Here is a 72089-nt window from a genome sequence, read left to right as displayed (position 1 = left end):
TAGATTGCTTCCTATCGTGTTATGGCCCAATAGTTCTGGGGTAGAAGAGTCGGGACTGGCTTGACTAAAACTCACCCCAAGCCAACTTGTGCACAAGCTAAGACCTCTTTACTATGACTTTGGTCATGTGCCCATGGCAAAAGATCCTGTCACAAAAATGTTATAGCAAGAGGGTATAATATGATAAAAAGAAGAATATGCTTGCTATCAACCAAAGACAATGATTAAACCATTCTCTTAGTAAAAGGGGGAAGAATACAATTATATGAGTATGGCATAAATAGATTAATAACAATAATAAAAGAAAAAGAAACAATATTAATGCTTGAAAAAGAAAGAATGGTTAGTCTGTCGTGCTTGGTTTCTTAAGAGATTTAAGTCCGGGAAGGGAACCACCCTTCAATGTGGGCAATCTTACAGGAGAAATCCTGCCACAGAAATTGCTCACTTTTTGAAAGAATGGGTTTGGATGACTTATCTCTGAATTCTTACTAGAGAGTAGGCTATTGAGAGGGAGATAAGAGAGTAGCCTATTGGTACATTCCTTTACTACACTTCTTGTTTTCTCACTCTTTGTTTTTCCTTTCACTCTCCATTTTTTTCTTTTTGATTTCTATGTTACCTCTTTTCTTTCTTATCTTTTTGCTTCTTTTCTTTCTCACTCTTTCTTACTTATTTCTCTCTATTATCTCTTGTGCTTGCCCTTTCCCCCTTCTTACTGTGCACAACCAATACCCTTTTATACTGTCTGCCATGATGGGTTTTACTGTTTTACCCCTCAACTACTTTTGTCCGGGTGTGGGTGTTCTTCCTAGACCACCCACTAGTTTGTCGGCTACCCAACTATCACCACTTCCCTGTATTGGCCTTGCCACATTCCATTCCCAGACAAAAGAGTGTTGTTTTGTTTTCTTGCTCTCTGTGGCATTCTCATCCGGATAAGGGTTGGACATTCTCTCTTACTAACTCCTATGGCATGCACCTAGTGATCCCAACTTATCTTTCCCTCTTTTGGGTGGTATGTCATCCTAGCAAAATATTTTCCCCAAGAAAGTTAAAGCGAGAACCCTAGAATAGACTTCCCCCTTCTCCCCATCGCCAGGCCATACCTTCTCTTACCTCTGACCCATGGCCCACTGCTCCTATATTGGCTGGGTACAAATGAGTGGTGCCTAAGCCTTATGCGTGCTCCACTTCCATGTGAGTCTAGGGCTTGTCTGTTGTTCATGCGTTTACCATGGCCTAGGGGCTTATCTAGCCTTTGCTACCCATTTTGCCACTCATTCTTAACCTCTTGTGGCATGGATGAGTTACTCGGTTTTCGTTCTTTGTATCTTGCTTTCTCCCTAGGCTGGGTTTTGCTTGGGCATGGGCATTTCCTTCTTCAATCCAGCCCTTGTCTTCTTTGTAGGTCGGTTGACACTTCTGCCACGTCGCCTCATTGCCTTTGCCATGTTGCATTTTGGTTTATGCTCACTGGACCTTCTTTGGGCCTGCCGCGGACTTTCCCTTTTACTTAATTCATGTAACCTAGTACTATTGCTGGGCTTGTTCTCATACTATTTTTGGCTTCCTTGGCCTGTTTTATTCCTTTGGGCATCCTTGGCCCATTCTAATCCTTCATTCCCATAGGCTTTTGCTAAATCTTTCGGACTTCTCCAGCCTAATTATTATATCCTTTACTTTCGGGGTTTATTGGCCTTTTTACCAACTCCATTACTAATTCTTTTCTTTGGCCCATTTTTGCTTGCATTCATTTTTCATAATTCTCATGGGTTTACTGCTTCTTTCTTTGGGCTCCCTTAGGCCCGCTTGCTTTCTTTGGGGCCTTTTGACTATCTTACCAATGAACCATTATTCTTGCCATTCGGGTTCAATGATTTTCTTCTCACTTTGCTAATTCTTCTCTCTTATTGTCTCCTATATTGTTGGGTTCTTTTTTTTTTTTTTTTTTTTTTTTTGTTATTGGGCTTTTTTGCCAAAGTGGGCATCAACAAATGTTAAATTGATCAATATAATTCCTCGTGTATGAACTTTTCAATTAGTAAGCCTACTAGCTTGGCTTGTGTATAACAATATCACATCATAATTGAAGGCAAAAAAAGAAAAAAGAAAAAAAAAGAGTCAATTGTAAGCTTTTTTTTTTTTTTTCATCCTTGGTTACGACCAAATTCTATCTTGACCCCATTGAATTATATGAAATTATGTTGATTCCCACCAACATAAAGCATTTCTGCCAAGCTTACACAAAATGAATTTAACTTTTCTCTCCCCAAAAATATCCATTTGACTAACTTTTCTCTCCTCCGGAATATCCATGTAGTCAAAGAAATCATCTAAATCAAGTAATCATCAATAAAATCTTCCTAATAATAATTATCATCAAAAGTTGCAATTCTTTCAAAAAATTTATAATCCTTATGAATAGTTGTGGTGCAAAACAAAATGTGCTTACCATTGGTTGCAGGGGCGGAATTAGGTGGGACCCAAGGGGGACCGGGGCCCCCACTCTTAAGGAATATATATATTTCAATTTTATATTTGGCTCCTCTTTCAAAACTTTTGAGAACTTCCCCTATAATTTTACATTGATTTCAATGTAATAGCATTTGTATCAATTGCCAAATTTGTCCAATCAACCTTAAAATGCACTCACATTAACTTATGTATCATTGTGCAAAAATACATTTGTGCTACAATTACTGTAGCACAAATGTATTTTGCAAATTTACACAATTACTATAGGACATATGTATTTTTGTACAGTAATAATATGTGTATTTTGAGGTTAATTGAGAAAATTTACACAATTACCATAATATACAAATGAATGTTTTAGAAATTATTTAGATTGTGGGCAGTGGATTCATGATTTTTTATAACTTATACTCTACCCCCTAACTCAAAATCTTAAGTTGGTCCATGATTGGTTGTCTATGAGCTTCACCTTTTTTATCATTATTCCTAATAATACTAAGCAATGTGTGTTGTGAGAAATATATCTATGTTGTTAACAGTATTATGATTGGTATTCAAACTTTGACAGATAAGCATGTCGCAAGTTTCATGTAGTCCACGAGTTACACCATTAGCTTGAATGTAGTCTTGAGGGTCTGAATCCCACAATTATTGTTCATAAGTTGATTGTCTTCATCTTTGTCTTTCATCATATTTGGAATTTAGGATCTGTTTGGATACCGCTTATTGCTGAAAATTGAAAACACTGTAGTGAAATAATTTTTAAATGTGTGAATAGTGCCGTGGGACCCAGTTTAAAAGTTAGATTTGCTGAAATCCATACTTGCAGGTCCCGTGAATAGTGCACTGGACCCACAGAAAAACGCCAAACGCAAGCACTGAAATAATTTAAGTGCAATCCAAACGTAGGCCTAGAATGCTAATGACTTTTGTCGCTATCTATTCTATAATCCGTACTAAGTTTAATAACAACTTGCCTTAAAATATTAATAGATAAAATTGTTTGTTTAAAAGCCTAGTCAAGTTGTTTGTTTTACGTAAAATTGGTTGACTAGATTTGATTTTTTATTTTATTTTTATTTTATAACTATTGGTAATTTTTGTTATTGGTCTAATCTTTTTTGGCTTGTATATTTTGTTTTAAATTTTAGATCTACTAGTCACATACCCGCGCGTTGCGCGCGGTAATTTTTTTAGGATGGTCTCATTAAATATTTTATTAATACTATAATTTTAGTTATTAACCATTTGATTTTCATTAGTTTTTAAGTTAACAAAAACCTTAAATATACCTTTTTTTTTTTTTTTTACCTTTACACACACACACATATAGTGAATCTTTACACATACCTTTAAAAAAACTCTATATATTTCACTTTTTTGGATGCGTAAAATTATAGACTACTACTCCATAATGATAGTGGCTAATTAATTTTTTTTTTTTTTAGTGATCTCATTTGTAACGCTTCTTACCATTATCATATATTTACTAACTGATGATTTGCATAACAAAGACGATAAATGAGAGGTAGGATTGTTCATTAGATTTTCGAAAGTAATAGTGCATGAAAATTATATATATATATATATATATATATTATAAATAAGGTTAAATGAAATGTCAAAAAATGGATTTTTAAATTTTCTAACTTTATTTCTTATTCAATTTCTACTACTATCAGAGAACATCTCTTTTTTAGTTATAATTAATATGGTTTCCATAGTTAGAATTTGATTAGTTTTAAATTTAAATTTAGTACTATGATTGTATTTAATTATTGATTGTTGATTTAATTTTTTAAGTGAATTAAACGGTTTATGTTACTACACTGTAAAGTTTTTAATGTTCTCCACACGGTAATCTCTATTTTATTTTTTACTTCTCCTAACAACCTCTTTGTTTTCCAATCAACGATTACTAATTGACGTTTGGTTTTTTTTTTTTCTTTATCTACTCTTTATTACTTTGTATTGGTTTTGTTTTTTCTATACCATCTCTCTCTCTCTCTCTCTCTCTCTCTCTCCACTGGCAACCTATCGTTTTCCAAAATTTGATGATGATTCTATGACATTAAATATGCATTATTAATTTTTTTTTTTATTTAGTGTTTCTAACTTGATTTGTTTTGTATTTCATTCTTCCTTTGATGCATTGGGTGTGAGAATGAGTGTTTCCCTATCATTACTCCACTTAATGTGGACAATTTTATTTATTTAATTTAGGCAAAATATTATATTTAAAATTTTTAAAAATAAAAAAGGAGTGGAAATATAAATAATTTAATGATATATATGGGGGATGTGGTTGAATTTAAATGTTAAATAAAATGATATGAGAAAAAAAATAAAAATAAAATACATAACAATAAACACTAACTTATCCAAATAATTCTATGTAATATAATAATAGTACATTCTTATATACTATTTTTTAATTATTTATAATGAAATATGATAATATTTAACAATCAAAGACATAAAAAATAAATAAAAAAACTTAAAACACAAAGCTAAATCCCATAAACCAAAATAGAGCTCTAAAGAATACAAAACTTTATCAGGCTAAAATAGAGATGCAAGAAAAATAAAAATAAAAATCTACCAAAAAATTGAGGGAGAAAGAGTGGGAAATAACCACTTTTCTGTGAGATAAAATTATGTAAAGAATAGAAGAGTGAATGATAAATTTATATTAAGAGGATGATAATATAAAAAAACAAAATAAAGGAAGATAAAAGGAAAGAGGAAGAGTGATATCAAGGTAGAATTTTTGGGGAGATGAAAAGGTAAAGAGAATGAGAAAGGTTGAAGAAAGTGTAAATGTTAAAAAAAAAATGAGTACAATTTGATGAGCACAATTTTCTTTTATTTGAATTTAAGTAAAATATTACATTTTTTATTTTTTAAAACAAAAAGAGAGAGAAAATATAAATAATTTAATGATAAGGAGGATGTGGTTGAATTTCAATATTGAGTAAAATGGAAGAGAAGAAAAAAATAAGAAAAATTAAAAGATATAACAATAAACACTAAATTATCCAAATTATGCTATGTAATGGAATACTATTTTATTTTTATCTACTATCTTTAATTTTTTATAATGTAATCGGATAAAATTTAACAATCAAAGAGCAATAATAATAATAATAATAATAATAACTTAAAACACAAAACTAAATCGTATCAACATAAATTAGAGTTCTTAAAAATACAAAATTTTATCAACCTAAAGCGGAGATGCAATAAAAAATAAAAATCCACCAAAACATTGAGAGATAAAGATCCACCAAAACATTTAGAGAGAGAGAGAGAGAGAGAGAGAGAGAGAGAGAGAGAGAGAGAGAGAGAGCCTTTTTGTGAGAGAAAACTATGCAAAGAATGGAAAAGAGTGACAAATTTATAGTAAGAGGGAAGGGATAAGAAGAGACAAATAAAGGAAGATGAAGAGAAGGATGAATAGCAATATTAAAGTAGAGGGTAGTGGGGAGATGAAAATGTGAGGGAAGAAGAAAGGTTAAAGAAAATGTAAATATTTAAAAAAAAAAAAGTGAATGTAAAAAAAAATTATAGGAAAATTGGAAATAAAAAAGAAATATATATAGATGTTAAAATCGACAAAGATGAATATGTAAAGTCAATAATCTATTTATATATATATATATATATATATTTGTAAAAAAAATAGGAATAAATATTAATCATATATAGATATTAAAACCGACAAAGATGAATATGTAAAGTCAATAATCTATATATATATATATATATATATATTTGTAAAAAAATTGGAATAAATATTAATTATGTGACGAATGACGTGGTGATGAGGTGACGCAACAGGAACTCAGCGACTATAAATGCCACGCTTCAACTTTTAGTAATATATTGATTAATTTTTTAAGAGGATGATGCAGGCAAAGGATTCATTGCTTTATGGGTGCTTTAAAGCAAAATACTTCCCAAGATATAGCTTTTTGGAGGCGGTGGAGTCTCCAAATTGTTCATTTGTTTGGAGGAGTATAATGGCAGCCCAAGAGATTTTAAAGCAAGGATGTTGCTGGAGAGTTGGAGATGGTTCGGCCATTCGGGATACTAAAGATAAGTGGATCCCTAATCATCCAACAAACATGGTGATTCATCCACCCCAAGAAGATGAATGGGAGTGGAGGGTGGTGGAACTTATTGACTGGACAACTCGGACATGGGATAGACATTTGGTTGAGACAAAGTTTCATAAAGATGATGTGGAGGCCATTCTTCGAATTCCACTGAGCAAAAGATATACTGACGATATTCTGTTTTGACTATACAACAGAGAGGGGAAGTACACAGTTAAATTTGGATATCATATTGCAAGGCAGATTTGGAAGGAAGTACAATCACAAGGGGAGTGCTCTACAGGTGCAAGGGTCAGTCCGGTTTGGGGCAAAATATGGAAACTCCGCATCCCAGATAAGATAAAAGTCTTTGGCTGGCGTGCTTGTTAGAACATCCTCCCAACCCTTGAAAATTTAGCTCGAAGACATATAGTTGAAGACAGCACATGTGAGCTGTGCAAGAGAGCAAAAGAATCTGTACTACATGCCTTGTGGGAATGCAGCGTTGCAATGGAGGTGTGGGCAGGGAGTTCGAGGAGATTACAAAAGAGTGTGAGTGTCCAAATTGATTTTCGGCAACTAGTGGAAGATATGATACGAAAATTGCCAGTGGAGGAAGTTTAACTGTTCCTAGTGCAAGCTTGGATGATATGGACGCAACGGAATGTGGCTACAAATGGAGGCACATTGCAAGATCTGTCTTAACTAGTGAAACAAGCCTCTGTTTTTCTGGACGAATTCAGAGCATCCCAGGAGCAGTTGGCTATACCGAATCTAATTGAGAGAGGGCCGAGATGGGTTCCACCACCTGGAAATTGCTTCAAACTAAATTTTGATGCGGCTATCTTTCAGGAACTACAAGCTTCTTGATTTAGGGCAATAATCCGGAATGGCAGTGGAGAAGTTATGGCGTCAATTTCAGCCAGAGGACCACCGGTTATTGATAGTGAGGAGGTAGAAATACTAGCTTGCCGAAAAGCTTTATAATTTGCAGTAGATGCGAGATTCAAGGATTTAATTGTTGAGGGAGACAATAAGGTGATCATGACCTCCATTACAAAACACTTATACTACATGCTCTCGGCTGGGACACCTGTATGGAGATGTTAATTGCATTGCAACAGGGATAGGCAACTTAACTGTGAGTTGTGTTCCTCGAATAGCCAATACAATGGCTCATGCGTTAGCACGTTACGCTAGAAATATTGAGGATGAGTTGGTTTGGTCGGAGGAATCCCCTCCGCCTGCCTTTGAAGCATTGTATTTTGACTCTTCATAATATTCAATGAAGTTTGCTTTTGGTTTCAAAAATAAAATAAAATTAAGGTCTTTAAAATGAGGAAAATGCTAGAGTTACAAACTTTTTTACAAATTATTGATGTGATGATTGGTTATTGGTAAGTAAAAAAATAACGTAAGTAGTGGGCCCAAATGCAAACTAATAAGAATTTGCTATCTTAACAGTTTGTAAAAATGTTGTAGAAAAATTTGTGACTATAACAATACTCTTAAAAGAATCAATGATTTTTTTAAGGGGTTAAAAGTATAATTTTATAAAACAAAATTGCTAAAATTTGTACCTTATATATAATAATATTTATAATTTAAAAAAAAAAAAATTTGGAGGGGACATTGCTTCCCAAGTCCAACCATAGCTCCATCCATGCTTGGCTTCATCTCTGAGCCCTCCTAACTATCAAAATTATTAATGATGTAGCAAATTATGAGCGGTGGAAAAATAATAATGAATCCATATAAAAGTGATATACAATATTGTGGGGGCCGGTTAGTCATTAAAATTATTAAAGTCAAGTTAATTGGGCCTGTGGCTCATCCGATGATGTAAATCTGTCCGAGGAGGCCCATATCAGGTTGTAGGGGTAATCAAATGAAAGGATGAGTAAATATCACGAAAGGTGAGTTCAATATTCGTCCGAGGACAAAATCCTTCTTGGCAATATGAGTCCGAGGACGACTAGAACTCCACCTTGTTACAAACGTACTTCGGAGCTACGTCACCACTAAAAGTGGGACAAGGGACCAAGGGCAAGAAAGAGAAGGCAAACAAATATCTATAACAACAGCTGCCTCCACATTAATTGCCTCTCAACCAACTCTCTGGCCGCATTAATGTGGAGGTGATACCTGAACAGTGATGAAACAGCCTTACAGCTGCTAGTAGGAGGTTCTAGAAGGTGTTAGATGGGACAAAAAGAGATCCTTTGAACCCAACTTACACATGTGTGGTAAAGATGATATGAAGAGGACAGTATATAACATGAAAGAAAAGCATTAAGGAAGGAGATCAGAACATAAAAAAAAAAAAAAAAAAAAAAAAAAAAAAAAAAAAACAAAGAACACTCAGGAAAAAGGCTTGGAAACCAAAGAACTATACTTGTTTCAAAGAAAAACTAATTGTTATAGTTCTGTTAATCCATCTATAAATGTGTGGTTTAATCGTTTTTCTTTTAGGGTTAACCTAATTCTTGAACACCGACGCTCTACAAATCTTATTGTTTGGGCCTTTAACGTACATCCAATACCAATTTGGGGCCGTTACAAATTGAGTCCTTACAAATATTATTGCCACTTCTCCTTCGTCTCCAGTCACTATCATCTCTGGCGATGGTTTCAGTGGTGTGGTCCATAATTACTCACTTTTTCCTCTAAGGATTTGTTAGGATGCAGGCCAAAATGGCCAAATACAATCTTTTGTTGAAATATTTAGCAACCTACCATTGTTTGCAAAATATTTAGTAATCTTCCACCTTTTTAAAACTCAAATTTAGGAAACTCAAGTTTCAAAAACTCGAGTTCCATAACAAAACTGCCACAATGGCACTCGTTGACCTGGGTTATTTTAATTAAAAAGGTCATGTGGAACCTTGTAATGTGTTACTTGAGTTTATGAAACTCAAGTACCATAAAATTGAGGTCCATATCTCTAAAACGGAGGTCTACATCTTTAATGGCATGTTGAACTAAACACTGAACAAAGAACTTTTATTGAAAACTGGACTCTTCAAATTACAACACTTTACAAGTACAACTATTACACCAGTGCACACACGACATAGCTTCTTACAATTCACACACTAGCTTTTTATTTAATGTACTCACTCTCCAAATACACTTGCACACACATGACACCTTATTTCTAAGGGTTTGGCTTATTTTCGATATTTTTTTAACTGGACATGTCCATTTTTTTAACTAGACATGTCCTTTTGTTTAAATATACAATAGCAAGTGATAGTGGGTTTTAATATCCACATTTTATTTAGTTAGTAGATAACGTGGTAGTTTCTCATTAAAATAAAAGGAAATTCTAGTTAAAAAAGTACTAGAGGTAAGCCAAACCCTATTTCTAGACACCTACACACTATGACTTTTAGACTTGGTGCCTTTTACACACATCACTTCACCTATCCTTCACATCACAAGCCACACGACATTGGCATCATCCTATCTATATATACTAGATGTAGGTCGGTTAAGAAACCGACATGAAGCTTCCAGCTTCATCTTTTATATGCAATAAAATAATGTCTTTTACCAACCTTCTAGAGATTTTGTAAATTTGTGGTTGAGATTAAATTATGTAGGGAAGCTTTGGAGAATTCTGGAGAGAAAGAGATTAAGAGAAAAACACTAAAAATTTCTAGAGAGGCGGTGCTTGATTTTTAAAATGGCAACATAGTAAATTTATCAAAAAACTTCTTACCAAAGTGGTCGAATAGCTTCCTTTTCTTTAGTCTGTTTCATTTCTTCTTTTCCTCCAGCTTTTCCTTTTCACTTCAGCGTGTTCTACGCACGTAAGGCCACATCTTTGACATGAAGTAAAGCTTGTGAGACAAGCTCCTTAAATGAGTCTTTGACTTGTCTACTCTAGTGACCACACTTGCTCCTAAGTGATGGTGTGGTTTGATTGGTTTCAATTGAGGCTTGGGTAAAGGCAATGAAATGAGAAAAGAAAATGAGAGGTACAGACAAAGCCGACTCAACAACTTTGGGGTCTTAGACGAGAATTTTAAGTGGGGTCTTTTTTATATTTAAATATTAATTAAATAATACAAATTGAATTTTTTTTATTTAAAATCTATTTTTCTTGCATTTTAAGATGCAAAATTACTAATTAAATTTTTGTATTTAAGTTCCTCTAACATTTTTCTTCAATTAATAATATAGCTAATCCACTTAATCTTTCTTGTGACATAGTAGACCTTAAATAAGATTTTGTTAATTTTAATTTTAATATAACTAATAAACTTAATCTTTCTTTTTCAAGTAAAAATTAATTTATTACATGGTTTAATAAATTAGTGTCACTATAATACAAATGAGTTGATATGATACACATCAAATTATTAATTGGTATGATAATTTATAATAATTGATAAAGTAAGAAAACGTGTTGTCCTATGACTATGGGCCACTGGGCTGTGCAAACTATGTAGCCTATGCAATGTGCAATGTGCAACTGTGCCGCCTGTGCTGCTGTGCAGTGTGCAATTATGCAGAAAACGTGTTGTCTAACCTAAATTTAATTTTGTTAATGAAGTTTGACTATTTTTGTTTTTTCCCTTTTTAATCTTCTGCATTTTAGGATCCAATGGGGCCTTTTTAATGCATTTTATCAATCAATAAAAATACTTAAATTTTTTTAATTAAAATATATAGATAAATATATTATATATATAATTATTTTTTTTTACAAGTGGGGGCCTTCTTTTATTTGGAGGCCTTAGGTGATTGTGTCAATTGCATTACCTATTGAGCCGGCCTTGCTTGTGACATAGTAGACCTTAAATAAGATTTTGTTAATTTTAATTTTAATATAGTTAATCTACTTAATATTTCCTTTTCAAATAAAAATTAAATTATTACATGGTTCAATAAATTAGTGTCACTATAATACAAATGAGTTGATATGATACACACCAGATTATTAATTGGTATGATAATTTATAATAATTGATAAAGTAAGAAAACGTGTTGTCCTATGACTGTGAGCCACTAGGTTGTGCAGCCTATGCAGCCTGTGCAGTGTGCAACTGTGTAACCTATGCTACTGTACAGTGTGCAGCTATGTAGAAAACGTGCTGTCCAACTTAAATTTAATTTTGTTAATTGAAGTTTGACTATTTTTGTATTTTTCCTTTTTAATCTTCTGCATTTTAGGATACAATGTGGCATTTTTAATGCATTTTATTGATCAATAAAGTACTTAAATTTTTTTAAAATTAAAATATATAGATAAATATTATATATATATATATATATATATTTTTACAAGTGAGGGCCTTCTTTTATTTGGGGGACTTAGGCGATTACATCAATTGCATCATCTATTGAGCTGGCCTTAGGTACAAAGGCATATGAATCTGAGCTTATTTCTCACTTGTTCAAATTTTAAAGAAACTCGAGCTTCAAGAGCTCAAGTTTCATATTACAAGGAACTCGAGTTCTACGTAGACTTTTAATTTATAAAATGCTAGATCAATTCTGCCACCATGTCACATTTATAACTTGATTTTCATAAATTCGAGTTCCATGTAAAACTTGAGCTTCATAAATTTGAGTTTTAAAATAGTGATATATTGTTAAATATTTTACGATCAATAATAAATCGCTAAATATTTCAGTGAAAGATGGTATTTGGCTATTTTGCCTATGGATTCAGGAATCAAGAGACTTTTATTTGTGTTTCTTAAGGAAAGTTTGGATTTAGTATTTACCGAAAAAGGCACTTTGCTCATTGAGCAGGGCCGGCTCAAGGCCTAGGCAAGTTAGGCCTAGGCCTAAGGCCCCACCCAAAAAAAAAATTCCTTAGGAAAAAAAGGCCCCACTTTTCATAGTTAAAGGCCCAAATTTTTATACAATCATATATATTTTCTAAAGGTTGTACATTTTTTTATTAGTAATATACAAATTTTACTATTGGCTTACAAATTTCCATGTTATTAATTACAAAAAGTGATATAAACATTCATTAGTTAAATTGATAAAGTTTATCAATGAGAGACTGTGGGGCCCAATAATTTATGGGCCAGGCCCATTTACCCGTGGGGAGTCCAAAGGCTCAAGCTGAGGAGGGCTATGACCCAAGCTCAAAAATATAAAGTACAAGATAGCCTTGGGATACAGCCGAGGACAGTTCAGTCCTCGGCAGACCCAAAGTCCCACCGAAAAGAGGGGCGAAAACGGTATAGGACTAAGCTTGAAAGAAAATCTAAAATATCCAGGGAAAGCTGCCCTTACTGCCATTCAATACTTTGCACCTGACAGAGCCGTATTCTTCGGCTTTTACAACCACCCCCAACGACTTTGGGTATGGGCTGATAGGACAAGTATCAGTCTTGGAAAGGTTGACCCTACACGTGGACGAAGGACAGTGAACGCAGGCTAGTATAAAAGGAAAAGTAAGTAATCTAGAGAAGAGGCTGGGAAAAATGGCAAAAAACCAGAACCTCACAGCCCGCCTCCTGGAGAAAGACTCCTAGGGCGAAAATAACTTAGCTATGTATGAACATCACTAAAAGACTCACCGCTTGGTGACTAAGGCCTAGCCTTTCAAACCGACGCTCTACAAATGATATTGTTTGAGCCTTTTTACGTGCGAACCCAACACTGTTGTGGTTCGATACGAATCGTGTCCTTACAATTGGCGCCGTCTGTGGGGAAGGCTTGTGTGTTGGCATAGGCAGTGGGTCGAGAGAGTTCCTTTGCCATTTCTAACTGTTGATTATAGAGTTCTAGTGTAAAATTCCGTTAGGGGCTATGATTCTTGACTAGGGGCTACGTTTGCTAGTGTCAGTCGCTTAGATGGCTCTAGGGGCTTGGCCGAGGATCTAATTCCCCTAAAGCCAAGGTCGCACGCCAAAAACTGAGTTTTGGACAGAACCAAGGTATTGTATGGTCTTCAGACTCAAACCTATGGGGAAACCAACTACTTGGATGAGAAAAACTGAGTTTTGGACAGAACCAAGGTATTGTATGGTCCTCGGACTCAAGCCTATGGGGAAACCAACTACTTGGATGAGAAAACTGAGTTTTTGACTGAACCAAGGTATTGTATGGTCCTCGGACTCAAACCTATGGGGAAACCAACTACTTGAATGAGAAAAACTGAGTTTTGGATAGAACCAAGGTATTGTATGGTCCTCGGACTCAAGCCTATGGGGAAACCAACTACTTAGATGAGAAAACTGAGTTTTGGACAGAACCAAGGTATTGTATGGTCCTTGGACTCAAACCTATGGGGAAACCAACTACTTGGATGAGAAAAATTGAGTTTTGGACAGAACCAAGGTATTGTATGGTCCTCGGATTCAAACCTATGGGGAAACCAACTACTTGGATGAGAAAAACTGAGTTTTGGACAGAACCAAGGTATTGTATGGTCCTCGGACTCAAGCCTATGGGGAAACCAACTACTTGGATGAGAAAACTGAGTTTTGAACAGAACCAAGGTATTGTATGGTCCTCGGACTCAAACCTATGGAGAAACCAACTACTTGGATGAGAAAAACTGAGTTTTGGACAGAACGAAGGTATTGTATGGTCCTCGGACTCAAGCCTATGGGGAAACCAACTACTTGGATGAAAAAACTGAGTTTTGGACAGAACCAAGGTATTGTATGGTCCTCGGACTCAAACCTATGGGGAAACCAACTACTTGGATGAGAAAAACTGAGTTTTGGACAGAACCAATGTATTGTATGGTCCTCGGACTCAAACCTATGGGGAAACCAACTACTTGGATGAGAAAAACTGAGTTTTGGACAGAACCAAGGTATTGTATGGTCCTCGGACTCAAACCTATGGGGAAACCAACTACTTGGATGAGAAAACTGAGTTTTGGACAGAACCAAGGTATTGTATGGTCCTCGGACTCAAACCTATGGGGAAACCAACTACTTGGATGAGAAAACTGAGTTTTGGACAGAACCAAGGTATTGTATGGTCCTCTGACTCAAACCTATGGGGAAACCAACTACTTGGATGAGAAAACTGAGTTTTGGACAGAACCAAGGTATTGTATGGTCCTCGGACTCAAACCTATGGGGAAACCAACTACTTGGATGAGAAAAACTGAGTCGTGGATGAGGGAAAGATTGAGTTTTGTAAGGTCGGCTACTTAATAAAAATTCTAAGTTACTCAATCCTCGGCTCAAATACTGTAAAAGGTTAAGGCCAATAAGCGTGTTAAGAAGATGGTGAAACGCCCCACTATTCAGCAACCTAGGGGGGTTGTTCGTTTTACGGGTGATATGTCTTCGGATGGTTACTTCCTACACCGCATCGGGAATTCAGTTATCATCTCGGCTAGTTTTGGGGTAAGTATCGTTTTCACAGGTCGGCATCGTTGTGCCAAACAACTCTATTAAAGTTATGGTGATATCTTTTTCTTAGCAAGTATTTTGACCCTAGGTGTCATTGATTCAAATACTATATTATTGTGCCGAACAGCACTCGCAAATTCATAATAGCGCCTTTTTCTTTGATAAGGGATTATGGCCCCAAGTATTGTACTCTAAGGTCGGCGGTATTGTGTCAGGCCGGCTGAGTAAGATCATCATAACGTCCTTTCTTTTCCTGCCTAATGGGGGTTTCAGCCCTAAGTATCACTTGTTCGATTCAGTATTATTAAGCCGGACTGTTTTTATAAATACAGAGCAAGATCTTTTTATTAACTGGGACTTTGGTCCTAGACGTCGGTCACAGTTCAAAAATAAAAGGAATTCACAAGATTGTATGTCTATTCATTGCGTTATCATTTCGGAAATATAGAGATAGAACATGTGATGTAAAGTGATAACAATTTTTATTAATATAAAGATGTATTACAACGTACAAAGAGGGGCTTAAACAAGCCTATACAAAAGGTGGATTTCCAAAACAATAAAAAAAAAAAAAAAAAACAGCAATACAGATAAATAAACAGTCAGATATCTTTTTAAACTCGTCTCCGAAATTCTTCCGAATTCTGCCTCAGTAGCGCCCATATTGAGAGAAGGACCTTCTTTAGAAGAAGATGGAGGAGATGAATGAAGAAGATGGAGGAGATGAATGAAAAGAAGGAGGAGAAGAAGAGGGAAGAGATGAAAAGAAAGAAAAAGGAGCAAAAGAGGGAGAGGGAAAAGTACCAGGATGGATCTGTTGATGGAAAGAAGGAGAAAAAGAGGCAAAAGAAGGCACCAGTGAACGAAGAGAGGAAGAAGCAGGGGCACTTAGTCCCTGCCTCAGTCCTGACTCCTGACACACTGGTGTCATGTTAGATATGTTCATGAGAGAGCGGTTGGTACTGATAATGGGTGTCCTCGGCTCAGTCACGCCAAAAGTTTGACGTGACGAGTCCCTGCTTCGGATTTTGGCTGAAAGGGAAGTGAGACAAATCTTGAGTCTCCGCCATCCTTGCCCTGACCGAGCCATTTCGAGTTTTATTAGAACATGGTGTTTTTGGGAGGGGTATGGTTCCTTCATTGCTTATTACTATGGTGAACATATCACAATTTAAGGTATAACCAGAGGGTAAAAGTAAACTCTGGGAGGAGTCTAAGGGTTTCAGATTTTGGGGGGATTAAAGGGGTTCATGTATGGAAGAAACAACTCTCGCCTTTTCTTTCTATATGAGGGGCGAAGCGGAAGGTACTTAATATGTTCAGATCTCCAAGGAAATCTGCAAATAAGAATATGCCCGTTCCGCTTTCCCACACCATCAATAACTATTAAATCTGAAAGGTCTCGTAAAGGGAAACTATTAAAGACACGCTTTGGATAGCCAAACGGCATGAGCACGTCGTGAATAAATTAAGAGGAACATCTCGTAGACCGGTACATTTCCTGGGCAGGTGGAGAACCGCCAACATCAATGAAAGGGTAAATTAAATGAGCCATAATAAAGGCTCGGTATCACCAAAACCTCCCTTTCCAACCAAGAGGTTTGGACAGCAGGGTTTTGAGGGGCTATTGTGGGGCCCAATAATTTATGGGCCAGACCCATTTACCCGTGGGGAGTCCAAAGGCTCAAGCCGAGGAGGGCTATGACCCAAGCTCAAAAATATAAAGCACAAGATAGCCTTGGGATACAGCCGAGGACAGTTCAGTCCTCGGCAGACCCAAAGTCCCACCGGAAAGAGGGGCGAAAACGGTATAGGACTAAGCTTGAAAGAAAATCTAAAATATCCAGGGAAAGCTACCCTTACTGCTATTCAATACTCTGCACCTGACAGAGCCGTATTCTTCGGCTTTTACAACCACCCCCAACGATTTTGGGTATGGGCTGATGGGACAAGTATCAGTCTTGGAAAGGTTGACCCTACACGTGGACGAAGGACAGTGAACGCAGGCTAGTATAAAAGGAAAAGTAAGTAATCTAGAGAAGAGGTTAGGAAAAATGGCCAAAAACCAGAACCTCCCAACCCGCCTCCTGAAGAAAGACTCCTAGGGCGAAAATAACTTAGTTATGTATGAACATCACTAAAAGACTCACCGCCTGGTGACTAAGGCCTAACCTTTCAAACTCACGCTCTACAAATGATATTGTTTGGACATTTTTACGTGCGAACCCAACACTGTTGTGGTTCGATACGAATCGTGTCCTTACAGAGACAATATCACTATATTTTAAACATTTTATAGTGTTTTTAATTAGTGCATTTTTCTTTTTCATTTCTATTAAGACTCTCAAAATACGAGACCAATAGAACCTTAATTCAATTGAAACCCTAAAATATTTCAAAAAGATTTTGCAAATGTGTTAAATTATCAATTATAGATTAATCTCCCCTAAGAGTTTGAGACTTTGATTTTTGTAAATTAATATCCTACAAAATCATACACCAAATAATATCTATCTCTCTCTCTCTTAAAATCAAAATATAAAATTAAAAATTAGATTACAATTTTATTTAATTATGCATTGTCTTATATCCAAAATAAAGTATCTTTTTCAATCATAATATATTTTTATTTCTTTTTATTAATATTTATAATTCAACTATGATATTTAATTCTCTATATGAAATTAACATTAGTCTAGTTGGTATTATTTATGTATTTAATGTATCAAATTAACCTTAATTTGATTAGTATTAAATAATTTTGATTAGTATTAAAATAATTTTGTTTAATTAATATTTACATATTAAAAGTCCCGTATAAATTTTTCGCCTTAAACCTCAAATTATGTTGGGCTACCCCTGTCAGTGAGAATCCTAAAAGTTACTTATTTCTGGAAAGATACACGTCACAACACATGGTCCACCACAACCATTATCCGTGAAGCTCAAAAAGTCCATCACTCCATTGTATTTGTTTTATACATCATTTTTTTATGTCCCTTTTTTTTTTTTCTTTTTTCTTTTTTGTGGCTTAATAGTCCATGTACATATGGTCAGGTGTACGAGTGTATCTCTACAAAGCAGACCTCTTTATCACAGGCATACCCTTTGACTATCACCTACCTTACCTCCATGGATTTTCTTTCAAAGCCCATATGTTTAACTGCTTTGGCTCTTCTCGTATCTCTTCTAGTTCTCCATATCCTAGCCAGGAAGCTGAACAAAAGTACGAGAAAGAAGAAGTACCATCCTATTGCAGGTACCATATTTCACCAGCTACTCCACTTCAATAGGTTGCACCACTATATGACTGCTCTTGCTACCAAGTACAAGACCTACAGGCTGCTCAGCCCACTGCGAAACGAGATATACACCTCGGATCCTGCAAATGTTGAGTATATACTTAAAACAAACTTTGACAACTATGGCAAGGTTTGTCCTCATCGTCTCTTACTGGGTTTACAATTTTAAAATGTTACTTATAATATGAATTTTTTTTTTCCTTTTCCTTTGGAATTTATGAATTCTATAAAGCAAAACCAATGGGTGGCAATTAATTTACACCACAACTAAGGTTTCAACTGGAATAATGTAATCAATTTATTGGGGAAAATTATCTTAGTCTAAAGTCAATTCAAGTTTTTTGGTAGACATACCATGTGCTTGCATTTTAAGTAACTAAAACTGACAGAGAGTTTTTTAGTAGGCATATACCATGTGCTTCTACAAGTATTGCTGAGAAAAAATTTAGGAACACACCCATTTATACCATATCTTTGCCACAACTCTGATGTGGATGAGCGGTAGAAAAAAGGTGGCGGTCCATGTGCATGTGAAAGTGATAAATAGCCGGTCTGCCACATAACATAGTTGCAGAAAAGTGTGTGGTAAATGATGTGGTCATAGAATTACTCTATTATAATCATCTAAATTCTTGCTAGGTCGATTATAAATTTACCATGGCAATATAGATTAATTGCAAATCATTTAAAAACTTGTAGCCAATTGTCTGCATTTGGTAAGATACGATATCAAGGACCACTTTATATATAGTACTAAATAACAAAAGCGTTAGAAATGTAATTTTGTTGAGACATGAGATTAGTCTTTCATTGTGAATGTAAAATCAATAAGCTATCCCTTTGTAAAAATTCCATGACACAAGGTTAATGAAACTAAAAAGTTAAGAATATTTGATATTTCCAAAGAAGGTTAGAGAAATCCATTTTGCACTTTTGTGCTGAAAGAACAACAGTGATTTGCAAACTTTCAACATGATTTATGTGACTAATTTTCCTCAAGCACTGCATATGGTATGTTACTATATTTATGAGGATTGAAGTTCAAATTTTGGCAATGCTTGAGAGATAGAATACGTATTTGGGATTGAAGGCTAAAGTTCTGTATCTCAACACTTTCTGCAGGGATCGTATAACTACATGAATCTGAAGGACCTTCTAGGTGATGGGATTTTCACAGTTGATGGTGACAAGTGGCGCCAACAGAGGAAGATATCAAGCCATGAGTTCTCCACAAAGGTGTTGAGGGACTTTAGTAGTAAGATTTTCAGAAAAAATGCAGCAAAATTTGCTAATATAGTGTCTGAAGCAGCAACTGCCAACCAGATATTGGATATTCAAGTAAGTTTTGGACAATTCAGTGTTCACGAAGAGATTAATTCCTTATGTTATTGCGCATTGTCTAACTCTAATTATTCGTGTAGGATCTATTGATGAAATCAACTATGGATTCATTGTTCCAAGTTGCATTTGGAATTGAATTAGACAGCATGTGTGGATCAGATGAAGAAGGCAAGAATTTCAGCAATGCCTTCAATGATTCAAGTGCAATGACCCTTTTTCGTTATGTTGATATCTTTTGGAGGATCAAGAAGTTTCTAAATATCGGATCAGAAGCAACCTTAAAAAGGAGCACCAAACTTGTTAACAATTTTGTGTTTAAGCTAATCCACAGCAAGATTGAGCAAATGAAGAATTCAGAGGACGAATCTTCTGTGAGTAGACTTTAGCTAAAAGTTCCTGTTTCGTATTAGTTTGTACATCCATGAGATAAATTTGTTATCATGCACAATGCAGATGAAGAGAGAAGACATTCTATCAAGGTTTCTGCAAGTGACAGACACTGATCCAACATACTTAAGAGATATAATTCTTAACTTCATCATAGCTGGAAAAGACACAACAGCAACCACAATTGCTTGGTTTATTTACATGGTCTGCAAGCATCCTGCTGTGCAGTTGAAAATTGCAAAAGAAGTGAAGGAAGCTACTAACATGAAAGAGATCACAAACTATGCTGAGTTTTCAGCCAGTATTAGTGAAGAAGCTCTAGAAAAGATGCAATATCTCCATGCAGCGATCACTGAAACTCTCAGACTCTATCCTGCAGTTCCTGTGGTAAGGAAATCTGACTATATCTACTGTCAGCATTTCATAACTGCACATGAAATACTGCATGCCTTTTCTTCATTATTTCCTCTTTAAGACCAACATATGCCATGTGCGTGGTTCCAGAGTAATGGTTCACCGAAATTTTTCAATATCTAGAATCACACTATTCTTCCTTTTACTGCAAAGTAACACTGCATATTCATTGGTTGTTAACTAATAAGGACATGTACATTGCCACCATTAGTTTCCGAAATGTCTGAGAGCAGCTTCCTAGTAGGTTCCCACTTATTTGACATGATTCCCCCAAATGTAATTCTAAACCTTAGATTTCTTTGCTTACAGGATGCAAAGATATGCTTTTCTGATGATACTCTACCAGATGGATACAGTGTGAACAAAGGAGATATGGTGGCTTACCAACCTTATGCAATGGGTAGGATGAAATTCATATGGGGTGATGACACTGAGGAATTCAGACCAGAGAGATGGCTCAATGAAGAAGGAATATTCCAGCCCGAGAGCCCTTTTAAGTTCACAGCCTTCCAGGTTAGTGAAAATTGTGTTGGGACATATTGCATTTCTACTTTTTCATGCTTTAGGCTCATCTTCATCATAGACATGTTTAATTTTTGTGGCTAACATTGAATTGTCTTTGAAGTAACGTAAACGTGTAGCCGTACAAATTTACTGCAAAATTACATATATACAATTTTCCTTTGATGCAAAGTCACCTCTAGTGTAGAAAGTTAAAGTCTGTTGTCTTCTTGTTGGAGAAACCAAAATTAAATTTCTACTGGTTTACAGGCAGGGCCACGAATTTGTCTAGGAAAGGAGTTTGCCTATAGGCAGATGAAGATCTTCTCGGCTGTCTTGTTAGGCTGTTTCGAGTTCAAAATGGCTAATGAAAACAGAATTGTCAATTACAGGACAATGATTAATCTTCACATCGATGGAGGTCTCGAAATTCAAGCCTTCCACAGGCATGGAAAGTAGCATGGTATCTTATGAGCGTGGAAATAAATACCATCTGACATATATATAAATTCTTTGTATTTAAAATATTCATTGTTTAATGGCAATTTTCTATTGCTAGAGTCCCTAAAAGAGAAAAAGTGTATTGTAATATACAAAGATTGATGTAAGACTTTTTATGTGATTATATAAAATAAGATCAATGAGTCTAAGCTTGCCATTATAAATAAAGAACTGTTCAAATTATCAAGGCGCACTATCATCATAATATCGGTAACAATTCTAGAGTGGATTTGTATTGTTGTTATTGTTCCCCTCTCTAGTTCACAACTATAATCAATTGGTGAGTGAAGGTGGGGTAGGCAATGGTGGTGTTGGCACAAAGTAGTTTTGGTGGGGGGGGGGGGTGGTTGGGGGGCATGGGAGATGATGGTGGTGGGGAGGATGGTGGCAAGTGGGAATGAGAGGAGGGATGGAGAGAGGTGATGGTGGTAGCATCAAGGAGCAGTGGAAGGGATGTAGTAGTAGCAACGCAGGGGACTAAAGGGAGGAAGGTAGTAGTGCCACTGATGAAGAGGAAGGTGGTGGTGGTGGTGATGACTTGGAGAAGGGGGAAGGGGATGAAGGTGGCAACACAGGAGTGGGGAGGGTGATGGAAGTTGGGAGTGGGCATAGACTTGGTTTAGAAAATTAATTATGTTTCTATAAAATGTGAGCTGTTAATTATCATTTTGGTGTGTTTTTCTGTTGTTTATGAACATGTTTTCTATTAATTAGAAATTTCCAATTACACTAAAAAATGTGAAGAAATTTTTTTTTCCAAAAATATTATGTGCCCAAACAAATGGAGTCTTGGAAGACAATTTTAAATTGATTTGCAATGATTTTAAATTGCCATAAATTGGCCATTGTCAACCTTCATGATGGACATAAAATGAGGGAAAGAGGTTCAATAATGATGAGAAAAGGAGTGATTTTGAGTAAAATTTTAATTTTGATATCAAATTATAAAAATATTGTTGTTCTGAAATAATTTTTAAAATATCACAGTTTTTGAAATTGTATTCTCAATTTAAGATTTTATTGAAATGCAGTTTCAAAATGGTATCTCTAAAACAACTGCAAAATGGCAGGTTTAGGGCACATTAGTAGCATAAAATTGCAGGTATGATTTTTACTCCATTTAGTGAAATTGGGTGTACCCACAATTTCACCCCCACAGTGAAATCAATTGTTCAACCTATGATTTCACTATGCAATCGATTTTCCTTTTTAAAAGAAATTCTACCAGGCCACCCAAAGTTTTTTATATTTTATTATTATTTTTATACAGTGATAAGGTTAGGCAAGATCTAAGATTCGGGAGGCTATTATGTGCTTCTACTTCACATTTTGATTTTGGAAGGAGGGAGGGTTCTAATTTATGTGCCCGTTTGGTTAGAGTTTTTTGGACCAAAATCACATTGGCAGTTTGAAAACGTGAGTATAGAACATTTGGTGAAATTTTGAAATCATGCTTTTTTAGTCTTGTAAATGTGAATAAGTGCACTTTTGCTCTGAGTAGCAATTATAAATTGCCATTTTTTCAAAAAGCCCAAAAACTAAAAACTAAAAACTAAACCAAACTCTAATACTCACCTTATATCTATAGTAAAATGACGTTGAAGATGAGATTTCTCTCCTAGTGAAATAACATCTTGAAGATGTAGTTTTATATATCACTAAATTTACATGTTCCAATTTCACATCACAGTAAAAACTCATCTTTAACATGTGATTTCAATTTGTATACATCATGGCAATTGCAAATTGGATAATGATTCTCTCATATCCACTCTCATGTTTTTAACATGGATATTTCCTTTTCGTCTCTTAAAATGTGTATATCAGCACATCAATTGTGAAATATTGTGTATATTAACGCATCAAAATGAGTGGAAGAGAATATTTTCCCTTGCTAACTAAGCATGAAATTCATCTCCAACTCATGGTTTTAAATGAAATGATGGCTTGAAGATGCAATTTTTGAAGGTGTTCTATTGTCAAAATTTGTTTTAAAAACAGCAATATTAATTCTTCAACTCATGGTTTTAAATGAAATGACGACTTGAAGGTGCAATTTTTGAAGGTGTTGTATTGTCAAAATTTGTTTTAAAAATAGCAACATTAATTGATATTAAAATTTCAATTTTGCTCTGAATCACTATGAGAAATAAGTACCCTTTTTACCTAGTTTACAAGTTAAAAAGGAAAGATGCTGGAGGTTTGTTTTGGCATTGGGGAACCCACAATAACCTTTTGAAAATCTACTCCTTTCTCTAATTAGATTAGTTTTTCTTTTGCCGAATAATTACATTAGTTAGATTCTTAATTTCTTACTAATCCGAGATGTGTACCTTTTCAAAGAGTCACTTTCACATAGGACACATCACTAATGATAATTGCTAGAAGATTTGAGTGAAATTGAGGAACACATAGAATCTTTTTTTTCCCCCTAAGAGAGGAGTGAACGAGGCCCATTAAGCATTATTTGGACCTTTCATAAGGTTAAACATGAAAACATGATCATTGTTTGATTATGCTTCAGTAAGACTAAGAGAAGGCAGATTAAACATATATAAGTGCATAAAGTGAATCGTACCACTGACTTTTATTTCCATTAATCTAGCCTCATATATAATTTCTTCTGTCCTCTTTGAAGACAGAAAATAGTAGTCATATTGGAATCCAAATCCATAAACCAGCAACACTTTTGGCATTTTTTTACCCAATCTGCCAGCGAATCTCTACAGCCAGGGAAGTCCAATGCAAGCACTGACACCAGTTTCCTCAATAGAACCAATGAACAACCCTTTCTTTGTTATCCCATATAGTTTGCATGGATTTCCTTTCTGACCCCATGTCATGGTTTGATTCTAGTTCAGCAAGGGTCAGATTTTTCCTCCAAGCCAATTTGGGAAAAGTTCCTCCAACGCACTTTTTGGTAACTCAAAGAAATATTCATATGTGCTTGTGGTCACATGAGACTCATGAGCTATTTAATAGTCATGTGACTTATTTAAATGAGCTATTATATTATGTGATTTAATATACGTGGATGGTCTTAGGAACTATCATGTAATGGTCTCAATGAGATTCTTCTAACCCAGTTCGGAGGAAAACTTGTCTTTCGGGAAGAGGATGATTTAAACATATGAAAAAGTGCATAGAGTGAATCATACCACTGACTTAATAGGCGCGTTATATACTTTCTTCTGTCCACTTTGAAGACAGAAGAAAGTAGTCATTTTGGAATCAAATCGGTATGCCAACAGCATTTTTGGAGTTTTTTTTCTCCCATCCTGTCATTGAATCTCTCCAGCCGGGGTAGTCCAATGCAAGCACCGACACCAATTGTTCTATAAAACTCATGAACAACTCTTATTTGTTATCCAATACAGTGTGCATGGATTTTCTTTCCGATCCCATGTTAGCTATAATCCTACCTCTTCTCTTAATCTTTATTTTCTCCAGGAAATTGCAGCAAAAGCATGGGAAGAAGTATCATCCTATTGGTGGCACCATATTTAACCAGCTTCTGAATTTCAATAGGTTGCAGCACTATATGACTGATCTTGCTGGGAAGTATAAGACCTACAGGCTGCTCAGCCCTTTTAGGAATGAGATCTATACGACTGACCCAGCAAATGTTGAGTATATACTTAAAACAAATTTCAACAATTATGGCAAGGTATAACTTGATTCACAAAATGCATGACTTGCTGACAGAAATAAAATTATTTGAAAGATAGACGGTGTATTTATCGACGTACAGATATAGAAAGCCAATGCCGCTTATCACATTACATATTTGGTAGCTGGATTATCAATTACTAACGTTAGCATTGGCATCCCGAGCTGGTTGAAGCTCGCTAGTTCAGCCTATTCCCTAAAAAATTAAAGCATCTCCAGTAGATGATAAAGGAAGGTATATAATATTAAACATTTTCTGAAACTTTGTGCAGGGTTGTTACCATAACAGCATTCTGAAGGATTTGTTAGGTGATGGAATTTTCACAGTTGATGGCAATAAGTGGCGCCAACAGAGGAAGGTATCAAGTTATGAGTTCTCCACAAAGATATTGAGGAACTACAGCAGCATAAAAGAATGTGGCAAAACTTGCTCATATATTGTATGAGGTTGCTAACTCCAACCAGATAATGGATATTCAGGTGAGTATGCTACGCTCAAGATTTGCATATGAATCCGATGATCCCATCTGAGTTCCAACCATATAATGACTGCAGGATCTCTTTATGAAATCAACTCTAGATTCAATTTTTAAAGTTGCATTTGGAGTAGAGCTAGATAGCATGTGTGCTTCAAGTGAAGAATGCAACAATTTCGGCAAAGCTTTTGATGATTCTAGTGCACTGATCCTTTGGCAATATGTTGATATCTTTTGGCAAATGAAGAGGTTTCTAATTATTGGATCAGAAGCAGCACTAAAGAAAAATATCGAAGTAGTTGACAATTTTGTATATAAGCTAATCCATATTAAGGTTCAGCGTATGCATGATTCAGAAAACGATTCAGCTCTAAGTGAATCACACCATACCTCAATATCAGTTGGGTAAAGCCTTGATCTTAATTTGTCAATTTATTTATCTGTGCAGATGAAGAAAGAAGACATTTTGTCAAGGTTTCTGCAAGTGAGCGAGACCAGTACAAAATATTTGAGAGATATTATTCTTAACTTCATATCTGCTGGCAAAGACTCAACAGCAACAACTCTTTCCTGTCTCATTTACATGCTCTGCAGGCATCCTAGCTTGCAAGATAAGGTTGCACAGGAAGTGAAAGAAGCAACCAAAATGAGTGAAATAGATAATTTTGCTGAGTTTGCAGCCAGCATGAATGAGGAAACTCTAGGAAAGATGCAGTATCTCCATGCAGCTATAACTGAAACTATCAGACTTTACCCCCCACTTCCAGTGGTAAGGAAAAAATTGACCATATGCATCAGCACGTGATGAATTTTCTCCTTGGAAACCCATGTTGGTTAGTTTAACAGAAAGGACAGACAAATTTCTTCAAATCTGAAAATTTTTGGCATCCAAATAGTGGAATGAAATACCAAGCTATGCATAACAATTCCCGAATAATGTAACATAATTATTTAAATTCTTAAAATTTTTAAACAGATGGTAGAGTGGAGACGAGATTCAAACTTTGGATCACCTACTTTGATACCATAATAAATTATTAATTATTCCAAAAGTTTAAGTTGTTAGGAAATAGTAAATTTAATCTAACCATAATATTAACTATGGTCCATGCCTTTTACGTTATCTTCCCCCTTTGGATACAGGATGCAAAGATCTGCTTTTCTGATGATACTCTGCCTGATGGTTTTAGCGTGAGGAAAGGAGATATGGTGGCTTACCAACCGTATGCAATGGGCAGGATGAGATTCATTTGGGGTAATGATGCAGAAGAATTCAAACCAGAGAGGTGGCTTGATGAGGATGGTTTATTCCGGCAAGAAAGCCCTTTCAAGTTTACTGCATTCCAGGTTAGTAGATGTTTTTTCTGTAAAATTTCAAACTCATGAATCATGCTTCAAGCGCAAGCTCACTACTAGCTCTTCTGGCCATTGCTTGACTTACTTTGAAGCAACATAAAGCACATCAGAGTGCAAGTATAGTAACATAACATGTCTAGGGTGTGACCTTCAATTCAAGTTCAGTTCAATATTAAAAAGAATGACTAGTGGTACTAAACCAAGTCTCTCATGGTGCTGGTTAACAGGGTGGCCCGAGAATATGTCTAGGAAAGGAATTTGCTTATCGGCAGATGAAGATCTTCTCCGCAGATGAAGATCTTCTCCACAGTCCTGTTAGGCTGTTACGTGTTCAAATTAAGCGATGATAAGAAAGCTGTTGATTACAGGACAATGCTTAATCTTCACATTGATGGAGGCCTCCATGTTCGTGTCTTCTGGAAACATGGAAGTTAACTTAGTATTACTCACAAAGGAAACAGATGCTCAGTTGGTTTTCACTGTATAAGTCTTCATGTGGCTAAAAACCAGCCTGCATTATCCCCAAGTTGGATAATAATACGGGCTTTCAACTCGTTAGAAAGTGAAAAATCTGTTGGGCCACATGCAATTTTTTTTTTTAAATCAACAAATATTTTTACTAAAATTTTTTAAATATTCTAGCTAAAATTGCTAGGCCAATATCTCAAACCAATAAAAAGATAAATTAATCACACACAAGAACACCAATATTTACATAGAAACCCTTTCTTCTTGAAAGGAAGAACTACGAGACCAACTCCAACCATATATTCACTATTATAAAAACAATTACAATGTCTTCTCAAATGTATGCCCAAAAGATGAGTGCACAATAAATATAAAAATCAACAATTCTCTAAGAATTAGTACAAACTCACCCTAACTGGGAACTCAACCAAGCTTAGGGAGAGCTTGGGCTTACTTGAGGAGAAGAGGGAGTGAGTAGCCATGCACCCTGTTGGATAAGGATAATAGGATGCTACAACGCCAAGGTAAACCCAAGGAAGTTATAGATAGGAGACTTGGTGTTAAGGAAGTTCAGTCATGCTACAAGGGATTGCTTAGGCCGAACTAGGAAGACCCAAACAAGGGAACTAGTAAGAACAAGCAAGGGACTAATCACTTGGAGATACTAGAAGGCAAGTCACTGCTCCACGCCATACATGGCACACTGAGAACTGGAAAAGATAATACTCGTATGTAAATGTAACATCTAATCACTGCCATTATTAGATTAAATTACTTCATTTTGTCATACTTCTTGTGTCTATAGGAGGAGATTAGGCCATTCACGTAGCGAGCCAAGCATTCTTTTGATATCTCAATGAAATTTTAACATGTTGGATTACAAGCCAAGCATAAAATCATGAACTGAATCCTATGTATGAGCAAATGACTGGATTTAAGCAAAAGGGTTTTTTTATCACCCCTTCAGATGATATATATATATATATATATATATATATATATATATGACTTTTACTTCAAGTGTATTACATCAGATGACAGAATTGGTTCAAAAAATTAATGACCACATGCACCGTTTAAAAACTCCCTTAGTGCTAGAATCACACTAAATAAAACTTTCCTTAATTCCTCCATCAAAAACCACAGATGCATCCTTATTTTTTTTTTTCATGAGTACGGCAGAAGCATCGTTGTTAGAGAAAACAAAAATTAATTAGTATCATGTTTGGGGGATGCAAAATTTAATAAATAATTATATGTAACTTAAAGAATATATTTCAATTATATAAGTAAGATCAAATAATAAAATACAAGATAGTAAAATTTTAAAAAATCAAAAACAAAAACAAAAACAAAAATTACCTTAGGTTATATGATGAGACCAAACTTTTGCCAAGTCTTTATTACAAGTCTTTCAGCCTCCTAGAATGGTGGAAGACAGCATGAAACCTAAGCTTTCCAAGCACTCTTGGAAAGTTTATCCACATAATATAAAAGATATGACTGATACTTAGAGGGGTAAAAAAATACTAAAATGACGTTTTCATTAATCTTTAGACCCAAAAAAAAATTTATATATATATATATATATATATATATAATGTTGTGACATGGGGTTAGTTTTCACTTTTCAGTATACATAATTAGACTAGATTCCACAATAATACAAGAGAAAATGATCCACCAACTTTCTTCATTTCCATTCATAACAAAATTTGTGAGAGCACGAGCCCTCAAGTCCTCAACAATAAATACACACCTAAATGTCATGCAAACATAAAAGACATGGATTATAGGAACATGGGCATGCATCATTTGAAACCTACTAAAGTGCTGGTGTAGTCACTGGAGAAGGAAGTTGAATCCCTGGCCTTGAAGCCCATCCCTTGCGGCTCCTATATGCCTCGATAGTTTGCAACCGAATCCTCTCTTGCGAAGCATTTTGGGCATTCTTGAATGCCTTCATGATAATATCAGTTAAAAAAATGAGATTTCTTGTCAATGGGAGATCATATTTATCTGTTATATAATAAAACAAAAATATATGATAATACCTTAGGAACTGAAGTCAACTTTGGTGGAGCTTCAACCACTTCTCCAAATTTTATCTTCTCACGCCCAGGAAAGTCCAGCTCCTCCCCTGTCTTGGCCTTTTTATGTTTCTTCTTCTTTTCTTCCAGGTACCTGTATAAAATTAAGGTTTACTTACATATCTGTTAAGCAAAGGCAGCATGCCTGAGCTGAGTAAGAAGTTCTGGAAATTTTTACTCTATTTGCTTTTCCCAGAACCATGTAAAATTACACGCCGCAAAAAGATAATTGGCATAATATGGTTTTTTAATATCAAACTGGTTAAAAAGGAAAAAATAATAAAGTACAATTTGAATTGCTTACTTTTTCTTGCGCTCCCGTCTTTTAAGACGAGTATCTGAGTTCTCCATAGGTGTTTCAAATCGAAGGTCATTAACCTGCTTTCTCTTTCTCTTTTTCTTTTTCTTTTCACTTGTGCTGTTTTGCACAATATCATCACCATCATCTGTATCCTCAGATGTCTTCAAATGCTCATCATTACCTCCATCATCCATCACACTAGTTCTTAAGTCAGCTCTATCCTTTGGACGGGATTTCTGTAAATTTATCAGACATAACTAATCGGCACAAAATCTGATTTTTTTCTGAAGAACTAAAAGCTTGATAAGAAGAATCAGAGTTGTCAGGAAAACTACTAGGGGCTTAGGGCATGAATAATGGGGTCCCCATAAAAAATTTAAAAAAGAAAAGATCAAGTCAATCACCCATTGATTGTCACAATAAAAACTCAAGCATATGTCTCGTAAAATTTATTTCCCCATGGAGAAAATTAACAAGAACAAGAGGCCAAAAAAAGGGAGGGGGAGAGCAGAAGAAATCAATTATGTTTGCAAGAGTTGTAACATAATAAAAATAAATAGTTGTTAGCTTATCACGCTGTGCACCCCTAGTGTCAGCATCCAATAAATATTAAAATTAAAACGTCAAACTGAACTACTTTTAAACCAAGCTCAATTGTAATTTTTCTATTAAGTTTTCAATTATAAAAGATAGTCAGTCATCAGCCAATTAGCTATAGCTCAGCTGGCATTTCCTCCTCTCATAATAATGGGATGGAAGATGAGGTCATGGGTTCAAGACCCACTGGGTGTGTATGTGTGTATGTGTATACCAATCAAAATAGATAGTCAATCATCAAAAACTCACTATTCATAGTGGATTGTCAAATTCTTGCATAAGCAATGAAGCTTTCAAGGATTAATAAAGTTCCCAAAAAGGATTTAACTTTAAAGGGAAGTGTCACACCCATGTTTTCTAAACAGAACCTAATCATAAATCTAACGACTTGACGATACCCGATACCCTAATACAAGTTTACATTCTACAACTATCATTGCCATTGGAAGCATGAATTCGTGATTCAGCCAATGAAAAACAGAGTATCTAATAAAAAAATGCAACTCAGTTTCATCCTCAATGCTTAGCACCTTATATATCATTCTACATATTCAATCTCAAGATTTTTTTTTTTTTTTTAATCTCAAAATTCATTATTAAAACACATTTATTGGGAGCAGAAAAAAGCAATAAAGCACAGCCCCAATATCAACAAATCACTACAAATTAGCAAAAAAAAAAATCTACAATGATCATGGATTGGGCAGAAAAGAAGTGAGCGCTATAGAATTCCAATTAATAAGAATAAGAATAATTGAAACTTGGGATTAGTTATGGAAGAGAGAAAACAAAAATTAGAAGAAACTTACACTATTAGCTTGACCATCCTTTGCAGCAGACTCTGAAACAAACACAAAGCCATCTGAGAAAGATACAAAAACCTATATATAGGCATATAGACAGGAAGAGCGAGAGAGAGAGAGAGAGAGAGAGAGAGAGAGAGAGAGGGGGAACCTTGGGGTTTGGGGGAGAGAGAGGAAGTGAGGGACATGAGCTTCCGGAGTTTGGAAGGGACAGCGTCGATTTGGGAGAGGACGGGCGGCGGAGGGAGGCGGCTGTGGCCTCCATGTGCGGCTGCGTAGTTTTTCTCTCTTCTTTTCTGTCCTTTCCTTCCCATCTCTGAATAATATGATATGTTGTTTAGCGAGTTGCGAATAGCTAGCAACCCTACTACTTTTCCTGCTTTGCTTTCTTTCTTTCTCGCTTCAGTTTTTCATTTGCTTGGTCGAAAATTACGACCTAAAAAGTTCCAAATTTTTTTTTGCCACAATTATTCTTGCGGTAGATTGCCAGCGATGGGAAAAGTGGTAATTCCCACATAAAAAAAGAATTACCTTGTAACTATATTTTTTTTCAAAATAATACCATTTTGCTAACAATTTTGTTAGTTAGCAATTTTATTATTTAGAAAACTAGCATCTCGAGTTACTGTAGCAACTCGAGTTTAAGAAACTCGAGTTAAAACTAAAGTCCACATGGGATTCGAGTTCCTGCTTTTTCTTCTTCCTTCCTTCTTTTTCTTCTCTCCATCTTCATTTTTTTTTTCTTTTCTCCACTGCTGTTCCACTCTCTTCTTCCAAGCCCCCAAAACTCAAGATGGTTCTTCCCTTAAAATAACGACCTTGAAAGCAAAGCAAAAACCCAAACCTAAACCCCAAACCCTTAAAATAATGATCTCGAAATCGAAGCAAAAACCCAAACCCAAAAATCACGATCTCGGCATTGGGTTTGACAATCTCGACATCGAAGCTGCTTGAATTTGACAATCTTAGCTTGGGTTTGATGATCATGGCACCGGAGCGGCTTCTATATTTTCTAGGTTGGTCTGTCTCCGGTGGAATATTTGGGTTTGGGGGAACTCGAGTATTAGAGACTTGATTTCCACATCAACTTGAGTCTTCAACACTCGATTCGCTACAATGAACTCGAGTGTAAGAGACTCGAGATGTTAGTTTCCTAAATAGTTTGGAAACAATGCTAACTAACAAAATTGTTAACATTTTGGTGTTATTTTGCAAATTTCCCCCCTTGTAACTCATGAGACATAGTCTCTTAAAATATACATATACAGGTGGGACTCATATGAGACCAATGTTGTTAATTCCATTTGTTCATGTTTAGGTTTCCAATTTGTCTATTAAAACAAAATGTTTCGATTCCAATCAAATCTAGCATATAGTTTGAAGATTATAAACAAATATTTAAATGAACATTTAACACTAATATATACTCATCACCAATAAAATAATAAAAATCAAATCAAAATAATATAACATTATTTTTTGCTTCTGCAGTATAGGTCTAGTAATGTTGTAATAGTTGTCCAACTCCTCTGCTTGTTTTATAGGTTTCTAAGTATTGTTTTTGAATTCTGCAGAAGTTGTTTTCTACATAATTCTACATTATTGTTCTGTTGTTAGCAGAGGGTTAAATATCCCTATTTGTCTATGTAATATTCTGATGTAATGTTGTAGTCTATGCAGAAATAGTTTGTTTTCCTGCATAATTGTTTTGCTATTAGCAGAGGGTCAGAGGTTCCGGTTCCCCTGTTTTATTTTGCAGGGTTTTTATGTATTGTTCGCATATTTTATCAAATAAATTTCTACGTTTTATCTCAAAAAAAAAAAAAATTTATTAGAAAATAAAAAGAGAACCAAAACAAACTTAATCGAAATAACCTGGAATGACTTGAAATGAACAAAAATTTAGCCTGAGGTGGAATGAGAGGAATGTCCACAGCAATGTGTGAAAACCCACGTAATGCTCAGAGGGTGGTCTCATGAGAAATTTTAAGAAAATGTGGGTGGTCTCATTAGAAATTTTAGAAAACCCACGTAATGCAGAGTCATTGCTTAACCACGGCAACAAAACAAGAGGGTAGCTCTCTCTTTTCTTATCCAACATTAACATTAGAACAGGACTAGTGAGGCCATCAACTGGATCTCTTCAATCAAGTGATCATATAGGGCCGTTGGGCAGTGCTCAAATTTCATGACTAGGACAAATTCAACGTCATCACACTCAAAGATGGGACACAATAAATACCAATCTCCTTATGAAAACACCGAATTTTTTTTTCATTTAACATTATTTTTGAAATATTTTAGTTGTTATATTTCAAAACTATGTAACAAACTAGCAACAAACTAGCATCTCAAGTTTCTAAAACTTAAGTTCAAAATATCCCCTGAAAACACCTGATAGTCTTCTATGGCTCCAAAATATAAGAATTAAGTCGGTCATTTACCAATGGCAGTCCTGAACATATATTGGGCTTACATAATGGAAGGTAATACAAGATCCAAGAAAGATAAGATAGGGAGAGAGAAAAACTAAAGTCCAATTGACATAAAAACAGTATAGAAAGAAAAACATGGAAAGAAGTAACATCCACTAACACCAACGGTTATAACAAGATGCAGTAATATAGATTTCTTTGGTTTAGAACATGGGACAATTTGTTTCTCAAAAAAATAAAGGTTAAATTTCAAACTACACCTTAAAGTTCTGAGAAATTTGAATTTTACAAAGTTTTAAATTTTGGATTTTACCCTCTAAAGTTATATTCCATTTGCATTGGCAACCCTTCTATCTATATTTTTTGATAAATGCCACATAAGCTTACCACAGATGTTTAATTCATTCTATAAAGCAATGTTACAACATTTTTTTTAGCCTATAAAATTTTTAATAATTAAAATAAAAATAACATAACATCATTTTATTAGACGAAATAAACAAGCATGACAAACTTATGACACTTAATAGAAAATATGGACAGAAGGATTGCTCATACAAATGAAATATAACTTCAATAAGTAAAATCCAAATTCTAAAATTTTAAGGTGTAAAATCCAAACATCTCAAAACTTTAGGAATACAGTTTGCAATTTACCCAAAAATAAAAGAAAATGACAATATTTTTGTACACATTGGAATAAAATTTAGGCCTGAATGTTGGCCGAAGTCTCAGGAATCCAGTAAAATTACCATGAAATTAAATGTTTAATAATTACCACAAAATCTTATTTACATATTTATTTGTATTAATGATTAGATGAAACATCAGGCAGCTTCATGATGGGGCAGCCTTCAATACCTCAATTCTATTTTCCATGATTCAATTCTGTTTGACTTGAGATATATGGGTCTATTGAGCTACCGGAGAAAGCAATTCACGGTAGTCTCTATCCAAAAAGAATACAGGAATGTATATACTGTACTTTCATTTAATTTTCTATAACAAAAATTTTTGATTGACAAAAATGAACAGCCTAACCTCAGACCCTAAAGATCTTCAACCTCAATGACAGCATACTTACAACTCAATTTTTGTTTCCTTTAAAAAACAAAATGCCTGAATCCATCTAACAACAACGCACTCTATAGATATACATAGGATTGCTCTGCTAGACTAATACTTATGTTACACCCACACAGACGGCGTTGAACGAAATTGACTTTGATTTTGAACAAGGCAGCCAACAGGCTCTTGTAGTATATCTGTCCTGGTGGTATAATAATGGTATCCATGTCTTTTGTGTTCCGTATCCAGTAAAACAAATATTGAAGGTCTAAAACTACGACTTTATGAGGGGTCTGAGCCCATCACCTTCCCAACCAAGCTTGAGCATGTGATCCACCACTTTCAAACTCAACTGCAAGCAAAAGGCAGCAACAGCGTGACAACATTTCAATTTAGAATATGCATTTACAGTGATTGCTACTTATTTCCTTTTTTCTTTTTGCAGGGTAAAGAAAATCTATTCTGTTCTTAAAATACTGTTTTATAAAACAAAAAGTTTATTTTAATTAAACAATTTTGCTTACATCAAAGTAACAAAATAAATTGATGGACAATAACAACAATTAGAACATTAAATAAAAACTAAAAGGTTGAGGAAATTTCTTTTTCTTTTAAATATCTATTGTATTCCATTATAAAGATGAAGGAGCTCATGTAATTGAAAGTCTCAAACGGAATCAATTTGTTCTTTGCTTAAGTGGGACAATGTTATGACCCATGGACACATGGAGTTGGAAGGAGTTGCTGAGTCAGGCAGTGGCTAAGTTATTGGGATCAAGATATTGCCTCACGTAGTAGCTATCATTAATTCAGTTGTGTTAGGATAATGTGTATTTGAATTTGATTGATAATTGAATTAAGTTGTTAGGACTTAGGATGGAGTCTATCTTGTGATAGAACTCTAGCTGATAAGATTAGGAGTTATCTTGTTAATTTGAATTCCAGTTCAGTGTATTTAAGCATCAAGATGAATAAAATGAGGAAAATAAAATTTAACACAAATATTCCTTCTTCCTTTATCTCTAGGAGGGTAGTCGCCTCGAATACGACTAATTCATCTAATCAACTGCAGTTCACTGCAGACAACCACCCTCAGTCCCCAGAATAGATTGAAAGCATTTGCTGGTTGTTAGCAATGTCCTTCATAGATTCTTCAGTTTTTTGTTTTTGTTTTTTTTTCTTCTTTTGTTGAGCATCATATGTTCTTCAGTTAATCACATGAAAAAAGATCATTTAACAAAACATTTGAGCATGGTTATCCCATTAAACAGTGCTAAAAGGAGTCAAAGAAGATTCCCCAGCTCAAATAGTAGCATATTGCTCTGCCATGGAGTAAGCAATAACAACATTAAATACAAAGAATAACATAACATTTAACTTACAGCTGGATCTGTGAATATTATCAACCGTTTATCTGCAGTTGACACCAAGAGATTCGTGTTATCCTTGTTTAGAGCCAGAGCTGTAATATCTTGCCCTTCACCAAGCTCCAGTATATGAAATAACTGCAGGATTAGGTATTATTGCCTGTTAGTAGGGCATGAGCCAACTTACTCATGAGTTATGACACCAAGCAAGTAATTTGTGAGCAAAATCTAAGACATCAAAATGAAAAATATCCAAGTTAAATTCCATTCGTAAGACATGCACAAGAAGCAAAGAAAAAAAAAAAAAGAATAGATAAAATGAAATTCCTATCATCATGTTCTGTTCTGTCTCATTGATATTATAGGAATGCTAAGTTTTACAAAAACTTATTCAGACCCAGGGCATGGCATGGAAGGAGAAAAGACAAGAGGGCTTAACAATTTAGCCAAGTTCCTGTATCTTAACAATGGGCTTTAAACACCAAAACACACTCCAGCACCTCAACGTACCAGATTTCAAGTAATTTGTGGTTAACACCACTAATATAAGGAGAATAAATATGATGGATTGTTGTACCAATCTCATATGTACCATGCCTCCTACCTTAAGAGTATGCAGATCCAGGAAGCCAATTGAAGGCGATGGAAGATCCAATCTGTTGCTTTTCCCAGTTTCATCTGATTCCAAATCAAGATTTTCAGTCCCTGGCTTCTGTAACTTCAGATCCCATCTATTATTGGCAGTCATATCATTTTCCAAACATGAATTCATTCCAATCAAAGCACTCTCCCCGTCCAAAGAAATTTCCAAGCAACTGATGCTACAATGGAAAGGAAGTTGTGCTCTGGCAATCAAAACCCCATTAAGAGAGAAGGAACTGAGAGTTTGTTGTGATTTATTCCAGGCCATTAAAACCCCCTGAGATGAGAGACAGACAGCATGGGCCTCCACACCAGAAAGCCTTCTTATCAGGCGACCCCTTCTTATAGAATGCAAGAGAATATCTGAATAAGTGGAGCATGAAACCACAACTCCCAGATCTGAGTTGACACAACAACAGAGTATTTCCTGGTGGTGACCCCGAAGAACATGTAGGGGACCTTCAATACGACACCTCCTGCTTTTGTCTGCTAATACGTTTGATGGAGTAGTACTGCTGGTTGAAGTCGGTGCCCCTGTTCCAGTGGAAGGCTCTAATATGCTGGTTGAGCGAGAAGTAAATGCCCTATGTATTCTCCAAAGTAATACCGTCGTGTCCCTGGATCCCGTCACCAGGTAGTTGCTATCAGGTGAAAGACCAAGACAAGTAACTGGAGCACAGTGCCCATGGGCTGTTTCTAAGGTTTTTGCACCATCAGATGATATTAGCTTGATACTATTATCCAAGTGTCCACCTAGTTACCAGCAGAAAAGGTACAAGACAAAGTTAATCTAGAAGTGCAATAGCAAATACTTATCTCAGTCATCAAATTCAATGCAGGCTGAATTTTAACATGCAGCAGTGGAAAAAGAGTTCACACTAGAGACATATGTAGAAAATTCAAACAACCATAGTGCAAATAACAACAATATATTGTAAGTTAATAAACTTCCGTAGGGCCCAGGGGAGGATTAAGCCCAACAAATCCAAGTAATAAAAGACAAAAGTAACATTAACATGACATTGGAAAGGACTAACTAACATTTCCTAGGCTATACATGCTGCTCTCATTAGGCTCCACCAGGTTTCCAGGAACACCAGAATGGCAAAGAAAATGAAAACACAAGTGATAGAAATAGATTATGCCAATTCAAAATTCTACATTGTTTCCTTTGTCTTTTCAACTATCTTCTAGGGAATCAAACTAAGCAGAAATATCACACAGACACACCTACATATTTCTAACGTTAGTCTTCCTTCAGTGTGAAAATTAATGGGCAAAGAAAAAAAAAGAAAAGAGAGAGAGAGAGAGAGAGAGTTATTCAGGGTTCAGGTATGTGGATTCCAAAATTTTCATTCTCTCTTATAGGCATTTCCGAATTCCTTATCAGAAATCAAACTAATAGATAGAGCAAACACACATAAAATTTAATGGAAAATGCACTGTTACCATTGATAAAAAAATATGTCAAACATCCTAATGTAATATGAGATTTAGATGAATTTGAAATTGAATAAATAGAAAATCCAAAAATAAAAAGGTCACCAGTGATAAAGTTAAAACCCCCAAAATTGATGTATTCAGAAACAAGTACCAAATTAGCTTTCCATTCTTTTTCTTCCAGTTCCATTATTTGGTTCTCCTCAAATGCAGCTCAGAATTTTCTAAGGGTCTATTGCCTTTAAACATCAAATTCCAAATTTATTACTAGTTTAATGCATGCATGTACTGTGCACCTATTAGCCAAGACATTTCAACAGAGATGGCTGAACAATTTAGCACCTGCAGGTTTCTCAGATACTCACAAAAGCTATCTATCAGAATCGCACTAATCTGGTATATCAATAGAAAATCCTATGAGTAAAATAAGTACTAACTATTAACCATGAATAACTTGCTGCTCTAGTCGGTTTCCTCCACCTTTCCAGTAACACAACAAAGCACAAGATTAGTATACAACAACAACAACAACACAGCTTTAGTCCTAAAAATTTGGGAAGGAAAAAGATTAGCTTCAATAATTTTAATCAACCTCTGATCACTTAATAGCCTTTCAGAGAAGAAGAAATGCCGTATAATTGATCAATGAAATGTGTAAGGATGAAAGTAATTCTTTTAAGATATTACCACAAATGGTGTAAGATATGCCTAGGTTGACAACACTGCTAACCTGATAGGTTCTTTACAGATACAAAAGAGAAGCAAGAATGCAGAGTTGCAAGGTTGTAAGCTAGTAAAGTCCTATTATTAGATTAAAAAAGTACACAATGAACTCACAGTATACCCAAGGAAAGTGTTTAGCAAAAAAATACTTCATCAAGTTAAAAAATTCTTACAATTTTTTACAGGAATGGAAGCACTCTACTTGATATATTAAATTCAAAGTACGTAAGGTTAGAATAAAAACTAAATATATGATTACCAGTAATAATTTCATCGTCACATGTAATTGAAACTATAGCTGAGCTTCTGATCCCAGATGTGGCAAATGCTAGAGCTTGGGGAAAGTGCCACTCGTCAGCACCAGATCCAGCTGGTCCTTTGAACATGCGCAGAAATGTTCCACCAGCAGAGCTGGCTGAGGCTCTGCCATGTTGAAAGAGGAACGGTGTACCCTGACCATCAGGTGTGTTGGGCTGCCACTTGTGCTGTGCAACACGTGCCGCTGGGGCATTAATATCAACAATTACAACAGTATCTGAAGAAGCATGAATGGCAGCTGCAGGTAGATTGCAGCGTTCAGGTGTTGGAATAGCATATGGTTTGACTTCTTGAGGATTGCGAAAGATGGTCTGACAAGTAAAACTACAATCAGGATCATCTTTTAAGTATATACTTTATCAGATAACAGACACCATAACAGCTGAAACCTCAATGTTAACATGAAAACTCAAGTGAAAGGAGTTTTTATTATTTTTTTGATAAGGGGTTGTATTTGGGGGGGTGGGGGGGGAGGGAGAAGACAACTCATGCACAAAGGATGTACAATAGCAGTACACCGTTATCATCATTATTATCATCATGGATGTACCATTTAGCCTTAATGGGGCATCTTGCAATATTTACACACACACTTCTTTACTTTATTTACCCCAACCCACTCCTATTTTATCAGCCACATCGTCCTTAATTTCCCCATCTTTATGCATTATCAATTCAAGATACCAAAAGTTATCACCCCTCAATATCTTTTGATGAATGAGTTTCACCATCCCTTCACCTCTATTTATATACTAGATTTATTCTCTGGATGGGCAAATAATCAATTTTAGTCCTATTTAATGTGGTCAACAGCAAAAGGCAACCTTGAGGTGCCAAGCCCTTGTATCACCTAAGGCACCAAAAAGGCGCTCAGGCGAGCAAAGTGAAGTGCAGAACTCTAAATATAATCATTACACTCTTTTCATACAAGGACCACATTGTGCTCTTTGATTACAAAGGTAGGACATTCAATTCCATCAAAAACCCTCCTGTTTCTTTCATACCACAAATTCCACGACACAAATGGGCATGACTTGCCACGCCTTAGCTACTCTATGGCAATGAAATCATCCTTGCCAATACTCCAAAAGATCAAGCCCAAATTTAGGCATCACCCAGACTAGTCCAAACAATGCAAAGACAAATGAACATATCTTTGTTGCCTAAGAACATTTAAGTAGCAGGTCATCAATAGACTCCCTGCTTCTTTAACACATACAACAACAATCAATAATCAACAAGATGCCTTTTTCGAAGTTGTCAATTGTCAAGACATTCCCTAAAGCCGCATTCCACATTGTGGGACCTTGGTCATCCATATGCTCTTCCAAGGGAAGGGAAACCTGTAGAACCCCTAAGGGCATTATAGCATGATCGAACCTCAAACATGCCTTTCTTGTTTGGTATCCACAAGGCTCAGTTTTCACATGTCAACGAAGGCAAATTATCATAGAGCAACTCAAAAAAAGAAGCAACTGATTCCATTCCCAATCCTGATGACATGAGGATTAATGTATTGGACCTCACCCTCATAGGTATTGAACAATTAAGATGTTGAAGCCTCCTTGTCCAAAATCTTACTCAAGAGCTGCTCATACAAACCATGAGAATTTGAAGAATGGCTTCCATCCCCCACTGATACTCTTCTGACCCCAAGGCTACTCTGTTATCAACCCTCCCCAAACTTCACCATATTCAGCATAGATTACTCTCCTCCAGAGATGGTCCCTTTCCGCTCCAAACCTCCAAGGCCACTTCCCTAAGAGTGCCAAATTAAAAGAGCTAAGCTTCTTGATACTCAAATTCCATTTCTTTTAAGGGTGAGCACACCACCATCCACCAAGGAGAACTTCTGAGGTATCACCAATGCCTCCCCATACAATATATCTTTGGAGTTTTTCCAATTTATTGGCCACATGTGTAGGCATCATGAACAAAGATATTAAAATAAAATAAAATAAAAGAAGATAGCGTACTCTTAATCAAAATCACCCTTCCTCTTTTTGGAAAGTACACTTTTCCCACCCTACCAACCTTCTTACCACCGTTTGAACTCAAATCATATGTATCTAATGCTCATTAGGAATGGTTTGAAAATTCAAACCAGTAGCAGGCTCTATTAATCTAAAAATAAACATTTAACAATATTATATAAATGGTCCGTTTGGATTGAGCTTATTTTTGCTGAAACTGAAAACTGAAACTGAAAACACTGTAGCAAAATAATTTTTAAATGTGTAAATAGTATCGTGGACCTATTTTTAATGAAAAAATTGCTGAAAAATAAAATTTGTGGATCTGTGAATAGTATACGGATGCATTGTTCATACACTGAAAGTCAACAAAACAAGCTTTAAACAAAATAATAATAATAAAAAAAGGGCTGAAACGCAGACGCACTGCGTTTCAGCCCAATCCAAACGCTACCAAAATCTTCTAAAAACAAAAAGTAAAAAAAAAAAAAAAAAAAAAAAAATCAAAGCTAAAAGATTATATGATTGAAGGTTTTTTTCCCCTTTTATTTTTTTTTTCCTTTCTTTCTTTTTGCTGAATTTCATTGAGGCTCTCACTTAGGCTTTAAAGGCAAGCTTGAGTGTTCAGCCGTTCACCTAGGCTCCAAAGGCAAACACCCTATTTAGAGGAACCTTGCCTCAAGGCTTCAAAGGTGCCTTGCCTTGACCAAGCACCTGGCTCGCCTTTGACCATACTGGTCCTATTTACCTTTAAACCCTTATTATTTAAAGTATCCCTCCAAACTTCCAATGAGTTAGCTCTAGTCTTATCAACTAACAACAATATCATTTGTATAAAGCAGACACCATAGAACCTTCTCTTGAATAGAGTATGCTCATTCATAATTAAATGTGAAGAGATAAGAACTTAATACTGATCCTTAATACAAACTTATTGTGATAGGAATGCTTATGATACCTCATTGGTTTTCACATTAGTTATCACACTGGCATACATATCCTTAACCAAATTAAAATTCTTTAGAGTAGCCCTTTTCCATTTCAAAATCCACCAATTGCCTTTCTAAATACCTTATCATAAACTTTCTCTAAGTCAATAAAAACCATGTGAAAATCTCGACTCCTTTCTCTATTTTCTCCATTAAATGCCCAGGTAAGAAAATAGCCTCCATTGTTGTCTACCCTAAAATAATACCAAATTAATTCTTTGATATTGTTGTTTCATGTCTCAACCTGTGCTCAATTACTCTCCTAAAGCTTCACGGAGAGACTAATAAGCTTAATCCCCCATTTTGGTTTTAAATTATCATGAAATACATCCCACTACCAGCAACATAATGGAGATACACGACACCTCCATAAAAATCTAGGGGGAAGATATAGAATGCTACATTAAAATTAAGGATAAAAACAAAAAAATTCCATATGTATAAGAAATCTGCAGAAACAAATTGAACCCAAGAAAATTAATGTTCAGCCAAATGAAATTGATTGTTACCTGCAAATGAAGAACATCAGCTAATGGCATCTTCTTCAAATGAGGGACAGTCAAAAGTTGGGATGGGGTTTGTCCAAAGTATGCAATCTGGTCTTGTGTAGCGCGCTGTTGTACCTTTTGTTGGTACAAAAGAGGAAAACAAAATGAACACAAGTAAGAAACAGAAAAATCGAAGAGCAATTATGGCCAGCAAAATAGACTTACTGGGTCCACGATCTTATCAATATCGACTGTCCCTTCATAGGTGATATAAAAGAATACATTATTTGCCAATATAGCTTCTTTGCCCCGTTGCTTATACCTGAACGTTCCAATTCAATGCAGTAAACACCAGATGAAAAAAAGAAGAAGCTCCAAGTTGATTTCAGTATGACAGTTTTCTAATATCTCTACCATGGTTAACAATTGTCTAAAGATTAAAAATGAAATAACAGAGCAATATGATTCAGAAAATTATAATTCCTGTCACAAAATTGGGATACCTACCCAAATATAAGATCAATCCACTCATGCAAATGGGCAGATACATGCTCGCTCTCAAGAGCCATTCGATGCTTATGAATGAAATCAATTGGGTTTTCAGCCCAAGGAGGAAGTTCAACAGAATCTGATATGGTGAATATAAATCAAAAGAGAACATTCAACTTCAGTTTGATGGCCATCAATATTTATCCATGTTACTAAAACAAAGTAATTTGAGAAACATACCAAGCTTTCCACCTAATTGTGTTGTACCAAAATCAATTGAGTTTTCATTGGTCAAGGTCTCAGGGAGGTAAAATAGCTCAGGAACCTAAGGTACAAAAACACAGAATATTTATTTCAAATTCATAACCATTATATGAAATTGAAAAGTAAACAAGGATGAGAGATGTAATTCCTTCATAATAATGATCATACACATACCAATTCCTTCACATCACTCATTTCCTCAAGAATTCCATTCCAAGTACCAGCAATATCTGAAAACATCCGATCTGCATGATCAAATTTGCCACCTTGCAATTGAATCGAGAGAGTTGTAAATGGTTCAACCCTAACAAGGTAATATAGAACCTGTAATAGAAACACAAAAAATTCCAGAGGTATCATCATAGTGTCTCCTAATAATTAAGAAACTTCACCCAATTGATACTGAATTTAATTAGTACACAAACACAAAGAATGTTGTATAAATATCAGAAATGACAAGTTTCAGAATATTAAATCAAACAAATTGCCATTTTTCAACATAGACTGCCAGATTACCAAAGAATAAAGGTGTCTTGTCACGAATAAAGTTGTACTTTGAGAAATGACAAATCTGGAAACATAGATTTTTTTTTTACATTTTTTTTTAAGCAATTGAATTTAATTGAAAGGCTCAAAAAAAAGGGGTCGCACTGCCCTAGTACACAGAAAGTGTACAAAGGAGAGCCAAATAAAAACATGGCACATTTTATATAATATAATGAAGATAATAGATGTACCTAGAATTTCACATGAACTTTCAGCAAGGAAAGCTCAAGTTTTTCTCAATTCAATAACTAGCAATATAGGGTCCAGTGTGAATTGCAAATTTTCGGTGTAGACAGCTGAATTACCAAAGAATAAAAAGGTGTTTTAACTTTGAAATAATTTGAGATCTATGCTCTGAGAAAATGACAACCTAATTGGAAAACAGGCAACATTTGAGATGTACCTAGAACTTCCTGTGAACATTTAGCAAGGAGAGTTCAAGTCTCTCAATTCACTACTAACTAGCAAACTAGGATCCAGGATAAATTGCAAAATTTTCAGTGTACACAGCCGAATAACCAAAGAATAAAAGGTATTTTAACTTTGAAATTATTTGAAAATGACAACATAATTGAAAAACAAGCAACATTTCATATAAACTAAGGCAAACAATGGATGTAAGCAAACTTTCATGCTAACTTTTAGCAAGAAAAGTTCAAATTACTATTGAATTTGTGAGTTATCATAATTCACTACTACCCTAGCAAAATAGGATCCTGAAATCAAACCAGAAAAATTTTCAATATATAAATAATAATTTTTTTTAATTATGGATTACACACAAGCAACATGATATTTTGCAAAGCAAATAAAGAAATATCAAATATCATCAAATTCCTCCGTGGAAGGTCCACGGCTCGCAGTCTCCAACTTGCAGCAATCATCGAATTCCTCACTTGAGTAATTTGAACCCCTAATCTCACCCTCCAACCAATTACTAACGAAGAATGGAGTTTCAGATGAGCTATAACTCATTGGGCACAGCAATTACAATATATTAACACAGCAAAAACACTAATACAAAAAAATAAATACAAGGGAACACCTACTGTTCCAGCACTTGAGTAGTGTGAACCATAATGGAATTTGGGGATGACGGGATCCTCAAAGCTAGAATATCTCTCTTGGAATTTTTTGAGACGGTCAGGATTCAAAGCACCAACAGGCTGTAAAATATAAGGCTTTAATGACACCATAAAATTCATAATTCTACAATGACAGGAAGAAAAATTCAAATGATGCCACCTTTGAAAGATCTCGATAAGAAGAAGGATCAGCGAGATCCAAACTTTTTGAACTGTAGTCAGAAAGAATCCAAGGGAAAACTGGATACTGCAAGAAAAATGAAAAAAAGCTTAGTAACAGATGCTCAGAATTTCTCCATATAAAATGAAGAACTGTTGAGAAAAATCAACCTGAGTGATGTCATTATAACTACGACCAGCCAGGGTATTCAGCTGCATCAGATATTCAAAATTGCTGATCTGCATGAGAGTTGTGATTATACAGATTATTATTCTCATCTCTTTATGGGACATATTAAAATTTAAGAAATGAAAGCACTAAAGCTATATAACTGCAAACAATATTCCTGACAATGTGAAGTTCACTCTGAACTCATACCTCCCACCTTGCCCAACGTTCCATAAGCTGAGTTCTCTTCAGGAGTTGATCAGGTCTCTAGAATACATAAATAATTAAATTAGTCCTCAACTATAAAGGCAAAGATGAAGGGGGAAATCCTTGCAAAGATTATAATCCTGCACTGAAATCACTCACACACATGAAGCTAAATTCAAATGTCATAGAGATCATGTCTAGTATTTTTTTTTTTTTTTAAATGTTGTGAGTGTGTTCAAATAAGCTTATCTTGTTTAAAAAGAAGCTATGTAAAAGTGTAATACCTAGAATAAGTGAGATTTTAAGCTCACATTTTAATTTTAAAAACACAAACCCTATGATTGGGGGTATCTTGTAACTCATTAGTCAATATCAAAGTCTATTTAATCTACAATTGTAATTCTTTAGGAGGCTCTATCTTGTGAGTTTTCTTCTTACCTAAAAAAAAATATTTATTACTTATAAAGAAAATTCCTATTTTACACTTCCACAATCAGACAAAGAGTGCATTAGGTAGGGTGGAAAAATGAGAGGATAGACAAGGGTGAAGAGAAAATGGAAGATAGATTGCAATTCTAGCTTGTTTGGTAGAACAAAAAAGTAGAAGAAATGAAAAAAATGAAAGCTTATTGCTTTCTATCTAGGTGTGCCACTTAAAATCTTCCCAAAATGGGAGAAAAATGTCTTAAATAGGTGATTTTTTTTTTTTTTATAAAAGTCTAACATAGGTGATTTGACAATCTAATCCCTCTAATTTATTCAATAAAAGGATATAATAGAATTTAATACAAGATGCTTTATTCTCTCCACTTTTCTCTCCCTCCTAACCAATGTTAATCTCTTTTATCCTTTTTTTTTTCCTCATCCACTTTATATTTTCTTTCCTCTCACTTCTCTATCTTCTCTACCAGACAAAACCTAATGCACTCTACATGCCTGTCATGTATACCAAATATTACATTCACAAAGTAGCTATCTGATTCATAAACTCAGATAATAAATAAATAAATAGAAACTTTAGTTTGAGCACTATCTGGACGGGAAAGTTCCATGTCTAAAATTCTTTGAAATTTAGTAAGTTTGACTGGAATGAGAGGATATTTAAACCAACAATGGAGTTGACAGATGAAGTTATTGTGGGTGTAAAAGTAGAAAGTTTATACCTTTTATATTTTTGCTAACAAGATCCTTACACAACACTGACAGACAAAAAACTTTCACAGACAATTATCTACACATATAGCAGGAGGAACAAGATGCAAACCTGAGTTGCCAAATATATATTGTTCAAATGAGGAGGACGCGCTTGAACAATAGCTCGATATGCATTTTGCCGCCCCTCAACACTCTGAAGTATAAAAAGGGGGGGAAACAAGAAAAAGTAAATGTCAACAACAGGTTGATTAGCAGGCATATTGCAAGGATTGGAAACAAATACTTTTATACTTTTATTATTTACACAAGCAAAAAGCAAAGGAAATGGAGATGATATCTTTCAAAGATGTACCCCAAAATCAAAGAAGAAATTTGAGCGGTCAACCATGAACAGTTCCAAAGCACTCCTTCTTAGGAGATACCTGTGGGGAAAAGAACCCAGTAAAGGGAGATGAAGAACAGAAACAAACAGAAAAGTATCAAATAACTTAACATGAACAGCTGAGAGGCAATGGCATCACATTATATTACATAACTACAAAAGATAGTATGAGAAATAACATCTCAGACTTAAGTGAGGAGAAAATGAAAGAAAAGCATCTTTCTTCACAGCAAATAGATGGTAAGTGGCTTAATATCTTTTGTGTTGGATAACTATTAAGACATATCAAATCCATAATAGCTGGTTCTTTTTGATAGGTCCATAGTAGCTGGTTCTTGCCATTACTCAATCTAGCCTTAGTGTTTAGGTAGAGGTGGCAATTTGTGTTAGCATGTCGGGTTCATGTTGTGTCAACTCATAAGTATTTGACTATATGAGTCAACAATAACTTGACACATGTATTAACCAGGTCAGGATTCCTCAACCCTAACACGACCTGTTTATTAAATAGGTCAGTCATGTTGACCCATTTATTAGATTTTATCAAAGCGAAAAAAATACAAATTTTAGTATATACCCAATTGATCTAAACTATAAAAAACCAAACAAATAGATTTTTTTAATATCAAATTTAGAACTAGTGAGTAATTGCATTACAAATAATCATTAAAAACTAAAACATATCTCAATATCTCAAATATTCGATCAATATGTCAAACAAAATAAACCTTAGTTTTACTTATCATAAAAAAAAAAAAAAAAAAACCTTAGTTTATAAACCTATGGTTTTGAAAGGTATATTGGTAAAATGACATTTAGATAAACATGTCAGATGAGTCAAACAGGTTCTATGGGTTGGACACAAACACAACACATTTATTAAACGAGTTAATTGTGTCAGTCCGAATATGACACGAACCCATTAAACCTCAACTCATAACCTACCAATTTCGTGTCGTGTTTACTGATTGTGTTGGATTTTGCCACCCCTATATTTTTTTTTTTATAGCAATTGCCACCCCTATGTTTAGGTGCCTAAGGATTATAGGTAAATCAGAATTTGACCAAGTTAGTTCAGAAATGGAACCATCCACTACATTGCAATGCCGTTTTTTTGAAAGAATCCAAACTGTAAACCTAGGTTTGATAAGAAGCAATGAAAATTCCATATGTTACAAAAATAGATTCTCGAAGGGCGAACAATTTTGAAAACCATTTTCCATTTTCCCTAACCAAATGCGTTTTATATAGTTCCATGAACCAAATGCCAGTCCATCTTTATTTCTTTTTTCTAAACTCAGTTCCCTAATGACAAACATAATCTTAATGTGTTAGATACGACCCAAAAAAAAAAACCTAGATTAACCCACTATTAGCTATCTAAAAGCTTAATTCACAGTAAAAAAAAAAAAAAATGATGTATTCAATGATATTTCAAAAATTAATAGCTCAATTTACTAAGGTTCCAACAAGCACAAAAATAAATTACAATAAAACTAACATAAATATACTATTGACTTTACCTTCTGCTATATATTTGATGAAGAGAGGACATCAACCAGCTGTGATCCTTTTCTAGGCCTCTCAACTCAGTACTGCATTCCAACCCATCTGTGATGTTGGTCTCACTATTATCAACTATAAAATTTATTCTCCTACTGGTTACCTGAAAAAGGAGACATTGGAGTCTAAGCTTAGTAGAAATTATTATGAGTAATTACGATAAGTCAAATTTCTTGGGACAAGTTATAGCACTAAAATATTGATTTCAGTTGCCTAGGTCATAACTAAAAGAAAAGAAGGTAGTCCCATTTCAATTCCAATCCATTGGAAACAGAAAAAAGGTTTGATAGTCACAGTCACTGTGGATGAAATAAAAAAAATAAGATATCATTTTAAAATGCATGCTATGTATCTAGAAAGGGGGGTTTAAAAAATAGTATCTAGAAAATGGGAATCGACAAGGGATATAAAGAAAAAAAAAATTGTAAGTTGCACTTGCACAGGCACACAATAAGTTTCGAACCAACAACTTCACCCTCCACCTTGTTGTTACAAGGGGAGAAAGTGCGATTTCAGTTAAAACTCAATCGTTCTTAAACACATATTAGAGAATTTTTTTTTTTTTTTTGATAAGTAAGAAAGATGTATATAAGTTGGCAAGTTTTTTTTTTTTTTTTTTTTGGTGATAAGTAAGAAAGAGGTGTATAAGTTGGCAAGTTTTTTTTTTTGATAAATAAGAAAGGTGTATATTTCTTGCCAACTTATAATAATAATAATAATAAACTTGCCAACTTATATACATCTTTCTTACTTATCCAAAAAAAAAAAAAACATATATTGGAGACATATCTACTAGTATCTTCCAATCCAAACAAGGTTTGGCTCTGTAAGCAAAATTTTCATTTAAAAAAGGACACCATGAGGGTTGAACTCTATAACACCACAGAGCCACAACATAACTCCATCTTGAGATCGGGTTGAGCACAGCATTTTAACAAGCAGTAATATCATTCAAACGGTACAGCTCATCGCTATTGCTCAAGGAAGTGTCTAAACAGGGCTCATTCTCTTAGGTAAGGGACAACAGCAACGATACCAAGTTGGCCCTTAAACATAAATGGAATAGTGGATATTTATAATGATCCAAAAGAGGAATTTTCCTTAGTTCTAATTGATTGCATATACTTCTCTGACATTTATGGAATAAAAAAAAAAATAGTGTGCCCACATCATAAATTCATAATATGCATCTAGACATGGCATGATCGCAAAGCAAATGAGATTATCAAATGTAAATTGAAAGAAATGTCAAGCTTGAGCTTGTATAACTTACTTGAAAGGTTCCTCGTACAACCCTCAGTGGCCGAACCATTGATGAAGGAAGCTCAAAAACTATTCTTTCATCAAGTTCACTGGGAACATACCCAGGGGCAACTGCTGAAGAACTTTGGACCAAGTCTTGGTCACTAGTGAGTTGATCATTACCTCCAAGGGATGCCTGCATGGTTTGCTCAGCTGTCCCAGATGCTCTTGGCTGAATATCTGCACCATGTTTTGTTTCATGAGCCCTGATATCTGAATTATCAATTTCCACCTGCTCATCTTCTTCATTGACTGGCTCCATCGAGATGGCTTCAGCTGCTAGAATAGGAGCATTCGATGAATTTATGACATTTTCTTGATCCTGCTTTGTCTCAATATGATCCTCATAATTGGCAGCAGCACCAAAGTGATCAGACCCTCTATAATTCCTCCTCAAACATGGTCTCATCCTTGAAGCACTTTCCATTAAGTCCAACTTCCAAAAAACCTACAGATCCACAATGGTTTCTTTCAGAGATTATGATTCCTACCTTCACAGTAAACAAGTCATAAATGATACAAAAGGTGCAGGGCCATCATATCATGAGTAACTAATACAAATGCAGCAACAACTGAAGATGCAGTTTACAGAGTAAGTTCTAACAACATACACGTGCAGGATTGCATAAATGGTCCCCGAATGGACCAAAAAGGCAGTTCATTTCTATCAAGCAATGGACAAGTTTGCGCCATGCACGAATTCCAGTTGAAAAACGATGACGAGCTATTACATCAACTTGAGCGCGCCTGTCAATCTGGAGAGAAAGGAAAAATGATAAATCTTAAATGCTACCTCCGTAAGTAATGAAAACCAGAAGGAAAAGCACCACTCAAACCTCTGATCGTTGCATGTTCCTTGCTAGAGCAAAACTTGCAACAAGTACAGCAATGAATTTGTAGGAAAGAGCATTAAAATCTTTCCCATAAACTGATCTTGTATCAACTGGTTGCAAACATTCCATCCAAGCAACTCCCATTGCTTCAGATACATTCCATCTCTTCACACGCTCCATGTCACTGGCATTCCTTCGTTGTGCAGAAGTGGCCATTGCCACAGCACTGAGACCCCTTCCAGAACCAATCTTGGCACTGCGTTCAAGATCACGTGCAGCTGCCAAGGCAGCAGCTTTTGCAGCAGCTTTGTCCTTAGGAAGTGCTGGCGATTTGTTAGGTGCCTCCAAAGGTTTATGAAAGCTTGAAAATGTATGAAGCCTAGCAGTTTTCCTTTCAAGCAATGATGAATCACGCTTGAGCTGCAAATTAGTGGCAGGAGCTGAGGACTCACCCCCAGAAGCACCAGCAGCAATCATTGCCAATGCCATTGCAGCAGGCGGTGATGCAAAAGCAGCAGCCCAAGCTGGAGATATCATGGCAAGAGCAGCCTGAAAGATATAAAAATGATACATCTCAAAAGATTTTTTTTACAGGTAAACCCAACACTCAATCAGGATTCAACCGTAACATCATCCTCCACCCCTTGTTTATAGGAAATAAACCTTTTGATCCAAACAGCATTGGCAATTGGTACATCTCAACCAATAAAAAAAGATGCAACATAAAAGGTATATATAGATAATAAAGGGCACACCAGGAGATACTTCTAACCATGTAATAGAAAAAAGGAATAACAGAAGATACAACAAAATTGGCCTCCATTTTAATTTCTAGTACTCCAAACTGTGAGTGCAAGAAAGTCTTCACAAAAAAGAAAATATCAGTTTCAGAATCTAAAAGTAGGGTGATTATAATTCTCCCCCAAACAAATTAAGCTAAGACAAACTACCAGAATAAATTACAACATACTTGTCCTAAGTGAATATCAAATCATTGGAAGAAAATTACAAATACAAATGCTGACAGTAATCAAATATAAGCAATACAAAATATATAAAATTTTAAACATTTGTAGTGAATAGTTGCTGTTCAAACATGGTTTTATGCACGTGATTCACTAGTGAAGAAATACAAGACACAAGATACTGTGTACTACCAAAAAGTGAATAGCTTGGAAAGATGCTCCACCTTGGAGTGATGGATGTGTTTTTTTTTCTAAAGTCTTACCTGTCAAAAAAATATTTTTTCTCAAATCTTGTCCTCACCCTAAAACACAACATTTTCCCTCCAAAAAACACAGGAATATCAATGAAGGGCCCTGCCTGAGTTCTGACGCATAATGCTAACTTATTCATATTAACACACATGGAACAGGACCTCTAGTAAAAACATAATTTATTTTATTTGTGCCTTACTACAGTGGAATTTTCAAATGAGCAAGATAAGTCGACATCAATCAATCGACAGCATCTAACCCCAAGAGGTAGCACAATCGTTTAGGGACCATGAGTAATAAAGAGGCCACTAGTTTGAAACTCCCCTTCCCCCACCCATGGGATCAAAACTCACATTTGTTCTGTGACGGCATCTACTCACAGAACAAATGTTGAAAGATTAAAGATTGTCAAGATAACATTCACAAAGCCTTATTTAAGGCCAGAAATATGTTAGTCAGCATGTGGAAATATAAAACTGATACACTAGAAGCTATGAATCCAAAAAAAATTATATATATATCAAAACAGAATAAAAGAAGGATGACAATCTCCAATAACCTCTATTGGCAGGGCATCAGCAGCCAATGCACGGTCATCAACAATAAGAGGGTTCAAACCATCAGCAGTAGCAAGTTCATGAATTCCAGCCAAAAGTGGCCGCCACCTCCTCAGAACAGCAACAAATGGTGGTAATATGGCCTCAAGGTACTGTTTGCGAAGAGGCTTTCTGTCCCTACCAACTGCATGCCATACCTGCAAAGTAAATGCTATGATAAGGATAAGGTAACTACAAGAACAATTATCAACAATCAAGACAGCAATGGATCCAATGTCCCTTGAGAGAGAGAGAACAGGAAAAAGAAAAAATGCTAGGACCACAACTTTTGTCACAACTTGATCACATGACAAGTCGTGAGTGGTGGAGTAAAATGGTGGGTCCCCAACTCCACCACTCACGACTTGCCACATGAGCAAGTTGTGGTAAAAGTTGTGGTCCTAGCATCACTCAAAAAAACAAAAAAAAAAAAAGGTGGAAGGAAACAATACAGTTTCCATCATGATCTCAGCATGAAACAAACTAAGATCTGACCTAAGCAAACATGTAGAGCACTATACCACTGCAATCAATTACATATTTTAACTAACCTCAGAATAAAGAACACAAGATGCTACCAATACTCGCTGTCTCTTGGAATCGGAAATTGGCATGTTTAGGACAGGTGAAAGCACACTGTACATCAATAGTATATATTAGTTCATAGCTTTATATTTATTTATAAAAAAAAAAAAAAAAAAAAAAAAAAACCTTGAACAGCAGGATAACCAGAAAAAATTATGCTGATGACATCATAAATGCAAGACTCATGTAAAGATATTCATAGAAGAGCCTTTGTTTATCTTATGATCACAGCTATGCAGTTTCAATATGCTTGTGGCAAAACTTACTGGAACAAAACACACATGGATCTTACAAACCAAACAAAACTCTACTGATGCCTTCCATATAGGTCCCACGTGGTGTCCATAACCATAACAGAACAAAATTTGGAATTAAATTGAGTAAAAATCTAAGAAACTAGGAAAACATCTAAAGAAAGCAAAGACAAATACAATTATATTGATCATACCCCATATAGACTTGGACTCCTTAAGCTTTAACTACCAGGCCCAAACTAAATATCTATTTAACCCACAAAAAAAACCCTTTGATTACATAATAAACCCATAACATGACCCAAGGGACTGACCAGATGGACCCAACTACAGCCCATACCTAGAAATCTGAAACTTACAGAAATATTCTGACTCCTAAAAGTAAAATAAATTAAACCGACAGCTTTCTAATGAAAAGGGAAAAAAAAAAAAAAGAAGACTCAATGGTAACTTAACATGACCTACAGAGGGTGCCCATTAGGCCTGCATGTTAGACCACACTTTTTAGGAAACTGTTAATTTTTCCTTTTTAGTGAGCTTCTTGCTGCCTGTGTTATTTAGAGAGGGCAACATGAGCTCACACAAGCTTTGTATAGTGAAGTGTTGAGAAAAAATTTCAAGGCTATAGTACTCGAGAATCAAAGGCTTGAATTCTTCTGGAAACTAGGGCAATATGAATTAAATACTAGGAGCAGACATAAAGCCAACAAAATAATCCAGTGCCAGTCCAGCTGACTAAAGGCAAATACATTTAAAACAAAGGTGATGTAATTAATCTGGTTCCTCTTCCTTTTTCATTAAGTAATCAATTGCATATCATCTCTGTCTAGATGTTATACAGTTCAGTATAACATAATATGTAGCAGCAGCACCACCAACTTGTATAGTAACAATAAATCTAAATATGGGTGAGCCACAGTGCACAACTGAAATAGAAAGACACAGACAATATGATACAGCCAGGCCAGAATGCAAAACATTTTTTATTGGAACCATCCTTCAGGTTAATTTATTGTATATTAAAAAATGGCTCAAACGATGCATATAAAACACAACGAGTCCTATTTTTTATTATTAAAAATTACTGTCAAAAGAAAGTCAATCCAATCCACTAAATCCACATTGAATTCATGAGTAGCAATCAAGATTCAGAAATTAGAGCGCTAAATTCTAAAACTATGGCATGAATCCTCTCTAAAAGAGCTTTTTGGTTCCCAGTAGTTGGCTATAGGTTTTTTTTTTTTTTTTTTGATAAGTAACGTAAGAAATTTTATTAAAAAAACTGAGTACACTGGAAGTGTACTACAGTGGCACAAATCAAGAACCCAAATTACAACAATCAATATGATTGGGGAGAGAAAAACCAGTATTAGTTGGCTATAGTTGGAACTCAATTAGATGATTTTAGAGATAAACTAGTTCAGTGGAATGGTAATATATAAGATTATAAAAGAATCTTAGCCAGACCAATGCAATGAAAATCTAAACAAAATAAGAGTTGTTGGAAGTATGTTAATATGAAGATATTCTGTTGTGCTTAGTTTTTTTTTGGCAAAGAAATAAATCACAATTACAGTTGGAAAAACTGTTGATTTAAATACAAATATGAAATCTTAGCGTGCGTTTGGGATTGCTTAAAAAGCCAGTTTTTTTTTACTATTCAGCTTATTTTTTCTACTATTCATGGGTCTCATTGCACTTTTTGGTACTATTCATGATCCCTACTGTATTATTTCAGTTACCTTTTAACTTTATTTACAGTACTTTCAACAAAAAGTTTTCAATTTTAACTAAATGAGTTGTTCCCAAACAGACACTTAATGAGAAATAATTGAAGAAAATGATTAAAACAGGCATGAAGTACTAGCAGCAGCAATGATGTTGAGATAAATGGTGGACAATGAAAAATTAGAATGCCTGATTCAGGGAAGAGGCCTTTCAGAACTTGAGATATCTTAAACAAACTATGAATCGCAGAAAGCCAGGTATACTGATGCTGTAAACAAAGAGAAGGAAAGGAATACTGGAATAGTATTCAACATAGTTGATTTTAGCAACAATGATTCTTAAAGATGCAAAGTAATCAGAGAAATAATATTTGCGGACAATTTTGAATAAGTAGAGTAAGTTTTTATGGTAGGGTAGAATTATAGATAGTATTACATAAATATATGTTAGGAAAGGCACTATTGTAACTTCACTGCATAAAACTAAAACCTTAGATCAACTGTAGATGTTTCAGACTTTTACTTGATAAGCACCATCTCTGTGCCAGGAACATTACCATGGGAGGTTTACTGACTCATAAAAATCATGGAAACTCAATTGATCCTGAAAAATATTCACATAAATTTCTAAGGTAACTTTAAAATAGCTGTAGTTAACTTACCTCCACAACAAGGCTGAGCGTGGTTTCCTTCCTTCTGGCATGCTGTCCTCTAAGCTTACATTTCTCATAAGCATAGTGTCTTCACCATCATCTTCTTCCCTCATTGAGAGAAGCACCATCCGAAGCATGCATAAGAATGGTTGGTCGCTGTCCAATAACTGGTATAGTGCAGCCATTCCACCCATTCCAGTACCTGATCCTCCACCAATACCAAGACCACCACCAAGTCCAGACTCATCTAACAATAAAGCTTGGAGCATTGCAACAGATTTCTTTACCAGAGGAAGTTCAATCCAGTTTCCATTTGCATCTTTTTCCAAAGCAGACTTCCAAGATTCCCAGCCACTGCCACCACCACCAGAGATGGCTGTTATTGAAGGATTGTCAACACCATACCATAATCTGCTCCTATATTTCCAACCCTCAGCTATATCCATAGCACAACTCCCATATGACACAAAAGCACAGGCAACAGATTCGTAAGGCTCAGCAGCTGCTGCTGCAGTAAGGCGTTCCATCACTGCTGCAGAAACTTGTCCATTTGTATCTGCCATTGAAGCAAGGACCTGATTGATATATTAAAATGTGTAAGTCCTACGAATAAAAAACTAACATCATGATATATGAAAGCATGACAGCATGAGAAGCAACTAGACTATAAAACTCAAACTAATATGACAGTGTACTCAAAAAAAGCGAAATGAATAAAACTCCAACAATAAATCACGTTTAGGGTAATTCAGATGCAAAGCATAAAGAATTAAATTGTTCTGCTACTAAGAGTCATGTACCCAATTGACATGTCAACAAAACATTGATATAAAATATATATATATATATATATATAATTTATTTACTCAAAGAAACATTAAAGAATTCTACATTTCAAATACTGTACCTAAAAGAATGATTAATACGAATAAATAAATCCCAGAGTGTGGGTGCATAGTTGTGAGTGTGAGATATGGTTCTGGAATAAGGGTATACATACATCAAGAGGGAGTCCCCCAGTATCACTAGATGATGATCTGCGATCACCCATAGCTTCCATTGATTCTCTGCCAGTTGTTAATGAATTTGGGTGGTTATTCAAAGGAGACGCAAGAGAAAAGGAAGATGGAGAGCCATCTTTAGCACGTGAAGCGCAGGATAGTTTGCTCTGTAACCGTAAATGATCCTCAACAAGCATTAGTATAACAATTGCATTCTCAACCAGAGCCACAGAAAGCTGGGCAGCATTCTCTGCTTCTGCTCTAGAATCTTTTGGTGACAACCCCTCAGCTGCAACACCAGCAGCAGCTGCAGCAATAACTTGAGTCTGCTGAAAGGGAAAAACTGGATGTAGAAATTATTGCAGATTACTAGAAAATAATGAAAGCTCAGAATAGCTTTCTTCATTCCAATGCTTAAGAACATTAAGAGAGATAACTAGCAACTCACAAGTAGCTCCAATAGGCAACAGAATGAAGAGAATAAAATGGAGGGGGAAAAGGGGGGGGGAAAGAGGATGTATAATGAGGAAATGGGAAGCAATATACTGCTCAATCATAATTAACATATAAAAGTTTGGGGAAGGCCTTTAAAATATAATCTTTTCTATAAATGTTCAATTAGTTAACATTAAAAAAGAAGTGATTTATATCAGGCCATTTGCCATCAGATCTACAAACATTGATAAAATGCCAAAGAACTGGCATAATGTCTTTAACAAACAAGGGAACTTTAATTTCTAGAAACAAAAGATACCTGAACCTGCAGTTCCCTTGCAGCAAAATCCAGCAAGCCACCCAACAGCCTTCTTTTAAATATTGGCAAAGATTCTTCACGTCTTCAAAAGTTGAAGATGATGAACCAAATAAGGTAATTTATTAATGATAAAGATTTCAAGATGAAAGAAAAAAAGTAACTGCTGCTGATGTTTTTGATAAGTAAAACTGTTGTTGGCATATATGAATTAAAACATAGCCTATGTGAATTTCATTTGCATATGATACATAATTTTGTTTTGAAAACTAGAAAAGGGCAGCATTTAGCATTCTGCAGCACAGAAACTACATGAAGTATTTTAGTTGGGCAAAGCCAATGGAAGAAAATATCTGAGCAATAAAGACAAATTACAAGACTGACCCTGAGAAAAGCATAGGACTATGTAAATATCCACCAAATCATGATTCTAAACATAGTGAATGTCAATCCAAGAGGCCTTCGGTGTATGTAAATCAGTTCTGGAATGCCATTTTCACCATTTATATTTGTCTCACAAACTAGCACCCTAGTCAGACACCAATACACATATCTGAATTTATTTTATAATTTTCATTTTTATTTTTTAAAGGAGAGGAAATGAGCCAATGCAAGTATAAGCAAGTGATTTCAACACACCACCAGACAATGAAAGATCTCAAATTGCTCCAAAACAAAATTAACTACTATGTTTATTTTCTATCCCTTTTTGAATGAATAAATTGTACAATAGGCTGAAAAATGGGGGCTATCCTCATCCAACCAAGGTAGTCAAAAGCAAAAGGCAACTTTAAGGCGCCAAGGCCTTATATTGCCCAAGGCATGAGGCGACAAAAAGGCACTAGCCCGAGTAAAGCAAGGCGCCAAGTTCTAAATATATTTGTTATACATATACAACTTAAATCATATGTAACTAGTGTATTGAAATATTATAATAAAGTGTTTTTAAATGTGTTGCAGGAAAAATTAGGTCTATCAAATGATTTCAAAAGGATTAACATGGTTTAGGCTCTATTAGTTACTCTAATAATAGGTTTTACAACAAGCTTCTACAAGAAATTAATTAATCTAACAATAAGTTTTACAAACAAACTCTTGTAAATTAATTTATCTAACAATAGGTTTTATAACATGCTTTTTAAAATTAATAATCTAATGATAGGTTTTACAACAACCTTCTATTACAAATTTAAAACTAAAAAAACAAAATTTTAAAAAGAAAATTTACAATAGGTTTCATGGCTTAAGGTCCTTAAGCTTGCCTAGGCACTAAAGGTGAGTGCCTCACTAAAGGCACCTTAGTGGCACCTCACCTTGCCTGGGCAACTAGGCTAGCACCTGGCTCACCTTTGACTACACTGCATCCAGTCCAGACCCCCCCCCCCCTCCCCAACACCCTAACCATGCTATATATACAAAGTATTTAAGGGGGAAACAAAAGAGGCTCATAGTCCTTCATATGTCTATTTTTTTTCTAGTGTACCACTTTTTTTTATAGGTAAATAATTCATTAAAAGAAAAAAAAAGGTTGCTACCCAGTTACACGGGCTATGGCCTATATATACATAAGAGTAAAGCACCAAAAATGTCTGGTGTACCACATGATCCAATCAAGTTTAAACACTTATTTGTTTATCTGACTATGGTTAATGCAGCAAAGATTAAACAAAATTTAGACATGAATGGGTAGATTGTCCAATGTATAAGGCACACAACTTGTGTGCCTGTTTGTGTGTGAGTGACGGCACACTAAATATTCTATTTATTTAAAATTGAAAAATGAAATAAAATGAAAACCAGATAGCATTCACAACAAATAGGGATGGCGAAAGGGCATTTTTGAAGCAGGTCAGCCCAACTACTTAAACAAATAAATTTCAACCCAAACTTATTAAAACCTGCTTGGGAGGCCCACATTTTGTCAGCTATGGAATCAAGAAACAGCAGAACAGTAAAACGAAGGTGGCAACACTCGAGAGTAAATCATTCATTTCCAAAAAAAGTAGGGAAAGTTTGCAGAACAGGCCAGAAATATAGTACCTGACCCGCTGGTCTCTAGTGCTCGATCCACCCACAATAGAAAGCCATTCTGCACAATGAATTGTAGCCTCAATATCCTGAAAAAAGGAAGTAATAACCAAAAAATATAAATAAAATTGATATGATTAGAGAGTAAGGAAATCTAGTCAGGATCAATATAATGATTTCCAGCAAAAATAGATAGAACTATCTCCATTCAGTTGAAAGTACAAGATGCATACGTATATTCAATCATGGGCAACGGTATCAAATCAGTGAAGTATAACAGGTAGAACAATAATGATTGTGCAAGTCACTTTTTAAGCCTAGACCAGTCAGCACGCCAAACAAACAGCAGATCCTCAACAAGGAAAGCTCTTACACTTTTATCAGAAAACTGAGCCTTCCATTTCATTATTTTTTCACACATAATGATAGCAAGTTGATTCAACCAGATTGGAAATTTGTTAGAAAAGCCAGCACTGCAGAGAAACCAAGTTAACCCATCTTGAAAATATTGATACATAGAAAATATTAAACCAAACAAACTTTACTCTTCCCAGTTTCATCAACTAATTCACTAACACGTGCACATAGCTAGGACCGGTCAGTGCAAAGAATTCGATTCTCGAGTTGTAATTAGAACCAGACCAGTAGAAGAAATTCTTTCGTAGAAACTGAGAACTACAAACAAAACTAGCAAGTGGTCTGGCACATACATTATAAAAAATGTATATGCTAGATGCTTCACCCGCTTTTTTTCCCCTGCAAAGGCATTGCATTAAAAGTAGTTTATGGAGAGACCACATCCACAAATTACTACAGGACTCTGCAGGATATAAATTGTCTGTGCATATTAGTCTTCTGTAGGTTCCACATCATAGACAGTCCAGATCAATGAAGTCCCAACAATTAATTGAAAGGGTATCTCATACCATTCATTGACCTCTATGCATCACATTTATTTATACCTGAACTTCCAGTAAAATTTGAGACTTCTGTTGACTTGCACATTCCCTAATCTTTACCACTTCAAAGCAGTGGCTCTTAATACAAAACTTCCAATACTCCAAAATCCAGTATTTCATTTCAAGTTCCACATTTAACTATATTTCTTTCTTTTTTTTCTTTTTTTGATGAATTAACTATATTTCAAATTGATAGTAAAAACATGGCTCCAAAGCAGCCATTCAATCAAATGCAGAGAACAACAAGGTATGTGCAACAGACCATAGCACAAAACATGGTATATCAACATCATTATGAACCCATGACTTCACCCTCCACCAAGCACTTGCAAGAGCAGGAGGTGCAACATGGTATCAACATCATTATGATAATACACAACAGACTTGAAAGGATATGCAACAATCTATTGATTATGAACAAAAGCAGTGAATGTCTTAAGGCTAAGAAATAACCTTCCATCCATCCTTTTGGCGCATTGAATGCTCTAACATGATAATCAGGAAGTTGTGTATAAGGTCCTCTATGTCTCCTAAGCCTGTAGAATTAAGGCTTTTGCTTGCACCCAACTGTAAAAACAAGTACAGTTAGAATCTTCAAAACTGGTATCTATTGGCACATAACAAATAAGTCACACATCACAGCTAAAAACTAATACTTTCTTGCCTATGTCATGCTTCACACTTTATGTATGACTTAAACTAAGCAAATTTATAAACATACAAAAGAGTCCAAACTGAATACTAATAGTAGCACCTCATGGTTTGAGATAAGAATTTCCAGAATCCATTCAGGCCATTCCTCCATGTTTGTCAGACTGCTTCTATTTTCTGTATGACTGCAAGCCAAAAACAGAAGATCCTGAAATCATATAGAGAGAAGCAGCTCAGAACTAAAATAGAATGTCAAGGACCGCAATCAGGAGAACCAAAAATGTGCAGAACAAAAGCAAGACATTCAAGCAACTAGAATTCTTGTTACTGGATAATCATAAACAAACTTCCATGATGGCTGTATCTTTTAGCAATTGACAAGTGACAACACATCGTACACTCCCTCTAACACTTGGCTTGAAGCATATATGTATGTAAACTACAACTAGAAGACCACTAAATATAGAAAGATTGAATAAAAGTAAAATTGACAACTGTGGTTCAAAAAAAGTCCTCAGTCTAACAATGCATTAAAATAGAGGATACAACCTCTGTTGATTATTTTACAATGGAAGCCATTAAATAATTTGCATGAAGATAGTTCTACCTTCTACCCATCTAGCAATCGTTTCTAAACTTTGACAAGATTTAAGCAAACTGAAAAAAAAATTCTGAAATGTGACTAAATGATTATTTAAGTCCCTCAGATGTTAAATCTGAATAGACACAGACTCTCACTTCATAGAATAAATATCAAATGCTAAAGCCAAATAATGGATATATCGTGCAGACCAAAATACAACACAATCAGCCAGCATAATTCATACAAGTATCAAAACTTTTTTTCTCTTACTTATGCCAAACACCAGAAAGAACAACATTCTTTCAACAATAGGTACCAATTCCATCTCAGGCAAAAATTATAAGATATAAGAGGCACCATTCTAACAAATTCACATTAAATGAATTCACATGTCAGAGCACAAGAAACATGGAAATAATACCTGCAGAGCTCGACTTTGAAAACTCCTAGATGCATATGGAAGTGAACGCAAAAGAACCAACAAAAGTTGTGAATGTTCAAAGCGATGACCAGAATCATAAAAGTTCAGGCCATCATCTGCCGAAGAAGCATTAATCTGAAACAAAACATGGGAAAATAACAAAATCAGATTCTCACTCTCAAAATATATGTTTCTAACACATACAAAATATAGACTGAAACCTGCTTGAGCTCATAAGGCATAGATAATCCTCCCCTTGAAAGGGAGTTTTCTAGAGTGTTGTAAAGGAGCTTCAAACAAAGAAATATTGAGCACACTGAAATTGGGTAAACAAAAACTAAACACTAGAGATTGCAATTCGAACAGAACTGCCCCTGGCATATGGAAAGGCCCCAAGGAGAAAATGAATTGCATTTACCAATTTAAATATCCATCTCATATTCATATAAAAAGCATAAATATAACTCAAAAGAAAGCAACTTAAGATTTTTATTGAAAAATAAGTGCAATCATGATGACAAATACAGAGCCTATTATATAAGGAGATGCAAAAATTTTAAAATCCAATGTTTTGTAGATAATTGTACCATTTATAGTGCAATATCACAAAAAATGATCTTAAGTTAAGTGGAACCATAAGGGTGCAATACAGGCTCTAAGGTTTTTCATCAAAAGCCCTAAGTTTCAATCAAAAGAAAAAAACATGAGTGTTCATACAATGTCAACAGAGTAAATGAAGTAATGGAAAAGGAAACAACATCAGACCTTTCATTGTTAAACAAACAATTATTTCAGAATTACGAATCAGAATAGTTTATATATATAAATATATATATACACATACAAACCAATGCATTTATTTATATCTGAACAAAACCCAAAAAAAAAAGTTATCTCCCATCTCAGTCAATGAGTGTTTATATAATATAGGAAGAAAATTACAGATCTGGGTTAGTGATAATCAGGTATATAGGACTCAATGTGGAAGATAAAAACAAGTTAAAGCCATACCGAAGCCCCCATTAAAGCCGTGTATACATTGCCAGTCATGAGCCTGTTTGGTGCCGCATGGAAAGCTTTCTGTAAAGCATAAAGTAGCAGACAAACTTTATCATCAAACATAGTACCACCTCCATCAGGCAGCCCACTACCAAAAAGATTGCTTGACATATCTGAAGAAGCATGTGAACCAAATTTCAAATGCCCTGATGCTAATAAAGCACCTAAGAGACCTATGATCCCAACAACAATCCCATCACTTTTGTCAATGTTGTAAACATTATTTCTCGCATTGTCAGCACTAATTGATAAGCTTATACCACCCAAATTTTTAATTAAAGGATTCTCGGATACAGATGTCATCCTTTCAACTTTCATGCTGGGGGAATAAGCAACAGGGCTGACACCACTTTCAAGAGGTTGAGAATCACAATCTTTCTCATGTAAAACAAATTCCTTTTCCTCTGTGGATCCTACATTATCCTGACTTGTCTCAGGAACCCCACTATCACAATCTAGTTCAGATTCCTGGACCGACAAACTATCATCACTCTCAGTCACAGTATCAATATCACTAGAGTCACCAGATTTAGCTTCTCTTTGCAGCAGAACAAGAAGTGTTTCTACACCACCACATGCTAGGAATGCCTCTGCAAATGTTTGAGCTCTAAATGTATTCGGCTGTACCACCAACCGATACATTAGATGCAACACCCTTGCAACCTGGATTAACATAGGAGTCATTTTGAGCAGAACAATAAGAAAATAGTTCATATTGATTCCCTTTAAATTTCAAATGAAAAGTAAACACCATCCATGAGGGCAAAAGGTGAATAATTTGTTCATTGTCACTACCAAATTTTAAACAATTAAACACAAAGATTATGGAGAACCACAGCCATGCGAAAGTAGAACCCTTTTTAAGATTATGATCAGAATCTACAATTCCTGAAAAACATATGTTCTTTGACAACGTAACTAGATTAAAAAATTGGATATGCGAAACAAAACACATGCACCTCTCAATATGTTACTAAACTATCAATAGTCAGTTTAGCAGTGTTGTGCCAAGAGCTTGTTTGGCTTTTTTTGGACAACTTTAAGGATAATAATTAAGATAGAAGGTTTTAAGGTGACAGCTCATGCCACAGTAAAGAAAAATGATTATTTGAGGATATGCAAAAGGTCCTTGAGTTGATTCACTAATTTTGTATTTCAAGATGCAATCAGGTAGCACAGAAGGAGAATGGAACTAACTTAATGAAATTGGCATCATATTGTTCATATTAATGTCTTTATCTTTCATATATACAAAATATATAATTTTACACATATAAGATGGCAAATATATTCTTTTCATCCTTGAAATATAGTACAGGTTGTATTTTCGTCCCTGAAAATTTATAAAGTTCTATTTCCATCCCTTAAAATTTTAAAATGTCACCCATTTCGTCCTTCTGTCCACCTTCATTAAATTTGTTGTCAGCATGTCCAACAGATTACATATTTTAGAAACCAAAAAAGAACCTAAACAATATTTTAGGGACGAAAAAGATACAGTATAGGTTCAACTTTTGTCCCTGAAATATCATTTAGGTTTTAATTTTGTTCCTAAAACTTAACAGAGGTGGATAGAAGAACCAAAAGTACAAAATTTTAGATTTTCAAGGACAAAAATAGAACCTTTTAAATTTTGAAGGACAAAAAAGAACCTAGGCTATATTTTAGGGAAGAAAAGAATATTTAGCCTAAAAAAAATTAACCACTTTACTTTTGGCTATCAAATTATTTTTCATCTCAATTAACAAAGCTGCTATTTTGGCTTTGGAACTCTTTCCTACTTTACCCACAAAATCATAATAATCACATAATTAAAAAAAACAAGGGAAAATTAGAGATTTCATAAGCCATAAATCATTTTCAAGAAACAGGGAAATACTAATAACTATTACAAATAATGCGAAAAAAAAAAAATATATATATATATATAATAATGCAAGGAAAATATCTCGATGTGTTATATATATATATATATATATATATACATTATACATATGTATGTGTATTACATGTACCATCTTAAAAGCCAGGTAATGATTAATTTAAATATGAATTTGTGTCACTTAAAACCAATCATGTTAGAAACTATCAAGCAATATATCATTAGCATTTTAAACCAATAACAAAAGACCAGGCATTAGCAAAAGCAAATATATGTATGTACATATATAAATACATACGTATGTATGTACATATTATATCATACAAACTTTAGTTCCATTAAAAAAAAGACCAGAAAACAAAAGAGAAGGGAATTTTAGGTACTGCCATGTTATGTTTTAAGGGCTGCCTTAAGGAGTTCGAAAAGTTAAGCGCAAAATTTTAAGTATTGAATTGAAAACATATAAATAGTTAAACCTTTATATTTTCCTTGTTGCCTTATAGATAGATAATTGGTGTGTCAGTTCTTATTAGTAATCGAATCCCTCATTTGGTTCTGGTTGATATTGATATCACAAAGAAAAATAAAGGAAAAAAAATTAACAGTATCAAAGCAAACAGCCACACCAATATGAATCTGCTTTAGAGAACAATGTCCACACTGTAACTCTACCTGATTGGGTTGTGGGCAGTCAACCATGAACCCTAGTAAACAACGGACATCATCTGAAGCAAAAGAAGGAGGTGCTGCTCCTACTAGAAGTTCAATAATTACTAAAAGTTCATCAACCAAAGCATTCACTTCACCAACTGGACGCATGGACTCCTTTAGAGAAAAAGTATTCACCGAGTCCTTTTCATGAATTGTCCAATAGCATATTCTGCAGCCATCAAGAAGCATCTGAATAGCATTTGCATCTCGCATTACTGATGACTCTGTGAAAACCATGTCTGCAAGTGATGAGAGAAGCTTCTTTTGTAGTCCATAGTTGCACAAGCTCCAAATTTTGAGATCCAATAGCAGCGTACTGAAAAGATGCACTTTGAGGGCGTGATTAATCTTTTGAAATTGACATAGGGAGACAATGGCTGCAACAAGTTCCTCATTTCCAACACCATTGCGCTTCCCATCATCAAGAGAAGACAGACTTTGCAAAAGAAAGTTTAAGATTCTAGACAGAACCTCAGGCCCTTTGGTACGACACAACTCTTCATTGTTCCAAGGATGTTGAAGAGCCATAGAAATAATTCGGAATATTGGGGAAGCAAGAGTAGCAGTGGCCAGTGAAAAAGGAAAATTCCCTGGTTGTGGATCTAGGCTATCTTTATCAACATCGCTTACTGCCAGTGGTAGCAAAGACATGGGACCGCCATAGGCCAAGGCCCACAACGCCTCCACCGGTCTCATTCGTGTAGCAACATGGACTTGCCCAAGAACCTCAGCTGGTCGTCGGAGCATTCCTGAATCATTACTAATGGGTAATTAAGAAGGAAGACACAAATGCTAGAAAATTATTCAAGGCACAATTCATAAGAGAAATTTCATATTCTGCTTAGGCTAATTACCTATCAAAAAAAAATATATTCTGCTTAGGCTAATTATATGATTAACTATAAATGCTAAAAGTTTATTTAGATTTATACTCTCATTATCTTTTAAGAATATTTTCATGGACACATAGATCAATGCCTAGCTTTCAGCAAAATCTGGCAACAGATACAAAAGAGGAGAGGAAGCAATTCATTATATGAGTATCAAAATGAATGGAAGGTTTAAGACGAAAAGGCAAACATGTGTGAGAGAGAGAGAGAGAGAGAAGAGAAGGGAAGTTGTTATTTTGTTACCCCACTTACTTACTGTATTGTTTGAGTACATTGCTAATTTACCAAAAACCAGAAAATTAATTTAAACAAATGCAAGAAAAGCATGAGTTAGCCTCACAGGAAAAAGGCATTAAAACAAAAAATTAATTTCTTCCGTTGACAGGAGAGGGAAATGGAGGATGACAGAGAGCTCTTCCCCGCACCCCACAAACACCATTAGTTTATTTTGAACCAAGTAGCTATCCTTCTCAATCAGGTTCAGATACTTTTCCTTAACTGGAACCTTTTTTATAATTCCTTTTGCTTCTATATGAGTAGAGTCGACCTTCTATATTCCCCAAAAAGTAATTGAAAATAATTTATCAAATCAGCCACAAACATAGTTATTTTAAGAATGTCCAACTTAACCTTTTTTTTTAGTAACATCCAACATAGCCATTTACATATAATAAATATCAAACCTAGTGAAAAATCTTACCTTTTTCATTGAATGATTTATAGTTATTTATGAGACTCAAGAGTTGACTCAAAAGATTATTGTGTCAGGTAAGATAGATTACTGCCAGAATGCACAGGCATTGTTATAAGTAAAATCAACCACAAGAGTAACACATATTACGTATCAAACACTTGCTACATAGATATCAAAGTGCCCATATTAATTTAGTGTTATTCAAATATAGTAAATAAGATAGAAATGAGTTAACCTGCAGCACCAGAAGGAGAAGCATCTGGACAGAATCTACCACTTAGCAAACTCGGGTGATAGAGAAGGTAAATGCATCCACCAATTTCTGCATCCAAAAGAGAACTTTCCTCTGCCAAGCTTTGCACATGATCATTTGCCGCTAACCATGGTAGTCCAGCTCCACTACCAAAAGAAGGCAGCACATCTCCTCCTCTAGAAGCCAAACGTGCCATCCTTTCTGGACCAATTGGTTCCTTAAAGATATAAACAGGCCCCATCTCAGCAAACAAAGGGCACTGACGTCGCCGACGTTGTAAACCAGCCATTGTAGGAGGGGGATTTGTCCCAATACAGCAAAATGCAAGTGACTTGGAAATCCGAGGAAACTCAAAAGAACGACTTTCATACAAGGATCCATCAATATACAATCTCAGTTCGCTTTCTGCTTTCCCAAGCAGCCCTTGCTTGCATGTATGCTCCAAACCAATAAAGTACCAGCATTGTGGCTTAAATGCATGAGTAAAATGCAAAGAAGCCTTCTTTCCCTTTCCACTGCCACATTCAACCACCAAAAACTGTGCATGAAAGTATGCCTCTATCCCCTGATTATCAGCAGATAAGAAACTGAAGAGCCGAGGCATGTGTGCTGTGCCTTCACCAGCAAGTGCACTAGCAGCGGCAGCAGCTGACATAGCTGATGATTTTCCAGACTTTGCTGCTGCAGCTGCAGCAATAGCAGCAGCAGCAGTGGCTGTATTTAACGTGTCTGCAAAGGATTCAACATAGATCCACGTTGCAAAGGCATAACCATTAGTGAATGGCCAACGACTGTCACCAGGCCCTAGCAAACCAGAGCTTTCACCATCAAACTCAAATGTTTGTGCTGGTCCCTTTGACTCCTTTCCATCCATTGCTTTCTCCAATGCAAGCATTAAGCGAGTAGCCCATACAGTGGTAAGCGTTCTTGTGATGACTTGAAGCCATTTATGCAAATCAATAACACTAAGTGAATGTCCAGCTAAGTATTGGATGCAGTAGCATAAAGGAGTTCCATCCCATCTCATTTGCTCTGTTGAACCAACTTCCTGAGCAAAAATCTTCTCTGCTGTGCTTAAAAGAACTCCTAACAAACCAGCCATAGAGCACATTGCTCTATTTCTTGTGCAAGCCCGTAATATAGCAAGCAATCCCCTAACCATTCGTGTCCTAGGGGACATGATAACCTCACTATCACCTGCCCAAGGAAGCCATGGAATAAGTTCACCCGACACTGTGGCAGCCCGAGAATTTAACATAACACTAGGAGGATTGTTATCCTCGCCCTCTTCGAAACTTTCAACACCACCCATTGTTGCAAGAAGCGAATCAACTACCAAGAAAGCAATGCTGTCCATTTCATCATCACTTCCAAAATTCTCCTCTCCAGTAACAATATTCTTTAGTTTTTCCAAGCTTTCAGGCTTCCCCATAATTGCAGAATCCACTAAATGCAACAACTCTGGAGACACATTTGGCATAACAGGTTTGGGCCTAGGCCTTGGTGGTGAAGAAATGGGAGAATATGCAGCATCTGTATATACAGAAGAATCAAAACTAGTTGACGAGGAAGATTTCTTATGACCTACCTGTCTCTCTCGCCCAGGGCCTGATATGGGGTAATCATGTTTCGTCTCAGCAACTGGAGAAGAATCAATTTCTGCCCCAGACATGCCAGATAATTGAGAGCCATCATGAAACCGATCGGATGAGCGTCTTACATGATCCGAACTCGAAGAGCGATTTGATTCCAAATCACCACCACCCAGAGATTCATCAGCAGACTTCTCCTGATCTTTCAACGATACCTGCTCAAACTGTTCTTCATCCATGACCGCAGCCACAGAATCAACTCCTAGAGGGCCTACAATTGTATTTCCAATCTCAGTGCCAATGCCATTGATAACCCGCTGAGACGATCCTATTCTTCCCTGTACACCACTGATTAGTTCATTACTATCTGAATCCTTCTCAGAAATTTCCCTAACTTCTTTTACTTCTTCTTCTTCTTCCATATTAGTATTGCTTTTTCAAAAAAAAAAAAAAAAGGCCTAGCAAATACTCACTCAAACTATATTCATGCCGAGCTACACACAAAGATTACAACAAACCATAGTCAAATATCATCATAACCAATTTAAACTAAGCAAATCAAATACGCGAAACGTGTTATTAATAGAACCTTCACACTGTTTCAGCTAAAATTTAAAACGAAACAGAGAATAAATCCATCTAAATCATTACAGACTCCTAAAAAGAACATGATTAACGAAACAACACATGAAGCAACTGCATGTACATAATGAAGTCTTCAAGAATTGAAAATCAACTAACTGATCCAACGCCGAAAGAAAATCTAATAGATACTATCTTTGGCCACTGCGAAGGCAAGCCTTCCACTATTCTAAAACCATAACCAAAAAGCGTAGAATTCAAAGTGCGAATACCATAAAAGAAATTCACAGATCTAGCTCAAAGAGGCAAGTACATAAAAACACGTGTATATATATACATATTAGAGAGAGAGAGAGATTAGATAGATATTGAATTATCAAAACGACAATGGATCGTGTTGCATTGCATTGCAGAGTAGATCAACTCGGCAAATGGATCTGACGAATTGGACCGTTACAATGTGAGAAACTTTCATTCATTGAATCAGCTCTGATCGGAGCAATTTTTTTTTCAAAAAGCATAAATCATATTGATAAATTAACATTAGAAGAAGAAAAAAAAATGGAAATGGAAGATTGACCAGAAAGGAAAGGGAGGTGAAATTGGTACCTTGGGAAATGGATCCAAACAACAGATTCAAATCGGGTTCGGGTCCGTGTGTTTGATTCGGCAGCGAGAGAATTTGATTGAAATGGAAAGGGCAGAGAGAGAGAGAGAGAGATTTAGGAATGGGGGAAGAAAGAAGGAGAAAGAGAAGGAGAATTGGGCGCGAGAGAGAGAATGAGAATTGGTGGATTTGGCAACTAATTTTTGGCAGAAATTTTTGGCAACTAATAGTAATTATATGCAAAGGCTTGTATGTGGTTGCCCGGTCAAATAATAATCAAATTAACTATGCTTTGCTTTACTTTAATTTTTAGCTAACATTATGCAAAGGGTAATTACGCCAATTTTTTTCAAGCTTTTAAGTTTCCGTCAGTTGCACTGCAAATCTTTGTTTTCACTTCGCTTGTAAGTGAAGAAGGTTTTGAATTTTGATTGGAAGATCAAGTCCAACCTTGTCATGGCCTTCATTAACTTTCTTTTTTTTTTTCTTTTTCTCTTTTTTTTCTTTTTTTTTTGGTCTTTTTGGGTTTAAAAATACAATTACTGAATTGTAATTTTAATCTCCTAAGTTTAAATTTTTTTATTTTAGACTGTTATTTTTGGTAATGCTACTCTTTTAGTCCTTTTGCCCATTACCACTTGAATAAACATCGTTAACTCTTTTATAACAATATCGTTTTATACTCTAGTATTTAAAAAAAATGATTTAAAACAACGTTGTTATAAGAGAGTTAGGCTGTGTTTGAATCCACTTCAAAGTAATTCCGGAAATGATTTTCCGGAAAATAGGTGTGTTTGGTTGGTCCGGAAAATTCTATTTTCCGGAAATTGAAATCCGTTGACTGAAAAAAACGGCCTTTGACCACGGAAATCAATTACCGTCTCTATTTTCACTTCAAACGATTTCCAGAAAAAGAGAGAGAGAGAGAGAGAGCGCGCGCGCGCGAGGGAGAAGACCAATCCGCGCCGGTCTCCAGTCCGCGAGAGGATAAGAACAGTCCGACGACGGCGATCGACGCTTCGCGAGATCGCGCCGGATCGAGATCGCGATCGACGGCGCGATCTCGCGAAGCGTCGTTGGCGAGATCGCGCCGTTGATCGCGATCTCGCGAAGCGTCGATCGCGATCTCGCGAACGCGAGATCGCGCCGTCGCGAGATCGCGACGTTGATCGCGATCTCGCCTTCGCGAGATCGCGATCCGCCGGAGAAATCGCGATCGCGCGATCTGGATTTGTGTTTTCAGGTTGTGGCTTGTGTCACAATTTGTGTTTTCCTTTCTTCTTTTCCAAACACTAGAAAATATTTTCCGGAAAATTTTTTGGAATGCAACCAAACACACAGAAATATTTTCCTTTTCCAGAAATTAGCATTTCCGGAAAATACATATTTTCCGGAAAACGTTTTCCGGCAACCAAACACAGCCTTAACTGCGTTTTTTTCAAACGGTGATGGATGGAGTGATTAAAATGATTGCATTGTCAATGTTAATGGACTAAAATGGTAAAATCCAAACTTAGTGGACTAAATGACAATTCAACAAACTTATAGGCTATAAATTGTATGTTTGCATTTTATATTCTTTTAGGTAAAATTCAATTTAGTCCCCTAAATCTTATTTCCAATGTTAAATGAATTATTAACAAAACAAAATTTTACAACAATTTTACAAC

The 72089-nt window shown here is 35.4% G+C and overlaps 3 protein-coding genes and 2 pseudogenes across 5 annotated transcripts; 3 read left to right on the top strand and 2 right to left on the bottom strand.

Annotated features, from left to right (window-relative positions):
• The window catches only part of LOC115957041, a 9889-nt pseudogene extending 3107 nt beyond the window's left edge, over positions 1–6782 (top strand).
• Positions 6783–17939: 11157 nt separating this feature from the next.
• LOC115958549 (cytochrome P450 704C1-like) lies at positions 17940–21523 on the top strand. The gene is made up of 6 exons (XM_031076971.1): positions 17940–18352; positions 19345–19560; positions 19644–19934; positions 20017–20337; positions 20674–20877; positions 21136–21523. Exons 1-6 carry the CDS (start codon positions 18053–18055, stop codon positions 21322–21324), a joined length of 1521 nt encoding a protein of 506 aa, XP_030932831.1. The 5' UTR covers positions 17940–18052; the 3' UTR covers positions 21325–21523.
• Positions 21524–24748: 3225 nt separating this feature from the next.
• On the top strand, positions 24749–27388 carry LOC115958548 (annotated as a pseudogene).
• A 1608-nt stretch (positions 27389–28996) lies between these two features.
• Positions 28997–31580, bottom strand: LOC115958550 (eukaryotic translation initiation factor 5B). Its single transcript, XM_031076972.1, has 5 exons — positions 31278–31580; positions 31133–31164; positions 29730–29962; positions 29390–29519; positions 28997–29295 (listed from the first exon to the last, which is right to left on the bottom strand). Exons 1-5 carry the CDS (start codon positions 31438–31440, stop codon positions 29161–29163), a joined length of 693 nt encoding a protein of 230 aa, XP_030932832.1. The 5' UTR covers positions 31441–31580; the 3' UTR covers positions 28997–29160.
• Positions 31581–34309: 2729 nt separating this feature from the next.
• Positions 34310–70666, bottom strand: LOC115958546 (BEACH domain-containing protein C2). Of its 3 annotated transcripts, none has more exons than XM_031076966.1 (32): positions 70422–70666; positions 67621–69724; positions 65763–66550; positions 63161–63871; positions 62150–62284; positions 61249–61353; positions 60948–61061; positions 59548–59624; positions 57511–57592; positions 56756–57085; positions 55765–56330; positions 53088–53172; positions 52500–52694; positions 50727–51272; positions 50502–50645; positions 49862–50338; positions 48549–48691; positions 46996–47065; positions 46753–46836; positions 45492–45548; positions 45284–45352; positions 45114–45200; positions 44918–45034; positions 43497–43646; positions 43299–43383; positions 43077–43197; positions 42795–42891; positions 42591–42704; positions 39061–39430; positions 36601–37391; positions 36012–36134; positions 34310–34981 (listed from the first exon to the last, which is right to left on the bottom strand). In XM_031076966.1, the coding sequence occupies exons 2-32, from the start codon at positions 69650–69652 to the stop codon at positions 34904–34906; spliced, it is 8943 nt and encodes a 2980-aa protein (XP_030932826.1). In that variant the 5' UTR covers positions 69653–69724; positions 70422–70666; the 3' UTR covers positions 34310–34903. The 3 variants fall into 3 exon arrangements, with proteins under 3 accessions (XP_030932826.1, XP_030932827.1, XP_030932828.1); XM_031076967.1 differs by having other exon boundaries at positions 56756–57082; XM_031076968.1 differs by having other exon boundaries at positions 67621–69568.
• Between the last annotated feature and the right edge of the window lie 1423 nt (positions 70667–72089).

This window comes from Quercus lobata, chromosome 8 (assembly GCF_001633185.2).
Source record: "Quercus lobata isolate SW786 chromosome 8, ValleyOak3.0 Primary Assembly, whole genome shotgun sequence".
NCBI classification, from domain to species: Eukaryota; Viridiplantae; Streptophyta; class Magnoliopsida; order Fagales; family Fagaceae; genus Quercus; species Quercus lobata.
Note: the sequence above shows the minus strand (reverse complement) of the source record. Positions and strands in the feature narration are given on the sequence as shown.

Bases quoted from the DNA above. Each gene is read 5' to 3' on its own strand.
- LOC115958546 (XM_031076966.1), bottom strand. From the start codon at position 69,652: ATGGAAGAAGAAGAAGAAGTAAAAGAAGTTAGGGAAATTTCTGAGAAG. The intron at 51,273-52,499 runs GTTATTGGAGAT...TATATCTTTCAG, and splicing joins CTGATGCCCTGCCAATAGAG to GCTGCTCTTGCCATGATATC. The intron at 37,392-39,060 runs GTAATCATATAT...GCTGGTAACTAG, and splicing joins TGACGATGAAATTATTACTG to GTGGACACTTGGATAATAGT.
- LOC115958550 (XM_031076972.1), bottom strand. From the start codon at position 31,440: ATGGGAAGGAAAGGACAGAAAAGAAGAGAGAAAAACTACGCAGCCGCA. The intron at 31,165-31,277 runs GTTCCCCCTCTC...TGTTTGTTTCAG, and splicing joins TCTCTCCCCCAAACCCCAAG to AGTCTGCTGCAAAGGATGGT. The intron at 29,963-31,132 runs GTAAGTTTCTTC...ATAAATTTACAG, and splicing joins AGGATGGTCAAGCTAATAGT to AAATCCCGTCCAAAGGATAG.
- LOC115958549 (XM_031076971.1), top strand. From the start codon at position 18,053: ATGGATTTTCTTTCAAAGCCCATATGTTTAACTGCTTTGGCTCTTCTC. The intron at 19,935-20,016 runs GTGAGTAGACTT...TGCACAATGCAG, and splicing joins ATTCAGAGGACGAATCTTCT to ATGAAGAGAGAAGACATTCT. The intron at 20,338-20,673 runs GTAAGGAAATCT...CTTTGCTTACAG, and splicing joins TCTATCCTGCAGTTCCTGTG to GATGCAAAGATATGCTTTTC.